General features: G+C 28.8%; 3 protein-coding genes and 1 non-coding gene across 8 annotated transcripts; 3 read left to right on the top strand and 1 right to left on the bottom strand.

Annotated features, from left to right (window-relative positions):
• Positions 1 to 4,855: 4,855 nt before the first annotated feature.
• On the top strand, positions 4,856 to 10,627 carry LOC111299708 (uncharacterized). 2 transcript variants are annotated; one of them, XM_022895091.2, is made up of 8 exons: positions 4,856 to 5,230; positions 5,361 to 5,473; positions 5,838 to 5,908; positions 8,901 to 9,134; positions 9,224 to 9,376; positions 9,885 to 9,980; positions 10,067 to 10,087; positions 10,260 to 10,627. In XM_022895091.2, exons 1-8 carry the CDS (start codon positions 4,944 to 4,946, stop codon positions 10,434 to 10,436), a joined length of 1,152 nt encoding a protein of 383 aa, XP_022750826.2. In that variant the 5' UTR covers positions 4,856 to 4,943; the 3' UTR covers positions 10,437 to 10,627. The 2 variants fall into 2 exon arrangements, with proteins under 2 accessions (XP_022750826.2, XP_022750827.2); XM_022895092.2 differs by having other exon boundaries at positions 4,858 to 5,230; positions 5,838 to 5,887.
• A 28,438-nt stretch (positions 10,628 to 39,065) lies between these two features.
• On the top strand, positions 39,066 to 45,160 carry LOC111299711 (Adaptin ear-binding coat-associated protein 1 NECAP-1). 2 transcript variants are annotated; one of them, XM_022895093.2, is made up of 8 exons: positions 39,066 to 39,402; positions 41,783 to 41,814; positions 42,904 to 43,004; positions 43,103 to 43,175; positions 43,278 to 43,309; positions 44,172 to 44,262; positions 44,425 to 44,536; positions 44,639 to 45,160. In XM_022895093.2, exons 1-8 carry the CDS (start codon positions 39,109 to 39,111, stop codon positions 44,951 to 44,953), a joined length of 1,050 nt encoding a protein of 349 aa, XP_022750828.2. In that variant the 5' UTR covers positions 39,066 to 39,108; the 3' UTR covers positions 44,954 to 45,160. The 2 variants fall into 2 exon arrangements, with proteins under 2 accessions (XP_022750828.2, XP_089603811.1); XM_089747685.1 differs by lacking the exon at positions 41,783 to 41,814 and having other exon boundaries at positions 39,094 to 39,402.
• Positions 45,161 to 46,483: 1,323 nt separating this feature from the next.
• On the bottom strand, positions 46,484 to 56,239 carry LOC111299707 (protein OPI10 homolog). 3 transcript variants are annotated; one of them, XM_089747683.1, is made up of 2 exons: positions 55,426 to 56,239; positions 46,484 to 48,026 (listed from the first exon to the last, which is right to left on the bottom strand). In XM_089747683.1, the coding sequence occupies exon 1, from the start codon at positions 56,014 to 56,016 to the stop codon at positions 55,450 to 55,452; it is 567 nt and encodes a 188-aa protein (XP_089603809.1). In that variant the 5' UTR covers positions 56,017 to 56,239; the 3' UTR covers positions 46,484 to 48,026; positions 55,426 to 55,449. The 3 variants fall into 3 exon arrangements, with proteins under 3 accessions (XP_089603809.1, XP_089603810.1, XP_089603808.1); XM_089747684.1 differs by lacking the exon at positions 46,484 to 48,026 and adding an exon at positions 53,850 to 54,315; XM_089747682.1 differs by lacking the exon at positions 46,484 to 48,026 and adding an exon at positions 53,850 to 54,306.
• On the top strand, positions 51,724 to 51,830 carry LOC149513757 (small nucleolar RNA R71). Its single transcript, XR_016330172.1, has one exon. It is a non-coding gene; the product is annotated as a small nucleolar RNA R71 (small nucleolar RNA).
• Positions 56,240 to 72,089: the final 15,850 nt, after the last annotated feature.

Genomic DNA, 72,089 nt, shown 5'->3' with positions numbered 1-72,089 from the left:
GTTTTGAAGCTCACTTTTATTTAAAAAAGACCTTAATAAATCTCATAACTAGTCAAGCTCATTTTTAACCATCTTGAACCATTCAATGATAAAACAAAGTTGCTCAAGTGGTCATTTGGTATTAAAAACAAGAAAATCAAAAAGTCAACTCTTAATCCCATATTTCATTGAAAAAGGATATCAAGATGAGAAAATATGTTTAAATTCATATTTAAGCTCTTCAAACCATTTTGAAAAGTTTTATATCACACTTTAAAAAAGTCCAAATGGTTTTTATGCCCATAATTGTTCAAAAACAAAATTTGACCTTTTGAGTTTCAAAATCCTTGGAAACTTGTATGTAAATCTATGAAAAATTAAAACCAATGCAAGTTTTCAAGTTTTCTTTGTTTGAGCAAGTTTAAATTATTGAATTCAAGATATTCAAATTCATTTTACAATTAAAAACTTGCTAAAATAAAATTTCATATTTTAAGGCTTGACTCTAGCAAAAATTATTTTCAATACAAAACATAAAGTCTCAAAATTATTAAGTTTTGAGTGCTCCCCCTAAGTTTATACATAAATATAAAAATAATTTAGCATACAATTAATCACATGAAGCACCAATAACAATTTAACAAAGATGCATGATATCATTGATATCCAATATTCATATATACAATCATGCATAAGCACAAGTTCTCAAGAATGTCAATTTCACAAATAATAACAAAATATCAAAATCATTCATGCAATCTCAATATCAAGAGCATTCATATGTAATCTCATAAATTCATTAGAGCATTCATGAATTCTCTTAAAAATATATCTCAAGTAAATAAATTTTAAACACAATATTAACAAGCATGAAGAATATATTAAAATCATACATTCAAGAGAAAAAATAAATGCATACTCAATTCAAGCTCACATATACCAAATAAAATTGGTATATTCAAGATGTATTAACAAAGCATATACCAATATCCATTAAGCACTCAATGTTCAACAAGAATAGGCAACCAATTTTTTAATCACTTAAAATAAAAGTTTAGAGGTTACCTATCTCCCTTGTGTGTCTAGAGTATTCAATCTTCAATCTCACATTATAGCTCCTTGCTCAGCACACCTACAAGAGATAATCTCATTTGATTTTTGACACCCAAATTACTTTAGCTCCTTGAGAGTTAGTCACCAAGTCTCTTGTTTCTTTATAACCCATAGTTGTCTAATTCTAAATGGGACTGTTCTTTTAATAAAACAAGTATATATAGTATGACCATGAAAATGACAAAAATTACATTTAATCATTTTAGTACTTAATGAACTCTTTAAAAACTTTTATTTTTTGTTCATCAATTCATCAAATTTCTTTTTCAAATCAAAATTTTCATTTTCTAAAAATTCATTTCTACTTTGAGAGGTTTCAAAATTCATTTTTGACTTTTTCATTTTGTTTTACCAAATCATTATTTGCATTCATTAAAAATTCATTTTCAACTTTTCATTTCCAACTTGTTTTTAGGATTAAGCACTTACTGCTACACCAAAAACTATAGCTGATAGTGAAGGTGTAACTTTATTTTCTTATTCTTTTTGGTAATGTAAAGCCCTGGACTAAGCGATAGGTCGACATAAGAGGCTTTGCAGAGCCTTCTTGGGATATCTTACCCATTGGGCCTCGATAGGTTGGGTTGTCATACATCGAAATCCAATCCATCATGAATACCTCACCTAGATGAACTGACATACCAAGTCCCCAAGAGAGACCACTGGACCCTATAATCCAAAATATATAAATACCAAAATAGCTTCAATAAAGTTTCTTCTATATATCAAGTTTCTCCCGTACATCACTTCATCTCAATTTAAAACTAATTTTAAAGTAATTTATCTTTTTTAATTTATCTGTAGTTAACATGAGTATTTAAATTTATCATAACTTTTAAAAATATTATTTAATATCTTTAATTTTTTTTATAAATAATCCTTACATTATCTTTAGCTTTTAAATATATTTCACAAAGGAAAAGAAATATGAAAAAAATATATAAATACTAGAGCAACTTCATGAAAGCTTTCATTGTTAGTAGTTCTTAGTTATATCACTTTCCCAATGTCCCACTAAGCTAAACATATTTTTTTTCTATTATTAATTTAGTCTTTTTTCTTATTGCTCTATTCTTGCTATAGGAACTAACATGCTTCTTCTAATAATAGGTATTATTTCACTAAACATACTATTCACTTTATTAGGTAGGATTTTTTTTTTCAAATTAGTTGTCATATTCTTTTTTTAGTTGGAATAATTTTTTTAAAAACTACAAAAACTACAAAAACCTATATATTTTTATATTTTTATCAGTATTGTCTGCAAACCTTTTGTTTTTTCATAGATTCTTCACTCAATCAGGTAATATATTTTATCTTTTAATTGATTATTTATTCAATGTTCCTTATTCGTATAAAATAAAAATGATGGTATGATTAATTAATATAATAGAGTTATATGCTATAAACAAAAACTTATGTGCCAGTTGTATATTCAAAGAGTGAATAATTTCTTAATTCATATTCCCATTATGAAACATGTAATATAATTTCAAATCATGAGATTATTTTTTATAAAAAAATAAAATTGAAAAGAAATAATTCATGGATAGTCTCATCAGTAATAGTAATTTCAAATTTATTTATATCTTAGTTTAGAAAAACCTTAGAACCATAAAAGATTTCACTAAGATTCCTAAGAAAAAAAAATATGAATCCTATAATAACTCTACAATAATAGAATAGAGAATTCCTTAGTCTTCAACAGAATTAAAAAAAAAAAAACTTTATTTTTATTATGATTTAACATTTTAATTATATTATTTATATGTTACATATATTTTGAATATATAAATAATTCAATAATATTAATTTATATTTTATTCAAATTTAAATAAAACAAAAATAATTCGTGCATCGCACGGATAGCAAGCTAGTAAAGAAATATTACAATAATGACATTACAAATAAACAAATACTTTGTTATTCCATAGGATGATTTGAAAAATGTAGGTGATTTTAAATTTGAAAAGGAATGATGATAGGGATTTATCATAATTATTACTGAAGTGATTTTCCAATTCAATAAATTTTTTCTGTTGTAATGATATTACCTTTCCTTTTATATGTTAATGCAATAAAATATTTCATTAGTCAACAAAAAAATAGTATAGTGTTTACTTTATTACTTTTACGACATAGTTTAGAATTATTGTTGCATTTGGAGAAATTTGATTTAACAAAATATTTAAAAAAAATGTTCTAAAAAATTTAAATTTTTTTAATGTTTAGCATTGCTGTGAAAATTAAAATATGTAAAAAAGACATGATGTTGGAAAAGGAAAAATAGATTATTTTTGTCAAAACATATAATTGATTGAGTATTTGATCATTTTGTCTTTAAATCAGTACATAACCACCTTGTAATATTGGATTCAATTGACCTTACTCAACTTTTTAAAATTAGTAATATACATGTAATTAGTATAAAAAATTAATATTTTTCTTATGTTGACACCATTTAAATTTATTTATATAAAAAATAAATCTCTTTTTTGTTTTTACTTTTATTTTAATATAAAATTTCTAATAATTTTTTTCACTTTGAATATAAATTTAACTTGTGAATTCAAAAATTTTCTTAACATATATTTCTATTGATTTTTTATTAATCACATTTTAATCTAATTTTAATTTTGATTAAAATCTTTCTTCGCTATGATGTCACATCACACTTATAGGTTATATTTTTCTTTTTATGAGTGTGATTCAATTTATAAGTGATTAGTTTGATATACTTGAAATAATAATTATTTCATACATAATTAGTTATTAAATACAAATCTAATTTCATTATAAAAGATATAAAAAAAAATCATATCATCTATCTATTTTATTATTTTCTAATATTTTTATTGGCATGACAGAAAAAAAATTATGTAACACAATAATAAAATCATTGAAAAAAATTTTCGTTATGAATAAATTATAAAAAATATGTATTTATTTAAAAATTATATTATATTATGCAATATTTTTATTTTTATTTTGTCAGTATTATATTAAGTAACAAAATATTATAAACAAAAAAATATTAAAATATTGATCTTACTTACACAAATTTTTGTCTTTATTACTCTTTCAAATCATAAATTTCAAATTGCAATATTTTTTAATTAGTTTTTGTAGTTAACTCGTTTTGAATGATAAAAAATACTTTAAACATGAATAATAATATATTTAATATTACTGTTCATTCAAAAATTATGTTTTAAAATGCAATCGTAATGCTAATATACGTGTAAGATCAGTTTGGACAGGAAAAAAATTTATATGAAATTTTATAGGTAGAGTTTGTGAAATTTTTTTATTAAAATGAGTTAATAAAAATAAAAATAAAAATTGATAGATTAAAAAATTTTATTATACAAATCAAATATGCAAAATTTAAAAAATTATTAATAAATTTTAAAATATTTATTAAATAAATATTTTTAATAAAAATATTGATAAAAATTTTATCGTTTAATAAGCATCGATCAAATTTAACTTATAAATAATATTTTTAATAATTTTTTTACATATTATTAATTTTCACAATACATTTTATTAATATATTAATTCAAAATTTTTATTTATTTAATTTTAATAAATAACTTCACGAAATTCTAACTTTCTATCATTCCGAACGAAGGCAAAGAATTCGTAGAAGCAGATAGAGTATTGATTCTTTTTCATCCACGTGGTGGTATACAATAGGCTGAGAAGATTCGGGTTAATGACCTGCGGATAAAAGATGGAAAGAATGCGGAACTGCCAGTCTTCAGTGAACCAAATCCTGGTAGTATTAGATTGTAGGTCTACGGTGTTTGAAAGTCTGTGTGTCTTATTGCAACTGCAAATTATCTGCAATGGCGCTGTGGGCATCTTCTTCTTCTTCTTCTCAGAAGCTTTTCATTGCATCTCCAGCTTTAAAACATGGAAATGGAAGAAGTAGAAGCAGAAATGCCAGAAGAGATTTAGATTCTGTAGTTCATGTCGGGATGGCAGAGGGAGTAGCAATAGCATACGAGGAGGGAGAACGAGAAAGGCCAAAGTGGGCAGAAGAGACCCCTTTCTCTCGCCTTGTTAAAGCTTTCGTTTCGTTCAAGCCCCTTTACTCTGTGCTTAAGCTTGGTGCCCGACAAGTCCTAATCAGGTTTCTTCTTTCGTTCTATCTTTCTTTGGCACATTGCAGATTTTGACTTTTTTTTCAATGTATTAATGTTAGTTATATAAGTAAAAGAATACCCACAAATCTTTTTTTGGATACATCGATCATCCAATAGTACAGCGGAGAAGAACAACATTCGTTGGAGGGAGATGAGAAGGGAGATTCTGGAGTCAGATGTCTATAATGAGCTGCACAGCATTGAGAACCCCTGTCTCCAATACCCAGATTGTATGTAATTCCTTTTTTCTTGATTTATGAAACCTTAGAAGTTTGTTTAAGTATCCAATCAAACAATCATCCCTGAAGCTTTGCTTGCTAGAGAACATGGAAAGAGATAAGGGGAAAAATTTTACTAATCTGGTGATTAAGCTAAAAAATAGAAATGCGATTATAAATTTTAAGCATTTAATTAGTAAATTTCTCATTATCACCTATTTTTATCTTTTTATTTTATATGAATATCATATTAATTAATAGATTTATTGTTCAAATGACATATTAAAAATTTTTAAAAATCATATATCATATTAAATATTTTATTATAATTAAGAAACTATCATAATATATATTAATCATTGTGTACTTTGAACAGATTATCTGAGTCCTTTTCATGCATACGAGGAGGGCAATCTTTCGTGGATGGTAAGTATGCTCTTTTTTAAGGTATGCTCCCTCTCATTGTTGCGGTTGAAGACCAAAGTAGCATTGCACTTCTAATGGATGTGCACATTTAGATATTCATGACAAGTGAGCAGGGACCACCTAAATTTGCTGATATGTAACTTCAATTAGTTCTCCGGAGTTCTCAACCGTTTATTAGTTTATAATTAGCATGAAGACTTTGCTCTAACATTGACCATTATATATGCCATATACATATATAGTTTCTAAGATTAATCTTCTGAATTTTCTGCTTCATGCTTTTTACCTTAATTAGAAGAGTTAACTAATTTGTGATTTTCTTATATTAAAGAATAAGGTGTCATGACCTCATATTCATAAAATTAATTTGTTTAATAAATTTATTGATAGCTGAAGAAGAAAGTGTAAATAGAATAAAAGCTTTGAAGAACATATATATGAAAACAAATTATCTCATTCCAACCAATGAAGGAAAATGAGAACAAATATTCAAAAGCTAAAAGAAGATGATGGAAACACATACTTGTCAAAGAAATAAAATTTTAAAAATAGCCAGAAATCATCTTTAAAATTGTAGAAATTGGAAACAAATAAAAATTGAACAAGTAATTTTTTAATGATCACAATTAATTATTAAAAATCATTTAACAAAATTTATTATTACTAAAATAAATATTTAAATAATAATATCAATTAAATTATACAATTAAGATGGAGATTACTTTTAAAATTAAAGAAAACCAAAAAGCCAAGGTAAAGAAAAAAAACATAATTCAATAATCAAAATTAATTTATTATTATCAATTAAATTATACAATTAATGTAGACATTGTTTTCAAAATCAAATAAAATCAAAAGGCATAATCACTATCCCAATTAATCCTTAAAATGCTTTTAACAAATAGTTTTTTGATATTATCAGTTAAAAAATTAACAAATAGTTTAGCAAATAATTTATTATTATTATTATCATAACATATAGATCCGAAAATCTATAGGTAGACTTAACAAATGGAGTCGCCACCAATCTTTTTTATTTAGGTGTGATTAGTCACCTAATGAATCTATCATTTTAAGGAATTCTTAAGCTTGACTAAGGGTCCCTAAAAGGATAAATTCGAGTCTATTAATCAGAACAGGGTTCGAAAGTTCAATTACATGTGAAGAAGGTTATAGCATCCTCACATGCCCATCCGAAGGATAATACCATATTATTTTAAATTTATCATAGAGTATTAAGTCTAATGGTTTCAAATTTTTATATTAAATATCGAAAATAATTTATAAGATTCTTCCATCAATCTGGTATAATTTTTAAAAATATTTTTTCACCTCAAGAGTATTCAAGGATCTCATTTGTTTCTTTGAAGAGGCTCTTTCGTCGAAAAAATATTTATTTATTATTTTTTTATCAAAAATATATCTAATTATTCTACTATTTGGGCCAAATTAGAAAATATTTTCTCTTTTTGAATTTCTAAATATTTCAGCATTTGGGCTTATTTAAAAAATTTTTTTATTAGAAAGAAAATAATATGACAATTATTTTTATTGAAATTTCATTTAAATTCTTCCACAATTTAGGATAAATTTAAAGAAAATTTCTCACCTAAATTTTTTTTAGAAATTTACCATTTAAAATTTCTAAGAATCTCATCTTTAGATAATTATCAAATATTTTTCACCCAAATTTGAAAAAGAATACAATTACTTTTATTAAAATTTCACTTAAATTATTCCACAATTTATGACAAGTTTAGAGAAAAGTTCACTTAGAGATTTCTTAAAAATTTACCATTTAAAATTTTTAAGAATCTCATCATTAGTTAATTGTATTTAATTCCAAAATTTTTATTTTTTCTTTTTTTTTTTATTTTGAAAATAAAAATTAATTATTGTTATTAAAACTTTATCTAAATTATTCCACAATTTGAGACAAATTTAGACAAAATTTTTCACCTAAAAATTTTATAGAAATTTACTATTTGAAATTTTTATAAATTCCATCATTGGATAATTAATATTTATTTTCAAATTTTATTTTATTTTTTACCTTTTTTATTTTTATTTTTTTAAAATTTAATCATGCAAAAATAGTCAAAATAAATAAATAAATAAAGTGAAAAAAAACCCAAAACAGGAGGTGGCTCAGCTCTAATGGCTATAGCGCAGCTCGGTTGCAGGAAAAAAAGCTAGAATGGCTTAAAAAGTGGCTTCGCTTGGCTCAGCTTGAGATAAAAACTAAAAAAAGTCATCAAAATTTGAGAATTTTTTAGATTTTTTTCAAATTTTTTTTTTAAAACCCCAAAAAATCTTCGAAAAATTTTCTTGATTGCTTTTTTTAATTTCAGCCTCTCTCCTTGATTTTTTTGTATGTTTGTATGATCTGTGTGAATATGTATTTATAAGATTCTGAATCTGAGAACTCCAATCTAGAAAGGAATCACAATTTGTTTTGAATTCCAATCTTAAATCCAACTCAAACTTTACAAACCAATTCTAATAGTTTCACACAAACTCAATTACCTATTTTTTTTTCATTTTTTTTATTTTTTTATTAACAAAAATCAAAAGTAGACCCTGAGACAGATTGTGATGTCTACAATTATCATTTAAAAATAAGCATTTAAAAAATTGTGATTTTAATAACCCAATTTTACATTTAAAGTTGACATTATCTTTAAACTTAAAAAAAAAAAAAAACCAAATTGGCATAAATAGTATGACAATTAATCATCAAAATACATTTAACAAATAATTTTTTTATTATTATCCATAAAATAATATTTAACAAATAATTTATTATTATTACCAATTAAAGAAATAAACAATTATCATAATAACTTCGATTTTAATGATAGTAATTAATTATCTTGAACCCAATTTTTCATATACAAAATATAGATTTTCTTTATGATCTGTTTAAGAAAATCTTTAAGAAATCTTAGAAGTGTAAACAAAAAGAGACAGAAATTAAGGACTTTTAACTTGGAAGATTGGTAGAGGATGACAGGCTGCAGCTGAAGCGGAGGCTGCAACCATGTCTATGACGAGGCGAGCTATACCATATGCTTCCTCAAATGAGGAAGCAACTCAAGAATTACGTGGAAATTGGCTACAAGCAATCAAACAACATCATATGAAGCATTCAGGAAATGCCACTATTGAAACTATTCTAGACATTGGATGTTCTGTTGGTTTGAGTGCAACATTTCTTGCTGATGAGTTCCCTTCTGCTAAAGTCACCGTAAGTGCTAGCTGTATCTTCATTTATGGAAACTGATCACCACAACACAGATTTTACAGTTGGTAATGTATAAAGTTGGTCTACTGTAGGGACTAGATCTGTCACCTTACTTTCTTTCTGTAGCTCAATTCAAGGAAAAGAAAAGAGCCCCTCGAAAGAATCCCATCAGATGGGTACATGCAGCTGGAGAAGACACTGGCCTGCCCTCTAAATCATTTGATCTTGTTTCTTTTGCTTTTGTGGTAAGCCTTCTCTCCAACCTGGTTAAGTAATTCATTTTATCTTGTAAAAATTTGATGGGGATATTGTCTAAATGAATTTACAATCATTTTAATTTATACTCTATTAAAGTAGTGCAATTTACACTTCTGTTAATTTTAAATTTCCTATGATCTTATATTCAAGTTAACTCCCTCTTCACTTACTTTTAATTGATTTTAAATTAGATTTTTTTCATGATATCAGAGATCAGGTTCTGTTATGTTATTCTTGCTATGTATTCTTACCTGCTATTTTTAAAAGTTTATCACTTGATAAACTTTTATCTCTACCTACAGATGATAGGGTCTATTAAAATGATTGTATATCACATTTGTTAAATATTTATTTATTTTTACCTATTATCAATTATTTTTAAGTTGGATGCTTAACATATGCAACTTTATTATTTAATATTTTTTGAAGATTTTCGTCGGTCAATAAATGGAGAAATTTTCGAAAATGAAAATGAGACTATCTAAATGCGTGCAGTTTCATGAATGTCCTGAAAGAGCAATAATTGCTTTAGTGGATGAAGCATTCCGATTGCTTAGACCTGGAGGCACACTTGCTTTGACTGACCAGGCGGTAAATACCACAACTACACTTAATTTACAAATATGATCATTTTTGCTTCTGCAACTCTTCTCATTTTAACTTTCTTCCTTTTGCAGCCAAAGTCAAAGATCCTTCAGGTACAATAATTCCCCATCCGTCATTTGTATAGTATAGCTGGCATTACAGATGCGATTTAATTTATAGTATTGTTGTTTAATCTGACAGCAAAATTGACAACACCAGAAAATCAATGAATTGATTATATATATATATATCCTACCTTATTCATTCAGATTTGGTTTGTTTCAGGAATTGTCTCCAGCTCTTTTCACATTACTGAAGAGTACGGAGCCATTTTTGAACGAATACTTCCTCACTGATATGGAAGGAAGATTGAGAGAAGCTGGCTTTGTTAACATAAAAACAATGCTTACAGATCCGAGGCACATGACCATGACTGCAACGGTGCCTCATCAACATGTATGAGTATTTTCATTAGATGGAAAGCACCTAGAAGAGATTGTGTACTAATTCATCTGCCTTGTGGAACCAAGTAAAAGCATTTCTGAGTTGAAATATTTGAAAGCTTTTGATGACTTCTTACTAGTGTCATCAAATGACTTTTAGAGTCTCATTAATTGGAGATTCTGCAGTGAGGAATTGAGAGTTTCATTCAACTTCTCAGTTTCATTATCTTTATCTTTTTAAAGTAAATTTGGCATTATTATTGTTATTATTAATTAATTAATTAATTAACTATTGAAGCTGTGTCTTATCGAATAAGTTTTGTCCTAAGCTCAAGCCAAATAAAATATTAGCCTTAACTTTTACCCAAGCTCATTTTAAAAATTTTAAAGTTTTGTCAAAACCCTCTCTTTTATTAGAAAACCCTTCAAATTTGATCAAATAACTAACCCTTTGACAGCTCTAAATTTAAGCTTATTAAACTTTTTTATTTTTGAATTCAAACCAGGAGATTTCACTAATTAATAGACCGGTCACAATCCTCATTAACAAATGACAATAGAAAGAACATTTCTTCCCAAATTGAGTTAGAATCTAAATTTTCTACATATTTATCTAATTCATGCGTCATTCTATTTTGAAGTATTTGATATGATTCATCTTGCATAATTTAATCGCATTAATGTTTAGGGTGCTTTTAAATAAAAATTTTTAAAATCTTAAAGAATTTTGAAATGCATCGATTTAAAATAAAATTATATTATTTGGATAATTATTTTTTTAAAAATTAAACATTAGAATTTGATGAGATAAAAAAACATAACAGAGAAATAATGATATTAAAGATAGAAAAAAAACTATTTAACATGTATATATACAATATGAGTGTGATTAGATTTTTAAAAATATATAAATACTACTAACAATATGAAAAAACAAAACAAATTATAATGAGTTTTCTTGTTATTATAATTAAAAAAATAAAAGTAGTGTAAAATAAGAAAATATAGTAAATGTTGATTTTTGAAAAGAGAATTTGAACTTTTTAAAATATGGTGGACTTTGAAAAGTGAATTTGAACTTTCTAAAATCTCTCTATCACAATAATTTATTTTTTGGGTAAACATAATCAAAGGATCAAAATAATATTTCAAACACGAATACCTTTTTTATTTCTTTTAAATGTAAAATCACACCACACATTTGATATAAAAAAACACAGATTTTTTTTGTTTTTATTTTTTAATTTTTATTCCCCATCTTAAATGCACAAGACCACCAATTAGCACTTTTTACTTCTTTTTTTTATATATTGCAAAGAATTTGTTTCAAGAAAGCTTATTTGATTAGAGACTCCCATAAATTTAAAATTTCAAAAAACTCCTATAACCAAAGGTTTTATAATTTTAAAATTTGAAATTTCAAAGATTTTATATATTATGCACCAAAATTATAAAATCATGCCTAGTTTTACAAAACTTAGCTAACCATAGGCTATGATACTTGAAAAAAACTCCTCTAACCAAAGGTTATGAAACTTGAAAAAATCTTTTAATTGGAGGCTATGATACTTTTAAAAGATTCCTTTAACTAAAGACTATGATACTTTTTAAAAACTATTCTAACTAGAGGTTATGAGACTTGAAATTGAATCATTCTCATAAGTCTTAAAAATTATACCCGAAGTTCTTATAAATTATGCTTGATTTTAAAAGGTTCATCTAACTAAAAACTATGATATTTGAAATGCACTTTTAACCAGAAGCTCAATAACTTTAAAAAATATTTTTTTATCGATTTTAACTCACTTTATTTTGCTGGTCTTGGATTGTTCTAGACTCATGTTCCTTTTCATATGGTACATGTATGCATGCATGAATGACATTTTCATGTTATTGCAATGTTATGCAAATGAGTGATGATTATAATTCAAATACAATTATGATGCTAATGAACAAACCATTTTTTTCCTTTTTTTCATTTTATGTTATTTTCCTCTATTCCTCAAAATTTTCCAATACTTGTTTTCCATCTTTGAACCCTATGCATTCCAACTTTTGGAAGAATTCAAATAAGATTCCTTTTAATCAATGATCATGATTTTATCTCTCTTCACAATTGGCATTTATCTGCTTCCATGCCGTCATAAGCTCATTTTCTGTTTGATTATTGCTCTTGCTATTTTTCTCATCAATGTGGGTGTCTTTCATGGTCTTTATCATTCACTCATCATTTTTCAAATTTCATGACAATTTCAATACATTGTGTATTCCTTTTCAATATAAATTGAATGAAAAAGATAAATGGAAATGGAAACAAAAATGTATCTTAATTTCCATAAGGACAAAAATATTTAATGTATTATTCAAAAGGATATAACAAGACAAACAAGTAAACACATAATGAATATTTAGATAATCATCAACTAATTCATCTAAGTTTTTTTTTAAACCATTGATTGATGTCCTTAATTTTTTAAGAATTTAGCAAACTAGGCTTTCCCAAAACTAATGAGACCTTTCAACAAGTGTTAATGATTGCCCCATTCTATACAATGTTTTTTTTTTTTTTCTAATCTAAGCTGCCTTTTTGGATTTTTAACTTAGATACCCTTTTGACTTACGTCACCTTTTTCAAGTTTTCAACATGAACCTCTCTTTATCTTTTTTATTTTTTTCAAACATAATACTTTTTTCATGGCATCAGAATAACAAGGTTAGGCAAATCAATTCCATCAATCTCTACTAAGATCAATGCCCTACAAAAAAAAGGATTTCTTCACCACATATGGTCTTTTTTAATTAGGAATCCATTTTCCATAGGGATTTTAATGGTTAGGAAGGATCTATTTCAACACTAGTTCTCTTTTTCAAAATTGTCAAAGGTAAACTTTCTTGTCATGAGCTCATATCATTCTTCTTTGACATAGTTGACAATGGCATAGTATAGTTAGTCTTTTTTCTTCAATAAGATTCAACTGTTCATACTAAATGCAAACCTACAAAGCTTTTTCCAACTCGACTTTCATAAAAACACCTAAAAAAAGAATTTAATCTCGATAAGGAATGTTATTTCCATTCTATAAAACAACGAAAATGGTGTAACTTCTGTGGATGTGCAAATTGAAATTTGATAGGCATGTAATGTGAATGATAGCTTTTCATGCCAATATTTATACACATCTATTATCTTTTCAACAATTCTCTTTATATTCTCATTATTTGCCTAAACTATTTTGTTCATCTTTAAACAATAAGGTATCAAATTATGGTGCTTGATTTTGAATTGAGCACAAACTTTATTCATCATTTGATTACTCAAATTAAGAGTATTATCCGTAATGATTTTTTTTGAAAGCCTATATCAGCATATGATCTATTTTTTTATGAACTTGCATACCATCATTTTTGTCACATTAGCATATAAAACTGCTTCCACTAAAATGAATTGATGTCCATTAGAAGCTTTTGGCATAATGGGCCCTATCACATCCATTCCTTACATAAAAAAAAGGCCACGATGTTGATACGACATATAAAGATGTTAAAGGAATTTACATCTTATTAGTATAAATTTGATATTTGTAGCATTTTCTAGCATAGTCGATCAAATCCTTTTGTATTGTCAACCAATAGTATCCTACACTCATGATCTGCTTAGTTATCATATAGTCATTTGCATCAATGCCAAAAACACTTCCATAGATTACTTCAAGTAGCTTTTTAGCTTTAATGACATTTATACATCTTAGGGGCATTTGGTCTTGATTTTTTTTATATAAAATTTTTACATCAAAAAAGAAGCCTATCATTAGTCTTCTCAAAGTCCTCTTATCATTTTTTGATAAGTGTTTCGAGTATTACTGATACTTGACATATTATTATAAGTCAAAATAACATGGTTTTCCATCAACTTATTCGTCAACATTCAAATAGTGAGTCAGTGACTCTCATACATTCAATTTTATAGGTTAGGCATCAGTGATTTGATTCTTTTCTCGAGACAAATGATTAAAACAAATAATTTCAAATTGTTTAGTGAACCCCATCATTTACTTTTGTTATAAAACTAGCTTCAAATCTCTAGTTTCCTATTCTCTTCACAATTGATACATGACCAAAGTAGAGTTTGATTGCACTCAAATTTTGGCATTTTCTTACTTATTTTTAGTGCATTTTCTTTTGAATTTTGGCTTGATCCTTAAGAATTTTGGCAAAAATACTCCTAAATACGCATATATTCAATGTGTTGATGAAAATATAGAAAACGAGAAATTTTGGAGATTTTGGACTCATTTTGGAGGATTTTTTTTGCTAAAAGCTAGAAAAGGCCATAACTAGTGTAATTATGCTATGTTGCCACTTATGAGAGTTTTCTTAACCCTTTTTTTTAATGATTACTTTAGATTAATTGAACTTCTTATAACCTTATTTCAAGTTTTAATTCTCATATCTCTCATTTAGAATTTTTTTTTTGCTTATTAATGTATTATTACCTTTGTAACATTTTTACAAGTGCTTGAAAGGTAATAAGTGTATTAGTGTAGTTAGAAGCTATTCTTGGACTTGCAATTTTCTATAATTTTTTCAAGATTATAAGGCATAATTTGTTCATTTAATGGCCTGTATTTTGGCAGTAAAATGAAGGAACAAATTGTTGTAATTAGCATCAAAAGGAGAATGTAAGATGCAACAATGACCATGAATGTTAATGCCATGTGATGGAGGCATTTTGGCATCATTTTTAGAGATTCAAAGAGGACCAAATGGAGCTACTAAGCTGGCCATTTGAAGGTTTCCTATTGGTCATAATGTTGACTTGTTGAAGCTTAATAGCTCACGAGAAGAAGGCTTGAAGGAAATGAGAGTTTAATGAACTAAATAAGCAAGTTAAATATTCAAGGAAGGGAAGCAAGAGGATCTACAAAGCTGGCAGTTACTTTGACTTTTTTTTTTTTTGAAATTTTAAGGGTTAAAGCATCTTTCATTTGTCTATAGATAAGAGAGAGTGTTTGGCTATAAAGGAAATATTAGCTTAGTTTTACATTTTTTTTTGTTTCTTGCATTTTACTTTCTTTTCTCCCAAAATAATTTCCTCCTTGTTCTATTAGAAGGTTGTTTAGGAGAAAATTGTATTTATTTTCCAACAAAATTTACTTTTCTTGCCTTCATTCTCAATGGACTCTGAGATTTTTTCAATAAAAGTTTAAGATCTTTAAGTTTTCAAGTTCAATTTGATGCATTTTCACTTGTTTCTCAAATCTGTTTAGCAATTCATGTTTCTGACCTATGCATTTTTTTTATTAAATGTTGATCAAATATTATTTTGAGCCTTTTTTTTTGTGAATTTTACATTCATAAATCTACAAATTTGAAAATTTTCACATTTAAATTCTTTCTACAAAATTTCAAAAAATTCTTGAAAGTTTTGGTAAGATAAAGTGGTAGAGTTAAAGCTTGAATGAGTGACAGCACTTTAAGACTCATCTCTCATAGCTAGGTTATTGGTTTACTATTTTCTCACTTTGCTATTGTTAGTTTAGATTAAATTCCTTGCCTTTAATTCCATGTATTTCAATTTTTTTATTTGGATGATTTTCTGTTACATGCTCTATTTTGTTATTCATTACACTCAATTTTTTATTTAGTTCATTAAGCTAAATTTTTCATTGTTTCTTATGATTTCTTTGTTGATTTAGATAGTAAACTTGTAGATCTAGATTACTTTAGGTTAGTTTTAGTTCATTTGATTTATAGAGTTGTAGATCTAATTTTTTCTCCTTCAAATTTGAAATTTAGATTTGGATTTTACTTCTTGTTATTAAGTCATGTGATTTCTCTTCATTACTTGCTTTAACAATGTGCTTTAATCTTAGTTTATATTATATTATTACAAATTACAAGTTGTTTGGATCAAATTTTAATAAGTTTCTAGATATTTCTTTTGTTAGAAGCTAAAGGTAGTTAAAATAGTTAAATTTGGTTACTAGTTAGTTATTTACAGTTTGCTACTATTTTGTTGGTTAGTTGTTCTTGTTATTTTTAGTTCTTCGATTAGATTTACATTTCAAATCTTTTTGAATTCATTTTAGCTACTACATTTGTACATTTTTTTAGTTTGCTTATTTTACGTATTGCAAGTTTACTCTTTGCTAAAATTATGTTTCATTCATTGTTTTCTTCAATTATGTTAGTTGGCTTAGTCTCATACCAACCATTCGATTAAGCCAACTTTAGAAGGAGTATGAGGATAATAAGTACTTAGGAAAAGAACCTCTTTAGCTAATCCTTGTGGGAATAATATTTAGACTTTTTAGCCTCTATTATTATTTGAACAACTTATAAGCTTGCAGAAATTCACAGTCTCTATAAACTTCCAACGTATAAACCTTCTTTTCAAGAGCAACTTGAAAACCCCTAACACATGCTTCATATTCTACCACATTATTAGTGTAATCAAAACTTAATCTAACGATGATTGGGTAATAATCCCCTTTCAAAGATATCAAAACTACTTTGATACCATGCCCTTGAAGCATTTGATGCGTCATCAAAATATATCTTCCATGTATATTATTTCTTAGTTTTTTTTTTTTTTAACTATTTGTGATACATACATTAAGTCTTTGTCTAAGAAATCGAATGTCATAGGCTTATCATATTTCTAAGCTCTTTTTGTAAGAAATTCAGCAATAAACTTCTTTTGATTATCTTTTGTGACATATATGTAATGTCATATTAAAAATGAGCACTTGGTTTTACTAAAATTTTGGTGATTTATCATACCTTTTTAAGACATTTTATGGTGAATATTTGCTTGATCCTTGAGAAAATATAGGAAAAAAATACTCTTAATTGCTTAAATATTCAATGTGTAGGTAAAAAAAGGAAAAAGTGAAAATGTGCAATTTTTGGAGTCATTTTGGATGCATTTTGGTGCAAAAAGCAACAATTAGCCACATTGGTTGGATGATAATAAAAAATCATAACAAATCCTGTAGCTACTTGTACCAAAAAATAAGTAAGCATAATTCTTCCTAAACAATAAAATATGTTAACATGAGAATGAATATAGTTAGTAGTTATACCATTTGTATTCATTTGAATTTGCACTTTTGATGCTTCATTTTTGGCGCCGAATACAATAGTTTTTTCTTTCATTATTTTACCAAAATTCAAGCCATTAAGTGAACAAATTTTATCTTATAATCACTAGAAAAATTCAATAAAATTACTAATTGAAAGTTAACTTTCAACTACCTAATGCACTTATTATATTTTAAACATGTATAAAGATACTAAAATGGTGATAATGCAGCTAAGAAAGACAATTTCAAATGAAAATTGTGAGAATTAAGACTTGAAGTAATGTTCCTTGAAGTTCATTTGAGCTTAAAAAATCATAGAAGAAGGGGTTAAGAAAAACTCCCCTAAAAAGCAATGTAACACAACTATATTGGTTGTAGTTTTTTTAAACTTTTAACACCATAAGTCCTCCAAAATGGGTTCAAAATCTTCAAAATTTTTCATTTTCTATATTTTCACCTACACATGAGGCAATTATGCATTTAGGAGTATTTTTGTCAAAATTCTCAAAGAACAAGCCAAAATGCAAGAGAAATTGAACTAAAAATGAATAAGAAAATACAAAAATTTTAGTGCAATCAAACTCTAAACTAAAGCTTTTACTTGTACTTAAGCAAAACAAGATTGAGATAGAGTCATTATTTACTTTCAATGCTTCATTCATCATGAATGTCTCATGAATTGACTAATGGATATAACTAAACTAAAATCATAAACATATGCTAATATACAATAAATAACTTAAGTCAAGTTTTTTTCTAACTATGGTTCCAAAAGCAAGCAATACCTCTCACAAATCTTTACATGCTATGTAGTAATATTTTGCAAAACATGAAAATTCAAGAACAAATATCAATAAAGTGTGTTTAAGTTTTATATGTTTGTTTATCATATTTTTCTCCACTAATGTAGATAAACATATGAGTAAAGATCATCTAGGGTTTCATAAACTTGTAATGTAAGGTAAAGGTCAAGGTATGCTAAAAGTTATTTTAGACTCAAGTATCTTAACAATGCATTACTTTGTCTAAGATCATTCATTGTTGAGCTGTCAGGGTAAGAAAAGCAAAGCTTGTTTAAAGAATCACCCATAAACTTTGTTTTTGCTCACTTATTTGCTTTTCACCACTTTATTGTTTTTTTTTTCTTTCTCTTTTTTTTTTCTTTTGCAAGCTAATTTGACTTTTTTTTTTACTTTTATTTTTTTAAAAATTTTTTAAGCTCCACCTTTTCTCTCTAACAATATGTAGCTCAAATGATATATGAATGTCCTAATGCACATAAGGTAAAAAGCCAAAAGATAAGAACTATAAAAATAAGGGCTTGGGTTTGTATTATGATTTTATATAAAAAAAAGGTATCATTAGGCTTAAAAAAAGTGACTATGAAAGAATTACATCAAGGTTGGCTTAAAAAAAGTCAAACAATCCAAAGTTGGCTTATATAATTTTCATAATCATGTGTCCTCTAAGATTTTGCTTCAAAAAATGATCAAAATAAATTCTAGAACATGAAACACAACTTCAAAAACCTATGAAAAAAATCTCATGCCCACATAATCAACATTAGAAAAAAAATGTAATTCAATGATCAAATTATTAACTCACAAATAAAAGCTCTTAATCAAGAAGTCACTAAACCTAAGCATCATCTCATATTTCACATATATTCAATCTTTTCGTAAAGCTATATTCATTTTCAATCTTTACCTATCATTAGCTTTATGAAGAACTAATCAAATAAAGCATACTAATGGTTCAAGCTATACAAGTCAAGCTCAATTTCAAGGTAAACTTAAGGAAAATTTGAAAAATTTTGAACAATTTTTCCATACCCCCTAACTTAAACAACACTTTGTTTGCAATATGTGAGCAAAAAGAAATAAAGCACAAAAGAGGAGTAAGGAAACTTCTTTATCAACATAAAGGCATGATGGTCGAAACTCCCATATATGGTTGGCCAAAATTTGTGCATTATATCTTTAATCATTTTATTCATCCTACAAAATAAGGAAACAACTACATAAAAAACTAAATCAATTTGTACAAAGAAAAACATAACCAAATGAACAAAAAAAAAAGGAAAGATAAAGATAAACACATAACCGAATGAAGAAATGAATAAAGCAAAACTAAGCAATATAACCAAATGAACAAATTAATAAAAAGAAACAACATTTTCATACAACATGTAAAGTAAAACTTGAGTTATCTCCTAAGAGGCACTTTCTTTTGAGTCAAAAGTTAGACTATCAAAATAAGCTCAAAACTATATATTCATAATGATCACTCCACACTTAATTGTCAAATCCAACCATTAAGAACTTTTCTCTTAACCACCTCATTCAAACTAGGGTTTAATGGTGAATCATATGGCCAAGTAGGAGTGATAGTGAAATTTTGAACAAAACCTTTTATCTCACACCTAGAAGGACTAAGGTAAATGGGTTTTTGTTTGAACATTCAATTAATTGACATATCATAAATTTAACCATATCATATCCTCTTTGCATCATGTCCACACTTTTCTTCTTAGAAAGAATATAATAAGCATGGTTAAATTGATATTTCTTAAAGACTGGTGAATTAACCAATATGGATATCCCATCATTAATAACTAACCCATCACATTCTTTTCTAAAAGGACTATGATAAAATTGATCAAATTAAAATTTCTTAAAGACTGATGAATCTAGAACTAAAGGTCTAAGCATTTTAGGGAGAATGTCAGAATCAACTAAAAGCTCAACATTGGGAAATGGTGCAAATCGATAAGTAAAGACCATTAATATTTCATCATCATCATCACTAAAATCTATATTCTTTACCTTATCGACTATAGGAGATTCCTTAAGATACAAGATAGGGTGCTCTAAGTGAAAAACATCATCAACCAATCCACTAACTACCTTTACAATTGAGCACTTACAAAAATCACCAGGGTATCTCAAAACCTTGAAAACATTAAGCTAAACTTTTTATCCTAAACTTACATGATCAATTTCCCTTTCTACACATCAATGAAAGCCTTACCAGTGGCTAACAAGGGTTTCCCTAAAATAACCGAGATCTCACGATCCACTTTCATATTTAGAAACATAAAATCAGTAAGAAAAATGAATTCATTTACCTTCACCAAAACATTTTTCACAATCCTTCAAGAATATTTCAATGATCTATAAGCTAACTACAAAGCAGTCAAGGCTATTTTAGTCTCTTTTATGCCTAATTTTTTAAAAATAGACTTGGGCATTAAGTTGATACTAGTGCCTAAGTCATATAAAGCTCTATCGAATGACATACTACTTATGGTGCAACGAATGGTAAAACTACCAAGATTTTTCAATTTTGTAGGTAATTTTTTTTTAATCAAAGATCACACTAACTGGTAAGTGCAACTATCTTGTAATCTTTTAGTCTCATTTTTTTAGAGATAATGTCCTTCATGAATTTGACAGAGTTAGGTATCTACTTTAATGCATCCGCAAAAGGGATGTTAATATGTAACTTTTTAAACACCTCTAATAATTTAGAGAATTGCTATTTCTTTTTCTACTTCTCAAATCTCTAAAAGGAAAAGAATGTAAGGCCTAGATAACTTGACTTTAAGAGGAGCAAACTTAGATGAACTGGGTACTAAGCTCAGTGTATATGCTTAGTATAACTAGGTAAAAACTATACTCTTATCCATTTTTTTGTTCTTATCCCCCTTTTGAACTATATCTTCCTTAGACTCATCTACTATGGCATCATGAAAACCAATATAAACTAGGTCACTAGCTACCTATCTTTCATTCCTAAGGGTAATGGCATGACACTGTTCTTTTCCCTCATTTTTAAGGTTTACTTTTGTGTTACTGGATAAAGTTCCCTAGGGTGGGTACTAAGAAATGTAACTCATTGACCTATCTAGGTGTTCTTAATTGAAGTAGTCTAGTTTTGGAACATGGTGTTTTAAATCTGTATTAAAGAGGTCTGGGCTAAAGAGTTTACATTAAACAAGGTGGTATAGATGGATATAAATGTGTGTACTATTATAGGTACTATTACTATTGATATAAAACAGGTTGTTGGAAACATAGAGGGTACTATGGTCTAATATATCGAGGTTACAGTGGCTATTATGATGCTTGAATAAATTAAATTGAGATAGGATTACTATGTTACTAATTTCAAGCAACGATTGGGTTATTCCTTTACCCTGGGCTATATGTAGAAGTATAAGGTTAATAGGTTGTCTAGGGTTATGTCCTAAATAGTGGATACTCTCTGGATGATTAAGATAAGACTCCCCTAGATGACCTATCCTATGTACCTCACAACTAGTTATAAAACTATGAATGAACTTGGACTAGCTAGGACTAAGCTCAAAAGATGTAACTTTAAGATTTAGAGGCATTAAAGATTTAGTTAAAGACTCTACCCTAGCAGTTAAAGCTATTAACTCACTCAGTTTATACACTTTTGAAGCTTTTTTAAGATGCTGTCCATTATTCGACCACTAACAATTGGTGGCCATATCTTTTATCAAAATGTAAGCACTGTCAGAGGTCTTACTCATAAAGGCACCTCATGCTATAGCATTTAGGATGGCCCTAGTATTTGGTTTCAACCCATTATAAAAATTTTGAATCTCTAACCATTTAGGTAGTCTGTAATGTAAATGCCTCCTTAAGAGCTTTATATTTATCCTATGCCTCACATAAGGTCCCTAAGTCATGTTGGGAAAAAGTGGGATCTCATTCTTAAGTTTGACTATTTTGGTTGAAGAAAGAAACTTAGTCATAAACTTTTATACTAAATCATCCCAAGTGGTAATAGAATCTGGTGGCATCAAGGCTAACGAATTTTTAGCTCTATCTTTAAGGGAAAATGAAAATAACCTAAGTTTAATAGCATCTTTAGTAACACTATTATGTTTGCATGTATCATATATCTTTAGAAAATCCTAAATATGAACATTCGAGTCCTTACTTGTATGACCATTAAATTACACTGATTGATGTATTATTTGGATGGTTATAGGTTTAATCTCGATGTTATTGGCTTGTATGGCTTGCTTTCTAATACTAGATTGTAATCCATTAAGATCAAGCACAGCATAATCCCTAAGAATTCTAATGTCTTGCTCAACTATGGTGATTGTAAGATCAGATTGTCTCTCTCTTCTAAGTCTCCTAAGTGTATTTGAAACTCGAGATTTAGAAAGATCAATTCTTGTCTCCTAACTAAGTGCATACATAGGCCACAACAGCGCTAGACCTAATAAACAACTCTAAAAAAGAAAATATAAGCATGTATAACTAGTGAAAGTAAACAACAAAGGAAACTAGGTTGTGTACACCTTAAATTCACAAAACTGAATACACATAAGAACTAGCCTAAAGTATGTACACTAAGGGTGAATCAATCTATAAAAGAGTATGGTGAAAGATGATATTAGCCTAAAACTCTTTACTTTTAATCCTTGGCAACGGCATTAAAAACTTGATTCAAAAATTATGTGAGTGAATAGGTTGTTCAAGTAATAATAAAGGCTTAAAAGCCTAGATATCGATCCCACTAGGATTAATTAAAAAGATTCCTAGCCTAAGTACCCTTTATTCTCACACCCTATCTAAAGTTGGTTCAATCAAACAAACGTAAGCATGAAATTAAGCTAATTAAAAAGATAAAATCAAACAAATCATTAAGCACAAGTATAGTAAAATGTAAGCTTGTTATATGTAAACTAAGCAAATGAAAAGATTCAACAAAAATAGTAACTAAAGTAAAATGCAAAGAACTAAACATGAATTACAATAGAAATTTAAGCTAAAAATTGAAAATGACAACGCAAGAAGTAAGTAAAATAGTAACCAAAATATTGTACTTAAATTAACTACCTTTTACTAACCCTAACTAACTTCAACTAACAATTCAACTTCTAACAAAAAAATATTAAAAGAATAAATCAAACAAGATGTAAATGGCAAAATAAAGTAGCCTAATATAAGTGTAAATGGATTTGAAGTGAGAATAAAAAAGCAAAAACACAAAATTCCAATGAACAAACAACAACCAAAAATGACATGCAAAGCTTGGAAAAATCATAACTAAACAAATAAACCTAGACCTAAATTGTAACAAATTAAATGGAATCAAGCTTAAAATTGTAAAGACAAGTAATGATTTAAAATAAAAACAAATTTAAAGTGCAAATGTTGAACCAAAATTGCAAAATTCAAGTACAGAGTTAGAAACTGAAAATTATAATAAAATCTAGCAACCAAAACTTCTATTTAAAATATGGATTTAAATTATATAAAACTAGATGGACATGAACTAAACATTGAAGGAACATTAAGAGAATTACAAGATAACATGAATTGAAGAACAAAAACTAGGAAAAAATTGCAAGACTTAATTAAAGGAAGTGAAAACCGAAACTGAGTTTGAAATGGAAACTACCAAGTCAAAGAAAGAAAAAAAATGAGATTTGAAAATTTCTAGAGAAAATTACCTGGAACTAAGCAATGGTATGATATATCGACAAGTTTATCACATGATTCAACAAAGAAATTGCAGTAAACAATAGAAAGTATAGCTTATTGAACTACAAATTCAAAATGAATACAAATTTGAAAAAATAAAATAGTTTTAGGGAAATTCATCCAAACAGTAAGTAAACTTATAAAATTAAATACAATCAAATAAGAAGTAAACACATCAATCTAAAAGTGTAAAGTGCAAGAGATGCAAAGCAAATGTCAAGAAAAAAAGAAGTCCTTTAATATGCTATTAGTCATTTAAAGTCCATCTTTGCTACTTGAGTTTAGCCTAAATTTTGGAGCTAGATCTAAAATTTTTTGGATATAATTTGAGCGAGATTTTTTTCAAATTTCAAGATTTATGAGTTAGGAATTTAAGAAAAAATTTTGGCTTAAAACAAGTAAGAATTGAGCAAGAACTAATCAAAACATTGCAAAGAGGTGACAACTATGAATTTTAAACTAGATTTGAAAATCATGTGGAATCAATGGAATTTGAAGGCAAAACATAAGATTCTTAGAATTTCTTTGAGAAAATAAAAAAGTATGTTAAAGATTGCTCCCTTTTCTTTCAAGCCATTTTTTCATGATCCTTTAAACTCTAAAAGTCAAAATTATGACCAATAGGAGTATTTCAAACAACTAACTCAACAACTCTATTTGTTGTTCTTTGAATTTCGAGAGTGGTACCAAAATGCATTTGATCATGTGATGCTTACATCTATGACACTTGTACTTTTGATATTTTCTTTTCGGTGCCAAATACAACAATTTGTTCTTTCATTTTGTTGCCAAAATTCAAGCCATTAGGTGAACAAATTTTATCTTCTAATCACTAGAAAATTTCTAGAAAATTACTAATTCAAAGTTAACTTCCAACTATCTAATGCACCTATTACTTTTTAAGTATATATAAAGATACTAAAAAAGTGATAACGTATTATTGAGCTAAGGAAGACAATTTCAAATGAGAATTATGAGAATTGAGGCTTGAAATAAGGTTCCATGAAGTTCATTTGAGCTTAAAAAATCATAGAAAAAATGGTTAAGAAAAACTCTTTAAAAGGCATGTAGCACAATAATACTAGTTATGGCCTTTTCTAGCTTTTAACACCATAAATTCTTTGAAATGAGTTCAAAATCTCCAAAATTCCTCATTTTTTATATTTTCACCTACAGATGAGATAATTATGCATTTAAAAGTATTTTTACCAAAATTATCAATGAATAAGCCAAAATACAAAAGAAATTGCACTAAAAATAATTGAAAATGGCTAAAATTTTAGTGCAATCACGTATAAAGATTAATCTAACTCCCTAGATGAACAATTTAAAGATATAGCAAACTTGGCAAAAATAGCCACAAAAAGTACCAAAAATAAAAAAAGTCATTGGCATTAACATCATTAATAGAAATAATACTTGTCACCATATTATTATTTACATTGGTATCTTGTCAAGTCAAGGTGAAAATTGGAGCATTACATTTCTATTTTTGCTCAATTGATTTAGTTTTTGAAACATCATTCTTTTTGTGAGGATAATTTTGAGTAAAATGCCTATTTTTCTCACATTTAAAGCAAATACATGCTTTCTAAAGACATGGTCTAGAATGAAATCATTTGCAACACATTTCTCAAGTTTAAGATCAAACTTCACCCTTGATTTCTTATTTTCATTACTTAGTTTTCCTTCAAACATTGGGCATTTCTTGTCACTTTTCTTTTGCTCATATTGCTTCATGTCTAACATTGTTTTTAATACTCATTACAACACATCCTTATAGCTATCAATAATGTGAGATCTAATGCTTGTCTTCAACTTATGTTTAAATCTTATAGTCTTATTTTTGTTGAAGTTAACAATATATATGTAGAAGTGTCCCATCTCATTAAACTTGTTATTATACTACAATATATGCATATTATGCTTTTGTTGCAATTGTAGAAAAAATTATTCTTCCCAATTTTCACTGACTATAAAATATTGATAAAAAAATTTCTTTGAATTTTTTCAAGTCAAAGGCTTGCATGAATTCTCAAACATGGGTTTTGATTGCATTAAAAATTTTAGCTTCTTAGTGTTTAATTTAGTGCAATTTGATATTATTTTATCTTGTTCTTTAGCATTTCTTAGCAAAAAGATTTCTAAAATCACAATTGTCTTATGTGTAGCTAAAAATGAAAAAAATAAAAGAATTTTGGTTAATTTAGATACATTTTGGAGAATTTTTTGTGCAAATTATGAAAATGATCTAAAACTAGTGTCATTAAATTAGATTACTTTTGAGGGAGTTTTCTTGAATCTTTCTTTCATGAATTTTTTTAGCATTATTTTTAGTATTTTTATAAATTGTTAAATTTGCTTATGGAATACTTGATTTTTTTTGTAGAAAAAAAAAATACATCCATGCAATAGGCTTAACAAGGAAAAGATGGTACATTAGTGGCATGGAATGAAACCTTCATTTGCATGAAAATTGGGCTTTACATTTTGGCATTCAAAGAAAGACTTCAAGAGGAGATGACATGGTATATGGAAGAGTTTTCATTAGTCATAACTTGGACTTTTTGAAAGAGGAAAATGCATGAGGAAGGCTTGTAATTGAGGAAGAACAAAGAAGCCTACAAACAACCATACACCAAGTGTAAAAGCAAAGAGGAAAGAATTCTCTAGAAACTCACCTTATTGTAGATGTTTTTAATAGATTTTTTAGGGCTTCATTCACCATTCACTTGCCTATAAATAAGAGTAGAGCTAAGGATTTTAGGGACACTTTAGCTTAGGACTTTATTTTTTTGTTTTTTAATTTTTCATTTTCCTTTACTGCATTTTATTTTTTTAGCAAACAAATAGCCCTTGATCTTCATGTTTTTCCTATTAATTTTGATTGCACTTTTACATTTGCTCAAGTATTTTCAATGTTTTTTTATGATTTTGGCAATAAAACTTGTAAATTTTATTAATTTCTAGCTCAAATCTGCTGATATTTTATTCATACTCAAATTTATTTTTTAATATGCTAGCTTTAACCTACTTGTCTTTTTTATGATATTTCATTCAAATCTTATTTGTTTTTGTTCCAAATTTTTTTCATAGTTTCCTAATTCAATTAGCTGTAAATTTTGAAAATTTAGCTTTAAAGTCACACCACAACATTCTAGTTCAAGCTTGAAAAATACACTTGGATGTAGGTGATAAGTGCAGGTCAGATGTGATCAATCAAGTTTGGTGAGGAACTCTTCTCTTTTTGATGAGTTGTTTAACTTTTTTTCACTCTAAATCCTTAGTTTTACTTGTTTACTTATTGATTTGCTTGATCCAGTTTATTTCTTTGCATTTGATTGCTATTTGATCACATTTGTAGTGAATGTGCTATTTTTTGTGTTTTTAAGTGTTGTTTAATTTACTAGCTAGTTGAGCTATTTTTTCTTTATTTTGCTATGAATTTTTTATTGAAATCTATAATAAACTTGTTGCTTGATCTTGCTTTAATTTAGTTTAAGCTCATGTTCATTAGAAATTTTTAAATCTGCATTTTCAATTTATGAATCGTTAAAATTATGTTTTAGCATAACTACTATTTGGTTAATGTTTTAGTTCCTTCATGTGACTTTTTAAAAAATTTTTATTTTCTCTTTACTTTCTCATCTTGTTCCTTAGTCAAACTTTAAATTTTTAGTTCATGTTAATTTGAGTTTGCATCATTTAGAGCCAAAATGGTAGTTTCAAATTTAGTTTCTAGATTTTGCTATAATTTTGGTTTTCATATTCTAGCTTAGATTTTGCAATTTTTTTTATTGCTTGCATTTCAAATATGTTTTACTTTAAATCTTGTTTAGATCATTACATTTCAATTTACCAACTATTTTGTACTTTATTTTACTTAGTTTACATTTTGCAATTTTACAACAATTATATTTGTGTTACATGCTTTGGTTGATTTTATTTTTTTAGTTAATTTAATGCCATGTTTTTCTTTGTTTGATTGAGTTAACTTTAGAAGGGTATGGGGATAATAGATACTTAGCTTAGGAATGTCTTTAATTAATCTTCGTCGGATTGACATCTAAATTTTTATAGTCTATATTATTACTTGAACAACCTATACGCTTTCAAAGTTTCCCTAATTAGGTTTCATAGTATCATACCAATACTTAGTGTTTCCTCACAATTGAGTAACAACTAGGTTCAATGTCAAATCTTTAAAATTTTATATTACCTTAAATACTTTTTTTCTAACTTTATGTTTGGAGCTTTTACAACCAAAAGGTCCAACTTGCCTTCAAATTGATATGGGTTGACCATTATTCATAAGCCATATCACGTTATTACACAATTTCTTATGCTTGCTATTGTTGTTGCATTAAATTAGACATTACCTGACATAGTCTAGCCAAATCATTTTGTGTCACAAAAGCATTGGGAATGTTTTCAATATTAGTTTGCTCCAGTCAAATATTGATAGTTTCAAAGCAATTCTTTATTCTACCATTTCTTTTTCTACCACCAATAAGGTCCACTTAGGGGTGAGAAAAAAGTTAGTTTGAACTATTTTAACCAATCGAAACTAGTTTTAGTTAATTTAATTTGGTTTGGTTGGTTTTTTTTTGGTCAATTATTTTTTACGGATTATTTGGTTAAGTTAGTTGATTTTCAGTGCATGAAATTCACAATCAAACTAGCCAATTTAACCTACACTTTTACTAGTTTTTTATGGAAAGGAATATTTATGTTTTCACCCTACCTAAACATTTAAATCCCTAATTCATTCTTTCCCAAAATTGAAAATCTTTTCATTATTGACTCACCTTCACCATTAGAATGAAAGCCTTCCATTACTAGTGTCTAAAAGCCTTAATGACCTTTGATCCTTCATTGGCTTTAAACTAGAATCAATCTCTATAATCTACATAATTGGATTTCCATATTCTACTATATTCTGGTTCTTTTACCCATCCTCCAAGCTCATCATAAGTCATCAATTTGCCATGTTTAATTTATTTCTTTGCAGTTGACTAGTTCAAGCCTAATTGCAAGTAAAAACAACATTTGAATAACGCACAGCAACTTCTTTAATTCTCATCTCCATTACTGTAGCTAGTCTTTTTTAATTAACAAGATGGATTAGGAATGAAGAAAAAAAAATTTTGTTTGTGGATTGGAAGAAATTGTTGGTGGGTCATGTAGCTTAAAAAAAACTCTTAAACTTTTTGCATTGTCATATAGTTGCCTTTTTTTTTAAACTATGGACTTTAGTTAGCTAAATCCAAGTCTTATGAAATGAAAGCTTTAGGTTATTGGCCATGAAATAAGATAAACAACTTAAAGAACTAGTGTTTTTCCTTATGATTCTTACTTGGGACTCACAAATACCAAATTCTTTACCCAACCATTTTTTTTTTTTTTTTTGGTTAGCACTACTTAAACATTTTTGGTTATCTAAATAATCTATTGCAGTTTTACTATAAATAACTTGTTGAAAAAAATTATTTTAAAAATAAAAAAAATAATGAAAAATTCGATTATCTAACCGATTGGTTTAGGGATGCCAATAGGTAAGGTATAGGAAGGGTAGAGCATTTCTCATCCCTATGCCTGGATTTTTATGTTATACCCATTCTCGTACCCATATCCAATAGGTATTTCAAATCTATCTTCATCCTTATCTCTACGGGTATTTAATAGGTATAGGTAATCCCTATACTCGTAACTTTTTTTAAAAAACTAAAAATAAAAATTTATTTTTTTAGCTTTTTTATTTTTATCTTGTCTATTTATGCAATTTTTTTATAAATATATATTTATATATATTTTTTCAATAAAGATATATTAATTTTAATTAATTTAAAATAATAATTTATATTATTTAATAAAAAATCTATTTACTAAATATATATAAGGTATGTGTATAGGATGGGTGCTATATTACCTAGCCCCATTTCCATAACCAATAAAAATTTAAGATCATACCCATCCTCATCCTTATACCTACAATGTAATACCCATTCTTATCTTTATTCGGATAAAATATCAGGTTCCTTATTGGATATGAGTAAGATTGACATCTTTAGACTGGTCGAACCAAACTGGCAGAAGTCAATTCAATTAGGTCAATTATTGAAAATATTTTTTGTTAGTTGAATTATTTTTAAAAGATTGTCGATTAATTCAGTTTTCAATTTTTTAGACTAAAATAATTGCCTTTCACCCTCTAAGTCCACCAATGTCTCCCTTCTACCACTCATTCTCACCTATATTTACTACTAATAAAAGTATCTCGTAAGCAATCAAAATGGAATAAATGAATTTTTTTTGCTTAATAATATTAAGAATACTTAAATTTTACACAAACTATATCTAGTTTCTCATTTTCTCGAATTTTAGACCTAGTTATGATGCTAATTTATGTAATGTCACAAATTCAAGATATAACACACCATATTGTTTTAAATGAAATCCCATTTCCTTGAACAATGTTTCAAAATAATATGAAGTTTTTCTATCATTCATATACAAGTCATTGATCAAATAAATCCCTACCAAGAACATCTTTATACTTGATATCATATTCACATTTGTAAGCTATTACAATATAATCTAATCCAAAGTCTCCAAAATGATAAATTTGATATGGGAGCTTAAGTATCATTTATACAAAAAAAAGAGTATCCAAAAATGGTTATGATGTCAAAAATACTAACTTAGACTTTTGAGCTAGCCTTTTGATTTTAAAGTTCAAAGTGCTTTACTAGTCATTTGAAAAAGCAAGGAAAAGGAATGAGCAATAGCAGCTCGACAAGTATAACCACATGTACCTTATTGGATCAAGCATCATTTTGATATACATATATGTATGTATATGTACATATATAATAAATCATTCCAAAACATCAGTTAATAATAAATCAGATTGTCAAAATAATAAAGAATCAACAAAATCATAATGGATGATTCCACAAGTTCTTAAATCAGTGGTAACATAAATAATTCTTTAAAACATAGCATTATTAAATCATAGATTCAATTCTTAAAAATTATAAGGTTTTATCATTTATAGCTATAGTTACGATCATAATTAATGGTAAAGATTGTACCTTATTGTTGCTTTTTAAGCTTACAAGTACACATCACTATCAAGTAATACAATGATGAGTAAGTATCATTATCTTGAGGATTATGTAAGGGATGCTTAGAAAATCAAGTACCAAAAATGATCTTTTTAACCTTATATTTAGATATTGTAAAATTTGGATGAATAGTGGTTGAAACAAAACTAAAGATGCTATCTAGGAATGTATTAAAATAACATTTAAAGTACTTGCATAAGGAAAAAAAATGTAGGTCGAAAAAGGTGAGCAAAGTGGTAAAAGTTAAGTTAGAAGCTACTAATGATCGAATGTAAAAAGAATATGGAAGAAAATTGCAAAAATGTAAAGGTAAGGAAATCGTAAAATGATTAAGACTTTAGGAAAGCAAATGGCAAGGCATGAAGATTTAGAAATAAAACCTAAACTTAATTTGCATAAAACATAAAAGAAAGCTTGAAAAAAAAAACCTTTAAAATAACTTATATTAAAAAGAAGAAAGCTTGAAAACAAGAGTTTAGACTAATTTGTCACCCTAACCAAACTAAGGTCAAATACAAGAAAATTTAGCAATAAGTGAAACAAAAAAAAAAAAGATAAGAATGGAGAAGATGGAATGCTTTTCAAGTGAGCTAAAAGTGTCAATTTAGTAGAAAGCCATAAGAAAGGAGGATGAACCTAGGTAGTTCTAGCTTGGTGAAACTTTTCATTTAAATTTAAAAGTGTTCTTGTTTTGGTGAAGCTCAAATAGTAACTAGGATTAAGGTTGCTTAAGTAGATGCTAGAATGGCAAATGGTGTGCTTAGATTGGTCTATATGTGCTGTATATGCCTTGTTGTCTATGCCACATCATTTGAATTCAAATTTCTTAAGATTGAGGTAGGAGATTTAGCCATGATTTGAAATAGATGCATAATCTTTCTTTGATCTCTTTTGATTGCATTCAAACACTTTTAAATGGTCTTTTACTTGAAACAAACTTATTCGTCCTTCATTTTCTTGCATAGGCTAAACCTTCTATGGGCAATAAGGTATCTTGGATTAAATCTTATTGTAGGCTTGAGATGCTGGCCGAATTAGGTTGTCACTTTTGCATAGGTTGCATGGCTTCCATGCATTTTATACATAATGTTTGCCATTTTTTGTCTAATTTGTGCCAAAATTCATTTTTCTTAAAAAATTTCTACAAAATTGAAAATGACACACCATAGGAGTAAAGTGAGGCAAACATCACAAAAATTTACTAAGTTTAAGCTCAAAATTACCCCCATGAAAAACCTTAATTTTTAAAGTCATCACACCTCCACACTCAGCTCTTTGCTTGTCCTCAAGCAAAATAATTTCAAATTAATCATGTTAACAACCAAAATATATGCATTCAAAGTCTCATAAGTTTTTAATCATACACTATGGTATAATTCATGGATAATTACGAACATAGATATAACACAAAACTTATTCAAGAATAAGATTCTAATTTCTTGTAACTTTCATGTGTGTGTTTTTAATCTATCTCTAATCTATGCATGCAATCTAAGTAAAAAGTATGCAGAGTATGCCATCACATATTAATTTAAAGATAAAGCCTACTTCATAAGTTTACTATCCTCATTCCCTATCCACTAATATAGATTTACATACTTAACTTAATATCAATAGGTCTTTATTGGCTTGAAATGTAAGGCATGTGTTAAAGGAATGATGGAAGAGATTTGAGGCTTGAAAACCTTTGCTTATGCACTTCTCTTGAATCTTTTTTGGACTTAAAAACTTTTTGAGACATTTCAAGGCTATGGCACCTTTCTTATTTGGAGTTTTTCATTTTTATATAGCCATTTTTGGTTTTTTTTTTTTTTTTTTGCATAACCATTTTTGGCTTTTTTTGCATAGCCATTTTTAGTTTTAGTTTTTGTAACTCCATATCATTTTTCTTTTCCTTACACTTTCCTACCTCCAAAATATATATAGTTCTCTAACATTTGTTAATAGAATCCAAAACATGTAGGATTGGGTGAAAAAAAAAAAAGATAAGTTAATAAAGGCTTGGGCTTAATTGATGTAGTGATTAAAGAAGGAAAAGATGATATAGGCTTAAAATAAGGTGACTAAGATAAATTATACATAAGTCAGCTTGAAAGGCTTAAATTGTCCAAAGATGGCCTAAATCATATCTTTAATTAAGTATAGTCTAAGATTTCGTTTTGAGAGATAAGTAAGAAAATTTTAAAGTAACACTTATGCCTTAAATTTTTATGCAACTTTAAATATACATAGCTTTTCACAAAAAATGATGTATGTCACAGATCAAGACTAAAATGCACACAATATTAGAATTAACAATCAAAAAGAAATCATACTCATGACATCATTTTATACATTTATTGCATTCATGCTTTTTCCAAGAATTATACATAAGTTAATCATGATCATATTATGAAAAATTGATTAAAAAAACACTATCATGATTCCAAGCATATCAATTTGGTTTGAAAACAAATATTTTTAGGGATGATTTTGAAAAAAAATTGAAAAATTTTGTTCAAAAAGTTCTTTCCCCCACACTTGAATTTTACACATAATTTTTAATGTGACCAACTAAATAGGTAAGTGTTAAGGGTAAAAGAGATACTCCTTTATCTTTGCTCTTTGAGGCCACAATTTTTAAGTTCTTTTAGCTCTAAGTTCTCCTTATTCTAACTAAAACAAAAACAAAAAACCAAATCAAAGCATACCTATTCGAATAAAAATAATAACAAAAAATTATAAAAACTCGAGTTGCCTCTCAAGTAACATTTTAGTTATAGTTTATAGCTAGACCTTTCCTTTCCCATGTGGTATGCGATTACCCCACACTTTGTCTCAGCATCTACCCACTTAATTGTCTTTCTTGTTACCACATCTTCAATAATAAACTCTAAATGGTAATGCTCAATAATTATGGTGAAAGTGGATATGTGGCCTATCCCTAACAATGTCTCTATTATAGCATTAGCTGGATTAAGTTAGGTGACACTAGCCTTAGTTTTAGTGAGAGAGTACCACCATTGAGAGTATAACTTTGGGCTCCAAAGTGAAAGATTCCTTAATGGGTGATATAATTTAGGTGAGTACAAAAGATAAGGTGTTTAAAGTTTCAAGTTGTGAATAAGAAATTAGGGAAAACATTAGGTTTCAAGTTATGAATCAGAGATTGGGGAAAACATTCTCATTATCATCTTCAAAATTTGAACATCTTAATAATTCCTCAATCTCATCATCATTCAACTCCTTAATATTATTAGCTTTACTAGGGTTAAGAGGGATATCTCTAAAGATTTAAGAAAATCATTAAGTAAACAACTCTCATCAACATATGTATCTACCATATTCATTTTCAAGTTGATGCATTTGATTTTCACAGAGTTAAAGAAATGACATGGGTAAACTAAAAGGCTCAGGCTTAACTTGAATAAGACTAGTGCTATGCCTTTCATGAGATTTAGATTTTAAAATTGATTCATCATTCTCAAAATCCTCTGCACTAAAATGATCATTTATCTCTTATTCTACCACCTTAACAACTTCTAGCATATCTACCATAATAATATTTTCATCAAAATACACCACATCTCATTTCAATTCTTCATTCTTCTTTAAAGATTACACCCTATAGTTCTCTTCACCCAAAAAAGGTTAGACTTAATATCACTTGGTAAAGTATCCTGAAGATGAGTACTAAAGGCATTAGTTAAATGCTCAACTTGTATCGTAATGTTCGTAAGAGAAGCAACTTAAGTTTGGATCATGTTGGATTGATATTGAAAACAGAGAAAAACATTTCTTCATAGGTTTTTTTCATTTATTACTAGAAAGGTGGTGGTGGTGATTGATACTGTATAGATGATGAAAAGTGTTATGGTGACAGATAGTATTATGGTGATGACTAGTATGGTAAAAGAGAGTGTTTTAATGTTGGAGGTTCTGAAAGATAAGTAAGGTTATTCATAGGTGTTGAATTAAATAATGGTCCTTGACTGCTTCCTTATGTGTAACTAAGATAATCCTCCCAACCTTAAGTCTAAGTATTTGAGTAAAAGTTTGATTACTGGGTATACTGTCACCTATTACTACAATGATTTTCCCTTAAGAATTACAGGTGGCAAATAGACTCTAAAATGATTGAATAGGACTAAGATCATAAGTAGTTCCAATGACATCTATCCTATTGGTAATAGTGGCTATTTGTAAGATTATAGCTATAATGGGTTCCAAGTCATACCTTTTAGTAGCATTCCCAAGTCTTGGATTCTAGAATGGTGATTGAATATGAGAATATCAAATAACGACTCAGCATTGTCCCCAAAGGTTCTAACCTCATTATAATAAAATTCATACATAAAAGAAAAAAAGAAAGAACACATCAGAACAAGAAAATAAAATTATAAACTATAAGGAAAATGATTTAGTATTGGTATTGGTAATCTTGAACCGAAATAATCTGTAGCACCGATGCTAAAAATTGATTGTTGTTTTTTAAATCTGCAAATGCATAGATTGGTATCAAGTAATACAATGATAAGTGAGTATCATTCTCTCAAATATTATGTAAGGGTTACTTAATCAAGTACTAAAATTGATATTTTTTTACCTCATATTTAGATATTGCAAAATATGGATGAAGAGTGATTGAAACAAAACTAAAGAGATTATCTAAGAATGTATGAAAAGAACATTTAAAGTACTTACATAAGGTAAAAAAAAAAGTGTAGGACGAAAAGGGTGAGCAAAATGGCAAGAGTTATGCCAAAAGCTACTAATGGTCGAATGTAACAATAACAAGGAAAAAAATTACAAGGATGTAAAAGAGATTAAAGGCAAAGAAATCAAAAAATGATTAAGATTTTAGGAAAGTAAATGGCAAGGCATGAAGATTTGGTAATAAAACTTGAACTTAATTTGCATAAAACATAAAAGAGAGAGCTTGAAAAAGAACTTTAAAACAACTTATATTAAAAAGAAGAAAACTTGAAAACAAGAGTTTAGGCTAGTCTATCACCCAGCCGAACCTAAACTAAAATACATGAAAATTTAACAATAAGTGAAAAAGAAAGAAAAGAATGGAGAAAATGGGATGCTTTCCAAGTGAGCTAAAGATGCTTATTTATAATTGAAGGCGATGGGAATAGTGGATAAACCTAAACAGTTCTAGCTTGGCATAAATTTTTTATTTGAATTTAAAAGTGTTCTTATTTTAGTGAAGCTTAAATTGTGACTAGGAGTAAGATTGCTTAGGTGGATGCTTGTATCGCTGAATGGTGTGCTTGTGTGCTGTCTATGCCTTGTTGTCTATGCCACATCATTTGAATTCAAATTTCCTAAGATTGAGGTGGGAGATTTAACCATGATTTGAAATAGATGCACAATCTTCCTTTGATCTCTTTTGATTGCTTTCAAACTTTTTTGAATTCAAATGGTCTTTTACTTCAAGCAAACTTGTTCTTCCTTCATTTTCTTACACGAGCCAAACCTTTTATGGGTAATGGGGCGACTTGGATTAAATCCTGGTAAGGGCTTGAGATGTTGGCCAAATTAGGTTGTCACCTTTTTATGGTTTGCATGGCTTTCATGCATAATTTTTGCCATTTTTGGTTGAATTTGTGCCAAAATTCATTTTCCTCCAAATTTTCCAACGAAATTGAAAATGACACACCTTAAGAGTAAAATGGAGCAAAAATGACAAAAATTTACTAAGTTTAAGCTCAAAATTACCCCATGAAAAATCTTAAGTTTTACAATCATTGGTACCATTCTCATAATCATTACTAACTATTTTAATTGTGTTGTAAGCTAACTATTGAACCCATTAATAGGACTGTAAGCCAACTATTGTAACCCATTAACAGGGTTGTAAGCTAACAATTGTAACCTATTAGTCAGGTCCTAATCTAATTATTATAACTCTTTATTCAGGTTGTATGCTAATTATTATAACCTGTTACAAGGCTCGTGGGATTAGTTTTGGTGTGATCATCTTGCTTTTAAGTACTATTCATCGTTTTTGTGAAAATGTTCTTTGAACGTTATCAACCCTTTTCATCTATTATTTTTAAACTCATCATTCATTATGTTAATATATCACAAGAAAAGAATAATCACATAAAAGATCCTATTTTCATACTTAAAATAAAAAAAATTAAGACCTTAAATTTGCTTATTGAAATCATATATACGATAGATGCGAAACAAGTAAAGTATATGAGATTGTGCTTACCTTTTTGTGATTTGAAAACTCAGCTTTCCCTCAAAATAATCAACAGTCTATCCAAGATGATTTGATTAATATAATAAAATTTAATAAACCATTTAAAAGGCTATTTACAATAAGAAAAACCAAAATTAGCACAAATTAGCTTAAACAACTAATTCTAGCAGTTTGCACATGTCTTGCTAAAATGACTATATTTCAAGCTATAAAACTTGAGTTTAAGAATTTTGTTTTTAGGGTCTAGAAATTAGACTCAATAATCTTTTCAAACATATATGGTTAAATTTATAACTCCCTTTATATAAATTAAAAGAATTTCTTAATTCACCCATGTTGCTATTGTTAAACAATATGCATACCCTTAAGTAAATATTAGATATCTTTTCATGAAAAACTTGAAATTGATTTTTATGTGTATTATTGAAAAGATTCAACAAACTTTTTAATAATATATAATACTCATAGTAATATTTTATATTAATTCATAATTTAGTTTTAATTCACTATCAGAAACAACACGACTTATAGAAAACAAAATTTTTCTTCTTGAGCTATACAAATTTTGGTTTTCTATTTTACCAACCATAAAATCATATTACTAAATTTTCTTAACTCTTCATTAGATGATTAAAACAAATTTTAATTGATTTATCCAAACCAATAATGAAGAATGATGAGAAATTTCATAAAGTTTTTAGGTTTCTCTATCATGAGTTAAATCTAACTATCAACAATTATTTTTCCCAAATTAAAATATGATATTTACTTAACTTTGAGGTATTAATCCAAGTGTAGGCTTTGATTTTGGTCCTTATTTTTAATTTGTCAAACCTTTTAGTCCTAATCATAAAATAGGAAGTTGAGTGAGTCCACTTTTGCTTGATGTTTTGTCGACAAAATAATTCTCTTGTCAAGAAAAAAATTGACAAAACATTGTAGCATTCTTAAGTCCATAATATATACTTACCATAAAATCAGCTTCACTGCTCATAACATATTTCATTTAAATCCTTTTCTTTTGAAAATCCAATACACTGGTAAATGACAAGGTTATTCTAAGAAGGGAAAGAAAAATAAAAAAAGAAAGAGACAAAAAAGCGAGGGAGAGAGAAAACGAGGTTGTTGGCAACGAAACCACGACTGAAAGAAACAAAAATGAATAGAATGACAGATAAAAGGAAATTTAGATATAGTTGTTATGATTTTATAGCAAATCCTAAAACGATGTAGTTTTATAATTAAAAAAGCAAAAAAAAAAAAAGTTGTGGCTTGAACGACCTTAGATGCATCAAAAAGTTTTTTTATTTACGAGTGACTGATACGAATAATTTTTAAATTATAATAAAATATTTAAAATAATATTTAAATTTTATGATTTTTAAATTATAATAAAATATTTAAAATAATATTTAAATTTAAAAAAATTTTTAATATAATTTTAATTATAAATATATTAATTAATATAATATTTAAAAATTATTTATTTGATACATGTTATTATTTATAATTAATTATATCATAAGTAAATATTATATTAATTATAAATTTATAATTTAAGTATTATATTAAAAATTTTTAAAATTTAAATATTCTATTAAATATTTATTATAATTTAATAATTATTCATTATATTAATTTTATATTTAATTTGAATTATAAACACAAAATAATTATGACAAGATGAGAAACATAATTATAAGGAAATGTTAAGGTGTCAAATTAAATATTTGAGAAAAGTTTGAAGCAGATGGTCAACTATTTAAGAGAAAATAAAAACCTAGAAAAAGGGAAAGAAAGTCTGTTGGGTTATACAAGAGAAAGCAAAATTAAATTTGGAAAATACCCATTAAGTCCCACCGAAGTTTTCGGTTCGCTTGCCTTGCCTTGCCGTGTAGCCAAACTGAGTTTGAGATCGTACATGATGGAGAAAGAAAAAGAGCCCAACGCAGCAAACGAGGAAAGCAAAGTTGGTGAGAGCGATGAGACTGAGGAAGCGTTAGAAATTGTCCTCTTTCATGTCTCTGAATGTTATGTTTATTTGGTCAGTCCCTTCTTCCTCTCAACTGTCTATGTATACACGAATATCAATCTGTTGAATCTGAACTGACAATTTCTACTGTTTTCCTTGGTGGGTTTTGGGGATCAGGCTAAATTCACCCGATTTAGCTTATTTTTGTTTAGTTTATTACTCGGTCAAGATTTAGATTCAATAAATTAGGGTATATATGTATAAAAAATCATTAAGCTGGCTAAGAATTAGTGGATTGCTAGTAGGCGTTTGGTTCGCGGAATCTTGGGTTCCAGGGGAAAGTGTGATACCTGAAAATTTTGATACCCGGGATTTTGTTTGATTTTTAGGGTATCCCATAATTAGATTTACTCTTTTGGTTAGAGAGAATCTTGGTTTATTAATTCATATGTAATTACCATAATCTCCTTGACAAGTTTTAGGCAACCTTGCAATTTGTTTTAATAAAAAAAATAAAAAAAATGCCCAAACGATAAATGATGCCTTTACCAGCAAAAGAAAAGAAAGATTTTAATTTTTTTTAATTAAATATATCCAATTACAGCATTTAACTAGACATCAAACTGTAATTGCTGTATTAAAATATAAAAATAAAATTAATTATGGTGTTTGGAAGAGCTAAAAGCCTTATTTGCTTTTGTAAATATGATGGAAAAAGCATCAAATAAGACTTTGCTTTTTGCTTCCAGGATCTTGGTTGTACTTGAGAGGACAATTTTCTTCCAAAAGCCTTTCGATTTTGTTAAATATTCTTTGAAATATTGACAACAGTGATAATCCACATGGACAACTGTATCTAGAAGCGATATCTGCACATTTAGTGATATACAGTCTCCGTTTCATTATTTAATAAATGATTATTAAAACAGTTATAGTAATTTATCACGTTATTTGCCAAAAGTGGAAAGCTCTCTTCTTTAATGCCTTAGAAAATGGATTTTTGAACATTTTCCATGAAATATAGTATAGTAGAGATCCAACTAAATTGTTCATTGCATCCTTTTCATTTTCTTAATCATTTTGGTTCACAGGTTTCTTCATTTTGGATCGTCTATATTTTATGATTTAAACAAAACTGTCTAAAACTGATAATTTAACTTGCATGAGCCTATGATGCTGAAATGAAATCTTATACCAAACTGATTATAGCATGAGCTCTGAAACAAGCATTTGGGTGTTTGGCCCTATAAGTTGCTTGTATCCCCTGGTTCAAAAAGCTGGGTGTGAATCCTTCTTCCCAAATTTGTAACTTAATGAAAAAAAAAATGCATCAAAAACCTGATATATGCCATCAGGAATACCTTTTGGTCAAACAGCCAAAAATACAAGCTCCAATTCCTGCACAATTTGAATCATCAAAAACTTGACTTAACTAGCTTTCCTACCATATATGGCTTGTATTTTTTGACCTTCAGATTAGTACAGATTACACTTAATTTGGACACAGAATTCTAAAATTACTGCCACTCAATATTTGTAATGCGTGACATTTTATTGATAGGTTCAAGATTGTATTTATTTAAAATGGAAAGCTTTATCTTTGAACTGTCTCTCATGTCAGTGTAAGTTCTGATAAGAATGGTTTTATTGGGTGATTCGATATTTTACTACATTTGAATATATGTTTGCATATTGTGCCAATACAATGATCATTTTGCATGTTTCTGGATCATTGAACTGTTCAAGGGATTCTCTTGCATCAGTCTAAGTTATGATAAGAATGTGTTTCTTTGGTGACTCGATATTTTACTACATTTGAATCTATATTGTGACAACACAATGACAATTTTGCATATTTTAGTTTGTCAAAAACCAACCAAATTTTTGCTATTATGTCATTTTCACTTCAAATCATGCAATTTTTTAAATATATTGCATCTGTTAACTTTATGACAAAAGTTGTTGATGGAGTAACTGAGAGAGCATGGTAGCAGCAGCCTCCATAGGTGTTTAGAAAGTGAACTAATGCTTCTAGCGGCCAAGCCTTGACTTGGTAGATTTCCGGTGATGAGAAGCTTAATTGGGAGCTTGAGTAGGACTTATTTGTTGCTTTTGCATTTTAGGTTCTTATTTACTCTCTGTTTTCTTCAGTTTCAAGTGTCAGGTGTGATTTTACAAGTTTTTGGATTGCTTGATACTGCATCTTTTGAGTCTCAAGTCTTACTTTGGGTTTTTATTTATGCTATTGGCATTGGGTTTGATTTATAGTTTAGGTGTCCTTTTTATGTCAAGATTGATAATTTCCTATATGGACTTCAAAAATATGTTATATTCATTATTAGACTAGGAGTTCTAGTTCTTATGGGAGTAAAAATACATGCATGCATGTATGTATACACTCCCTTTTATGCTCGCTATGCTATCAAGCTAATTGAGCGCGTTACTTCTGCAGATACCTCCAAGGAAAAGTGCAGCCTCCTACAGGTAGTTGGCCAACTTGTGAATATATGATACCCAGTATGCAAGAAAAATAATTGTGAACGATATCTTTTGTATCATGTTGTTTCTGCCATCTGCTGTTTGCAATGATGAAGTTCAACACCTTACCTATCACTCTTGTTCATTTGTGTAGCTGCTGTTTTCATCCATTTTTTTAAATTGCAACGCCAATACTATATGAGAAAGTTAGGTGAAAATAGTCGAAACTCTATTGAGAACTCAATATTAGAAACTGTTTTGTTTGTCATCATGTTAGGTGAACCTTTGTTCTTTCCATTTTGTCTGTTTTCTAAACTTAATTTGAAAGCTATATTTCGACCTGGACGATTTCGGATGCCCCTAATAACCAATGAATGGAAAGTGCTTTTCCAGTGTGGATCCTTCTTCATGGGAACTTGATGAGTTGATCTGCCTACATGTTTTGCTTTTACTGCTATATCGGGAGTTACTCCATGTATTATTTGATGTAAAACAGATAGTGGGTTTGTTTCTGTCTTTTGTTGAATCTTTTTCAAGACTCGATAATAACTTGATAAGCTAAGTTTTTTTTTCCCATGTTTCAGAATACGGTTAGGCAATATTTTAACTAATCAATTACATAAATTGGATTGGATTTTGCAGTTTTTCTTCTATAGTACCTTGATGTGACATGAGTATGAAAGGGATTCAAGAATCCATTTTCTTTTTATAAGGGCTAAAATCGGTGTTAGCTTGCTTGAACCTGGTCTAATTTCTGAAAGAAAATTCATTATGAAATAAACAGAGGGAAATATTTTATGTTTAATTTTTTCCCAGAAAAATTTGAAATTAATTTTATTTCTCGGTGAAAACAAAAGTCTTTGACTGCTCAACCTGATGAATAAAATTCTCCTTAACGTGCCAACAGGGGATAGGGGTAAAAAACTTTTACAAGAGAGCATTATAATGTAAGCAAATACATTCAGCAATTAGGTTATGTGCTGAAATTACTGTGGCATAATCTTCTTGTTAGATCAATTAACAATGATTCAGATGGCTTTTTCTTTTTCTTGCTGTAATGGAGATGCATATTTATTCTTCCAAAATTTATTTCAGGGCTGATGAATGGAATGTCAACAAGTGGGCATGGGAGGGAGCTTTGAAAGTCATTAGCAAGGGGGAAGAGTGCATTATCAGGCTTGAAGACAAGTCTACAGGTAAACTTAGTTTTGTGTTTTGAGTGGTCATACGTATATTGTGCTTACCTTTATCAGTAGATGATTGGCTTCTGCTATAACTTAGTACTTTCTTATAGGTGAATTGTATGCTCGAGCATTTTTGAGAAATGGAGAACCGCATCCAGTGGAACCTGTAATTGACAGCAGTAGGTATGTGAACATAAGAATTACGTTAGATGTTCATGTGAGTGCAGTGATTTTCTATTTTTAATTTTGATACAACTCATTATCTCTAGGGTGTCTATTCTGCAGATATTTTGTTCTTCGAATTGAAGAGAATATTGGTAAGTTGGAATTCAGTTTATTTCTCTCTTCCATTCTTTTTTATTGTTTTCTTGTTTATGGCACTACTACATGAAATTCTCGCCATTCCTCTTGCCTTCCCTTTTTCATACCTTATTTTCTTTCCCATTTTTTCAACCTAGAAAAACAAAGGAAAACCCAACTGATGCTACCATAGAGGCCAACGATAGACAATAACTCCCCCCCAGCACAGCAGAGAAGTATTTCAAAGGAAGTTAATGGATAAATAGTGAGCAAATCTTATAGAACTGCCAAGTAGTTACATCATGTCTGCACCAGGCTACTAGATATGTGCATGTATTCCTTGTGGAGTCACATCACAACACTTTGAAAAATGGAATTATGATGCTGGGATTTTGGGTGGAGACGGGCAAGGTTGTAGTAGGTAAATTAATGTGGGCCATTTTTGGGATTCAGGTATCCACTTCCAAGGAAGTTGCATCCTAAAGAAAGAAGAAATATCTTCTCTGCGGTTCTGACTGTTCTAGATGTTGTCTTTGAACTACGGTCACTTCAATCAATTCATGTTCCCTTTATAGTCTGATTATGTTTGGTGATGTGTTCTTTTGCTCAACTTATATGAAGTGTAACAGTCTCAAAATCCCTAAATCCCTAATTACCTAAAAACCTTCTTAATTTCTGGTCCATTCTAATATTTTAAATCACAGTTTGTGGTTCTCTGTGGATTAAATTCTTTTCCAAATCTGCTTGGAGTAAAATGTCAAAACCTTTTTTGCGGTACCTTTTTTGAAACATTTAACTGTCTCCGATGATGACGATTGATGTGCTTCATGTCACTATTTGCCATCGGTATTTAGTTTTTAAGCTTCCAAAGTAATGCAGGTGGTCGCCTTCGGCATGCTTTCATTGGCATTGGATTTCGAGAAAGAACAGAGGCTTATGATTTCCAAGCAGCCTTGCATGACCATATGAAGTAGGCTCTCATGTATCTTTATGCAGTTTCAATTATTTCTTATGCTTTTTATTTTGTGATTTCTTAATAGTTCTTACTGCTGCTTTTTCAAAGAATAGTCTTCTAATTATGAATGAATACTGTAGTTTTATTAAACCATGCACTTTTTAAATCGTATTGAAGATATTTGAACAAAAAGAAAACTGCGGAAGAGATGGAGCAGCAATTCCAGAGAACTTCCTCGTTTGATTACAGTTTAAAGGAGGGACAGACCCTTGTACTTCAAATAAAGAATGTAGGCCTATCTACATCTTGTTAACAATTTATAATAATAATTCAACATTCTATATTCTAGTTCTTTTAAAAATTTCACCTCTTTTTGATGCTTATTGCTCAGAGAGGCGGCTCTAATGTGAAGTCGAAGGTTTTGGAGCCAGGCATTGACAATCTCTCGTTGGAGGACAAAGGCAACCGTAAAGAGCCCATCCTTTGCATCAAACCGCCACCTCCTCCACCAGCACCACTTTCACCTTCTGCAAGCACTCAGAATTCTCCAACAAGCTCACAACCAAATCTCAGCCTAGGGGGCACTTCTAAAGATAAGGCCTCAGACTCGTCGAAAGAACATTCAGATGAACAACTTTCTCCCGAAAGCCAGAGCACTCAAGACATACAGGATGATGACTTTGGGGATTTTCAAACTGCTGAGTAAAGGCTCATAAGACTGTTATGTTTGTACTTGAATACACAAATTGCTTTATTGTGTTTTATGGGTTTGGCTAGTGTGATGATTGAAATTAGGTCCTCTGGTAAATATTTGGTAAATACACCAAACATATGAAGCATACTCAACAAAAGAACTGTCTACATTGACTGTTTTTTTTTTTTTTTTTGGACATAAACATGACTGATTTTTTTATTCTTCTTTTTTTTGGGTAACAAACATGACAGTCAAATTTGGATGAGTCGGGCGAGTGATGCTTTGCCGGTTTTGAAGTTACTCTATTCCACGCTTTTAGTAAGGAGAAAGCAATTGTATCCACGTTCCTTCAATGCAACTTCTAACCATGGTTTGTTCTCTATTTCCGATGATTCTTTCGGTTCAATTCCGGTTGAAGAGCTTAGGATTTCACCTTATCTTTACTAGTAGGGTTAATAATATTTGCAATCTCTAAATTTTGACTTAAAATTTTATTTGGGTCTTTAATTTTCAATAATTTTAATTAAATATTTAATTACTCAAAGTTATTTTATTTTAATCTTATAATTTAAATTGACGGTAAATATTGGTTATCACTATATGGTGACATCAATTGTTACTCATGATAATGAGGAATCAAAATAATTTTTTTTTTTAAATTTAAAGATAAAAATGAAATTATCTCAAAATTTTATATACTTCATATTTGTATTATTTTATATAAATATACAAAAGCCAAAATTTTTGGTAAAAAAAGAAATTCAATGTGGATAATTTATTCTTTTGACACGTAGACAGTTTTGAATAATCATCATTTATCTTGTATTTAATTATTTTGATTTGGTTTGGTTTAAATTTAGCAAGTTATTTCATATATATATATATATATATATATATTTACCGGTCATTTTTACATGCAAGGAAAAACTTTATAAGGTAGAAAAGCTTATCGTTTTTGTAAAATGCAACACAAATAAAATTTCATATGATTTTTTTGCCACAAAATTTCATATTATTTTAGATAGTACATAAAAAAAAAAATTTGTCAATACACAACTATATAATAAATAACGCTCAGTATTAGGGAACAAGATATTTGAATTTGAAATCTTTCCTTCTTAGACAAGGGGTTACTCCATCTAAGTAATGCACTAATAAAGAAAATTAACTATATAACGATATTTTGGTTTCAACAATATTGAGCTGGAGAATGATCTTTTATTTTTTTAGTTATTATGAAAATCTAATAATACTTTATGAGGTGCAAATATTTTAAAAGTTAAAAAAATCATCCAAAATGAAACTTGATTATGTACCAAAAATTAACAAAAAAAGATATTTAATTTAATAACTCAAAATTCAAATTAAACATATATAAGAACTAAAAATAAATTTCAATTCAAAATTATGAAATTTTGTGGCATATCATCCGAAATGAACTTAAAAAACCAAATAAGATCAAACAATCTAATGTTATTGTAAAAATAAATTAATAACTGGAATATCATTTTATATTTATATAAGAAATAGCCTTAATACTGATCAAATTAAAATCCAAACTTTATTGAAATATATAAGAAATAATATAAATAGAGAAAGTAACCAAAGTCAGTGACTTTGTGACAAAAACAATCAAGAGAACAAATGAAAATGAATAGGAGAGATTACAAAAGGAAAAAGAAAAAGAAAAAGCAAATGATACATATAATTTTTGCGAAAGACATAAAATACACCAATTATATTGATAGCATCTATCTTAGGCGTAGTCTCCTTTTACCGTTCTCCTGTTACCGTTAGACTATTACATCACAACCATATCCTCATGACAACCTTTTCATTTTTGTAAGGAAAAAGACTAAGGACCTTGAAAGTCACTAGTTTGTAATGAGCTTGTCTATAACCAACTTCAATTTCTCACCGTAACGGATTGTTATCAATTTTGGTACCAATTTTGACAATTTATTGATCGCGGACATTTTAACACTTATTGAAGCTTCTCTTTCTTTATACAATTCAATCTGGTATGAGTCTATAAGCTTTTGTACCTACCACGAAACTGTTCACAAGTTTCAATAAAGTGGCTAATAGTCTCATTATGATATTTGCATCTTTTGTTTGGTAAACATCTTTCACGATAAATGCGTCAGTCCACCGAATGTATCATGTCAGCTTCATACAAGGCATCAAACAACTGACTAAAAGGAGTATTGATTTCTTCCACTTTATTTTTCACACGACACTCTCGATCCTCATTTAGAGCATTTAGATTCTAGTTGGACAATGGGTTGCCACTGATATTTGGTATTGTTTTTTCACTTATATCAAAATTGATCATCCCATCTTAATCAATTCTTACACTTTACGCTTCAAGGTGGTGTAATTCTTGATGGAATGACTAGCATTTCCAAAATGGTAACCACAGTAGGTAGTAGGATCGTACCACTTAGGATAAGGAGGCTTAAGTGGTTCTAGATGGATAAGAGTAAATGATTCTTGATGAGTTCTTGAAATAACTTGGTAAATGTCATAGGGATCGAGTCAAAAGTGGGCTTTTCTCGGTTATTTTATGGCTCTTGAGAACTACTTACTGAGTTAGTTAGATGGATAAAAGGTCTTATAGAAGGTTGGGTATATATACTGGTAAATGGTCTAAAAGTTGGTTGATAAGTAAATGGGTAAAATAGTTATGGAATTGGTTGATATAGGTAAAATACGATATTATTTATATTGGGGTAATATGTAGGGTAAACTAGTGGTGGTGATAATTTCTTAACTGTTGCTTTTTGAATAGCATAGCTTAAGCTTCACTCTCCTTTACCTTGGGCATTTTCTTAGTAGTGAAAGACTTTCCTCTTTCAAGCTTGCCATTCTTAATGGCATTTTCATTAATTTCCTCTGAGTGCACTATGTCAACGAAATTTTTTATTACATTCCCTATCATCTTTTCATAATAAGAAGATTTTAAAGTGCTCACAAACAATATTGTAGTTTTTTTTTTAGTCAAAGGTGGCTGAACTTAGACAGCTACATCTTTTCACCTTTTGGCATATTTCTTAAATAACTCAATCGTCTTTTTTTTCATACCCTGCAAGGAAAGACGATCAAAAGTTAAATCTATGATGTAATACTGATTGATAAAAGCATGAACTAACTCTTTCCAAGAATGGATGTGGGTTCTATCAAACTGGACATACTATCTCGCAGTAAAACCGATCAAGTTGTCTTAAAATACATGGATTAACAACTTCTCGTTACTGATGTAGGCTACCCTCTTTTGATAGTACATAATGACATGTGATAGGATACTTTGTACCAGTATATTTTTCAAACTCCTAAACTTTGAATTTTTTAAGAATAACATCTGGGACTAAGCAAAATCCAGCAACATCCATGGTACCATAAAAATTGATTCCCTTTAGGGCTTGTAACCTTTCATCGAGCATATTCCTCTTTTAATCAACTTTTGAATCCTCTAAAAACTTTACCATTTTATCTTCAACTTTTCATTCTCTTTAGGATAATTCAAATCAAGGACCTAAATTGGTTTTGATGCTTTCTTTCAAAAGACTAGGTTAACATAACTTTGAAAATGCCCTTGTGTAGTAATAGATTACATCCTTAGATGGGTGTATGGATATACCCTAGGGAAGTTTGTTTGTGGCCCTTGAAAAGATTGACCTTGATAATGGCTAAATCCAAAAAGATACAAAGGGTCATTTACATCTTGCCTGAGACGTTCTAACTGACTTAGAGCTTCTTTTACCACTTTTCTTTTACTTAAATTCTTCAACATTTTGATAATTTTATTTGTTTCCCCTCAACTTTTCTTGTGCTTTTTCAAACTTGTCAAAACGATTGTCATTTTCTTACTTCATTTGTTTGGCTCAAGCTTGGGTGCTATATTGGTGGTGAATTATTTAAGTGGGGTTCTTGGACAGTCAAGCTATCCTTGACCCTTATGTCCCATAATTTTTTATTAGTGAGCTTATTCTTTCTTTCCCTACGCCTTCTTTCCTCTAAAAATTATAAATATGTTCATACACAAATAAACATAACGGGTTGTGAAAAAAAAAAGGTAATAATAATCAAAGAAAAGGTTTATAAGCTTGTAATGTGGCTAAAATAAACAAAGAAAAAAAAAATATTAGGCTTAAAGTAAAGGTATTAAGAAAACATTATCACATGATAGCTTGAAAAAGGCTTAAACGGTTTAAAAAACTGTCTAGATCATCTTTTACATCAAATACAATCTAAAATTTCATCTCAAAAGTTGAGTAGGTGAATTTTAAAACACTTATTCAAAACTTTAAATTTCCTGCAAAATCACATCTTACAATTTTTCACACAAATCATACCATTTTCTTAAAAGAGAATAAAGATGTATGCATAAAAATCATATCAAAAGAAAAACATGCTTAAGAATTCGTTTCAAGTTCCACTATATTCATACTTAAACTCATATCATACTTTAATCATTTTAAGAGAAAATGTGTAATTTTCTACTAAGTGAACATCATAATGGGATTTAATAAGTCAATTTGGTTTGTAAATAAAGATGGGTTGAGAATTCAAAAATTTTTAAAGCTAAAAGTTTTCTTCCCCCCCTCCCCACACTTGAATGGAACATTATATCAAAAGCATAAAGGAAAAAAAAAAGAACTCCCTAAATTTCCTTTTAAGGCCCAATCTCAATTTGGTGTAAGGCATCATTCTTAAAAAAAACTCAAACAAAAACATTAAAAACATAGCTATCTAAGAAAAATAATCAAAAAGCATAATCATTAAGGTAAAACTTAAGTTACCTCTCAAGTAGCACCAGTTATGATCAAGCTTGACCATCCCTAAATCTATAAAGAATCATTTTACCCCTTTGGAGAGCGCTTACCTTGTCTCTTTTTTTGTGATATGACATAAACAAACTTAGTTTAAGGAGGTGGACTAACTCTCCTTGCAAAAATCACATAATTTGAACTTGAATTTCTTAAGGGGTTGACATGGCTAGAGCTAGGGGTTGCTCAGTGTTTTAAAAGGCCAGAAAGCTTATCTATTAGGTTAGACACTTTCTGGTTTTCTTCACTTTGATTGCATTAACACCTTTTTCATCTCTTAGCACCCCATACCCGATATATACAAATTGTAACTTCTTGTTTTTAAATCTTAAGGTTAGGCTAACATTATACACATCTATTAGTCCATTGGCAGTAAATAGAAAAAAGGTCTTTCTAACAATAATGGAACCGCATTATCCTTAATGTCTAAGTCAACAAAATTCATAAGGAAAGCATATTTTTCAACTTTCACTAACATATTCTGCAACATCCTTTGTGGTAACTTAGTAGATTGGTCAATAAATTTAATATTGAACTGGGCTAGCTTTAGCTTTTTACAACCTAACTGCATAAAGATATTCACAGGCATTAAATTTATACTTAAACCAAGATCACAAAAAGCATTAAAAAATTTTAATTTTTTGATTTTGCAAGGTATATTAAAACTTCCTGGATCTTTTGCTTTCTAGACAAGAGTTGTTGAAGTTCAAAGCTATAATTTTCTAAGAATGAGGCGTCTTTTAATTCCTTAAGCAGCTCTTTTTGAATAGGCCTTAGGGCAGGTGGTGTTATGTTAAAACATTACCTCTAATTTTGGCAATCATTCTCGACCTTGGTTGAATTTCCTTTTAAGCCTCTTTTTTTTTTTTTTTTTTCAAGATCTTCATCTTAGAGCTCTTCTTTTTGAATTGCCTTTTCTCTTTAATCATTTTGGGTGGGCTCACCTTGGACTATCTTTTTAGGTTCAAGCTGAATGCTCTTTAGTAGTGCTATTCCTACTTGCAGCAACATTTGCCCTTATTCAAGAGACCCTTTAATATACTCTTCTAGATCATCTTTATAGTCCAAATCTTCATATGTTTTTATATCTTCAAAGGCCTTAAATGCCATAAGATTAAAACCTTTTAAAAGTTCTCTATCAAATATTAAAAGCTCATCATTTTCTAAAATATCCTCTTTTCTCTTGAAATCTACTTCAGGTTGTCTTACAATGTTTTGCAAGTTTTACTATTATGGGTTCATCATTTTCCTCATCAGAATCTTTCATCCTAACATATCTCAAAGAATAAATTGCATTACATCTCTCATTTCCTTGTATTTTTAAATTGGTTTTAGTGTTGCTAAGTAAGATACCTATAAAATGATTTATTATGGGTTGGGCAAGTTGACCTATTTATTTTTCTAAGTTTTTGACTGATGCAACTTGATTTTGGATATTAGCATTGTTGGCTTGCATTAGTTGAGTCAACATATTTTCAAAGGTGGTTTTTTTTTCTGGGGGTGGGCTATTATTTAATGGAATAGGATGTTAGTTGTTGGTGGGTTGGTGGTTGGATTAGTTGCAAGAAAAGTTTGGACGGTTTTGCCATCAAGGATTGTAGGTATTGCTTTAGGGATTATTGTTTGGTTTGGTTGGTTTGTTAAATGTAGTGGATTGATTCTACCCTAAATTGGAAGGGGATTGGTTTCTTAAGGCTTTAATCTTTTTAGTAAGGGCGACTAGTCGAGAGTTAATTGAAATAATAGCATTAACCTCAAATAAACCAGCAAATTTTTTACTAACCTTTCTTTCCATGCTCTACTGATAATTATTAGTACCCGTCTCTTTTAATGAGATCATTTGCTTCCTTAGGAGTCTTGCTTATTTTTACCACTCTAAAAGCAAAATTTAAAGTGGCTCTCATAAGTAGTGTGAAACCATTGTAAAAGATCTAAATCTAAGGCCATTAGGGTAAACCATGGTGTAGGCATTTTCTTAATAGCTCTTTGAATCTTTCCTATCCATCATATAAAGTTTCACCATCAGCTTACAGAAAAATGGTGATTTCATTCCTTATCTTGATAGTCTTTGTTGGTGAAAAAATCTTTGTTAAGAGTTTTTGGACCAAATCATCCCAAGTTATGATTGAATACTAACTCTAATATCAATTGTTAGCTCAAAATATTAAAGAACCAAGATAAAGTGAATTAGTTAATTAAAAATTTTGATAATTTGATTACCAAATTAAACAATGATCATAAATGTATATTTCTAAACAAATAAAGACAATATATATGCATAACAAAATAAATTTAATAATAAAAGAGAAAAGATGAGAATTAAACATAAAAAATTATAAAAGGTTAGTCATTCCCCAAGTCACCTACGTCCTCTCCTTTGCCTCAATTACAAAGGAATTCAATTCACTATATAAATGTTAAATGTTACAATCAGCCTTTCCAAAACTTGATACAATCAACAAATAAAACTTTTAAGGTTATATTTCCTTTCAATTTTACAATCTTAAAGCTAAAAACAAGTGTTTTGCAAACTGAAGAACCTTTCTAAAGTTAAGTGTTTGTTAATTTGAAATACAAATAAAATATATGAATAACAACAAGAGGATTTAGATATAAAATGAAAAGTTATGCTCTTTCACACTTCAATTTGCTCTTTAATACTTAAAGAAAATGAATAATATATTACAATAAATTCTCCTGGTTCTTGATAGCTTATAATTTGGTGGGAAACCTTTTTATATATGTAAAAAGGAGAAAAAACAGTTACCTTCAAATAATGCCTTAAATGTTCTGTAAAAACAAGAAAATATGATCATTTAAGGCTGTTAGGGCAAAACCAATCAATTCATTTTTTAAGGTAATCAATTGGGTTTGGCCTTTCGAGCCAAAATGAATTTCTACGAAAGAAAAATTGATCGACCCCTTTTAGGAAGCGATCAATTCACTTTTGTTGATTTCAAGTCAATAAAGGTTTTGTAAGAAAAACCAATCTATCCATTTTATAATAGATCAATCTATTTTTGCAATTTTCAAACTCAAGACCTTTCTATATAAAAAACCAATCGATCCATTAAATGAATTGATTGTTTTTAAGTTTTAAACAAAAATTTCAATTTCTATACAAAAAAGATCGATCATGTCTACAAGGGAATCGATCACTCTTTCCTAATTTTGTATAAAACTCTTTTAATTAAGAAAGAAGTTTATTTTCATCTCAAGTCATTTTTCATTAAAAAAAGTTACCAGTAAAATTTTCTTTTTGAGTCCAAAACAATTTATCCCAAGTTTTAGCTTTAATATTTTATCATTTCAAAATAAGTAACAATTCAAGTTTAAGAATATAGATTACAAATTTAAATCTACTAGAAATTAGTATTGTATTTAGCCAGAAGTCTGTACTAGTATATTAAAATTTAAAATTATCCCCATTTTAGCAATTACTCTCAAATAAAAAAGGTCTAGATAATTTCAAAGGAAGAAAATAATCTTCCTATTGAAAACAAGTCACGCCAAACAAACCATAATGGCAATAAAATACGCGACTAGAATCATGTGAAGGAAGGATTGTGTAATAAATCCCCGTGCATTTCTAATTTGTCGATATCTCTATTATTTATATATACAAAGGTGACCAAGTATGTGTTAAATAAATAGGTTAAGTGCCTTATTTAGCAAAAATAACATTTTTAAACTTTTACTTAATTAAACTTTTTAATTAAGCTTTTTAGGAAAAACAACTTCATAACACTAAATTCTATTTTAATTCATAATGTTACTATATTTTGTATGACCTATTAAACTTTCAACATGTTAGCAATAAATATAAAATAATTTTTTTATAAACTTTTTTATTTGTAGATAATAAGCAACATATAATAATATATCATAACTATCCAAATATTAAAAAATTCAAGATGATTTGACAAACCTTTTAGTATATTAGATTTACACAACCACTTTTTTAATCCCTAAGTGAGACATCAAAGCCAAAAAAGGTTTTTTTCGGTAAAATAAAATTAAAAAAAAAACAAAGTTTTTGTGCCATAGCCATGGACACATCATATCCGCAACCTAAAGTTCAAATCTCCACGTCATGTTTACCATCTTCATCTATGATTTGCCCATCATAGTTCCTATTTTCTCCAGTTTGCTTACACCAATTACATGTAAGAGTGAAAATTGCTTGTCTTAAATATTGCGTACACAAATATACAAATGGTGAAAACCTGAAACTACAGGGTTCTTTTGACTTTGTTCTCCTCACAACCTCATGAGGTTCAACATTATCTTAGACCCCTAGATTACTTCAACAAAGATATTACTTTAATGCCAAGCTGCTCAAATAAGCTAAAAAAACCCTTATAAAATCACACCTCTCCTTAATGTCCAAAGACATGATGAGTATCATATAAGCAGCAACCAGTCATAGTAAAAGGCCTTATGCAATATGTTGAGAGAACTATCAATTAGAAAGCATTCTTGTGCTGTCATGTACCCCATTTTCTAGCGATAGCATAATAGATTCATGGCCTTTATCTGTATTAGCTTGAAACCAAACATATCACCATTTAGAATGTCACCATTATAACCAATTAACCATCTCTCCATCTCTCCAAACTTATAAATCACAGGCAATAACAATGAAATGGAAAAGCTAATTAACCAACAAGTGAAGAAGCCCAACCTAAATATAAAATTAACCACAACAAACCTCAAAGTTACTAGGAAAGATAACAGCAATTAACAAGCTCCCAACCTATAAATATGGGACAAAAACAACAAGCAACAAATGACGTAACAACTAGAGCAACAAACCACTCGGGTTCTAATACTTGTTAAGCATTAAACTCAATAAAACCAATTGAAGATAAGGCCTAAACAAAAATCTTAAAGTTAACCAATCCAGGATAAAACCACTTAAAAAACTCAACTGGAACATTTGAAGATGTACTGACCCATAAAGAGAAGTATCAGCACTTTGAAACATGTTTAAATTGCTAAAAATACGTTAGTCAATATCCTTAAAATGAAATGTATCCAAGTAAAAATCCCTGGAAGATAAAGCTTTGGTGGTTTCATAAACAACAAGCGATTATGGTATTGTGTGTGTGTGTGTGTGTAAGAGATGAACAGATTCAATTGCAGCTTACATAACCACTTGAGAAGTTAGGAGTTTTACCAGAGGACAGTCACTGGAACCCAGATATAGGTCAGATTTCCTTAAGGGGTTTCCTTTTATATATATAGTATCAGTTTATTCATGTCAGCTTTGTCACTTCTTTCCATTTCTCTCATTCCAAACAGAAAATCAGATATACTATTTGGAATTGAAATGAGTATACTCACTGCAAGATATTTTTCCCTAAAGCAACTAGTAACCAACAAAGCATTCAGCACCAGTAATTGTAAGCTTTATTGAGGGTTAATTCAGGTAATCATGATTCATGACCAAGCTCAACACAACCTCTCCTAGCTGGCAACATATAATAGATAAACTACCACCTAACGAATTACATTGGATTTGCCAAGTATTATATTGAAGGCAGAATTGACACTAAAACCAGTAAAGTCCACTTTTAAAAATTGCCAAAAAAAATTTGCAGATATAAATTCAAACTACACAAATCACATAATTTAATTGATTGTAGAAATTACCTTGAAAAAGAAAGTTAGAGAAAATTACAAGGCGAAGCCCTTCAAGTAGTCAGGATCACGCTTGGCTTTCTCCTGAAATTTTTTAAACCATCTATCCAGAATGTCCATAGGCACCACCAACTTAGACCCATCAACCCCACAGAACGACTGCATAAAATTGAACAAGTTCTCCCCAACCTTCAACGCCAGCCGTTCGATCTTCTTCTCAGCAGCCACATCCATGGACGGCAGCGCAGCTAGATCCTCCACCGACACACCGATCTTGGCGGAGGGCATGGCAGAATCAGGAGCGGTCAACAGCATATGGCCACCGGGCTCTGGCCACAGCAGGGAAAGCACAGCTGAGGGGCGTTGAAGAGTGACGGCGCCGCAGAAAACGAAGGGAGAGCCAGGGGACTGGACGTAGACAGCTAAAGCCTTGTCAGGAGGCAAGGTGAAGTTGTTCAAAAGGAAGATGCACATGTCACCAATTTGATGGTAGGCCTCACCAACGAAAGTGTTCATGTCGAGGACCCAATGGAAGGTGTCAATTTGGGTGAAGCTGGAGATGTCCATTGGGAAGCTTCGATTGGGGAATACCACTCCGAACATTCTTCTTCCTTTTGCCTCTTGCTTTGCTTAACCTTTATGTTTATGATTGTGGTTTGCCAAAGAGACGGAGGGTTTAGGTTTAAGTTTAAGTTTCAGAGAAGTGTAGCAGAGGGAATACAAGGGAGAGTTCGACAAGTGAGAAAAAGTCTGTAAGTGTCTAGAAGAGGTGAGAATATGCAAAATGGATTTGCTTCTTTCATTGCTGGAGATGCAAATATTCTTGTAGTCATGCCCTATTCTGCACTCAAAACTGAAAAAAAAGTAGTAAAATACTACAAAAGAGACCCAGTAGGTGACGGTGGGCATGGTGAACGGCGATGGGCCGAATACTATTTACTAGGCTTCGGCCCAACAACATTCTGGACTACCAGAAGCACGATCAATTTTATTGTTTGGACCCCCAAAAACTCGCAATTAGGCTAGTCTAATCATTGTTAGCTCGTTTTAAGTTTTTGAGTAAATTGGTGAACCACCGGGGAATTGAATGCTTTTTAATTTTTTTCAAAATATTAGTTTTCTCATTTTGGAAAATGAGTTAAAGGACGTTGAGTTCACAGATTTTTAAATTTTGAAAGGAAAAGTAATTTTTGGACAAGGCAATATTAAAAGAAAATATGTGATTCTTACATTTTGTTAATTTAAAAAATATAAAATTTTTATATTTGGTTTAGAATAATGTAAGATTATCTAATAAAATTTTTTATTATGTTATCTTTAATTATACATAAATAACACATCACATTCATAAAATATGACATGAATAACACATTGTCTTCATTGAAACTAAAAAATTTTGAAAAATAATTTTTTTCATATTTTCAACTAAGTTTGCCTTTATTTATCTTAAAGCGTTATCTTTATTAAATTTTGAAATATATATATATTTTTTATATTTTCAACAAAGATCATGTTTTTTTTTAACCTTAAAAACATTGTTTTTTTGAATTCTAAACAATAAATTTTTAATGTTTTTAACAAAAATAACTCTTTTATCTTAGAAACATTGTATTTGTTGAATCCTAAAAGATAATTTTTTTTTTCTTACTTTCAATAAAGATTATGTTTTTATCTTAAAAATATTGTCTTTGTTGAATTTGACAAAAAATTTTAATTTTCAACAAAGACTGCATTTTATTTTTAAAATGTCATTTTTGTTGAATTTTGAAAAATGAATTTTTTTTATATTTTCAACAAAAATCACGTTTTTAATCCTAAAATTATCGTCATTGTTGAAACTATAAAAAACAAAATATAAAATTATTGTGTTTTGATGGTGGATAATGTTATCTATGTAGTCTTAAAATGCGATTAAATGAGGTTAAATAAGGAAAGATTTTTAACTTTCATCTAGAATCTAAAAAAACCTCAAAAAGAGGAGAGTTTTTGATTCTTTCATACTTTCTCCCTTCTTGATACTATTGGAGATCTTTAAAAAAAATTAGGAATAACATTCCATAAACCAAATTAAGGAATGAAATTATGAAAAGTAAGATTTTGGTCAAAAATCTTACTTTCCTCAACTAAATGCTTCCTTACTAATTTTTTTCTTAAAATTTTGTTTTAAAAATATTAAATATTTAAAACATGCTTTTTACATGCATAAGGTTTTGACTTAGTAGTAGATATATGTATCTTTTTTCCAAACTATGTTTAATAAGGCTAATGCTACAAATAACTAGTAAATACTTTATTTTAGTTATTAATATTTTATTTTTTAAAATTTCTCTAAAGTTGTTGAAATTGAGGATAAGTCTGAACAGATGATAAAGTTGTTTTAGTAAAAGTTTTTTTACGAAATAGCTATTCCTAGGACAATTTTTTCATAAAACAATTATCAAGGAACAACTTTTTCACTAAACAACACCTTCATAGAATAATTGTTCTCGAAATAACTTTCTTAAGGAATAACACCAATACCTTTATCAAAAATTCTTTCACCAAAAGCTGTTTCACTAAGAGTTATCATACAAAAGATGCTGCACCGAAAGAAAAAGTCAAAATAACCTTGAATATGGCAAGGTTCTTGGGTTATTTTCTTTATTGGGGTGCTCCAAAGAGTTTGGTTTAATGGATCAAATATAAAGATAGTTAATATGTCTCCTCTTAACTTTTTTCTTAGGTACGAGTATTTTTTTTTTTTTAAAAATAAGTAGTGAACTTATATATTCACTATACCTATCATCAAAAGCTAATTAAACTTCTATTGGATAAAGTATTAACACCTTTTATAACTATCAATTTCATCATTATTCTCATTCAATACAAAAGACATATAACTCATATTATTGAAACTTATAAATAGGAGTTTCCATAATTCATGGGGACTTTTTAGATTTTAGTAGATTTCTTACAACTTTCTCTCAAACTCTCTCAGTAATTCTCTCTTCCTGAGTTTCTTTCTAAACCCTATTCTTTCCTCTACCTAACCTTATTTCATTATCCACCACCACCTATTATTGTACCTAACACTTTAAGGTCTACTCCATCATTCCTTTCCATTGTCTCGAATGACTTCATGATTTTATAGCTATTTACTTATTATTTAAGAGTTAAAATTTTAAAAATGTTCATGAATTTTGCTTAATAATGATCTAAATTTGTGATTTTCAAATTTGCATGAAGAAACACTTCACTTTGCAAGTAAAAGCTAAAATCCATGCATATTATGCAAAGGTAGCCCAACATAAGGTCGAACCAAGAAGTCTATGAGATCCAAAGTCATATTCAGCCAAAAGCTAGAAATAGAATGCAAGATTAATTCCTATAAATTCAAAAGAATTCCAAAATAAGTGAAAAATCAAAGAAATATGGTCTTTAAATTATAGATTAGCTAAATCTCCCATATATGGTTTTTAAATTGGCCGAATGTCCCTTTTGAATTTCAAATCATGTTGACTTGAGCAAGAATGGCATAAATGGGTTAAATGTAAAAGCTATATTCAGCTCGACAAGATCAATTTCATTCATAAAGATTCCTCAATTAGTGGGATGTTAATTGAATTCAAGATCACCTTCTAAAGTTAAGAGTGTCTAAGTTCATTCCCCTTGGTTGAACCTTGTACTATAAATAGGCCATACATTTCATTTGTAAATCATCATTTCTTTCATTCTTTTCTATTCAATTTATGTTTTTTCTAGTTTTTAAGTTCTTTTCTTTTCATTTACATTTGGCTAGGTTAACAGACTAGCCTAAATCTTTTTTAATTCCTTTGTAATTCTTGGTTAGAGTGACAAACTAACCATAGTTTTATTTTCTGCAGCTCTTTCTTAATACAAGTTTTCTTTCTATTTTCATTCTAAGATTTGTTTCTCTATTTACATGCACACTTTTTCTTTTCTTAACAAATCTTGGTTTTATGCTTTCTTTACAATTGGCAATATTTAATTCTTTTATAAGCTTTCTATTTTTTTTTATTTTCTTGCATAATCATTTTGCCTTTAGAGTTGCTAAGTGATAATTAGTTAGCTTAGTATTCGATTATCACATTTTCAATGCTTTAATTAACTTTTTGATCTATTTAAATATAAAGTTGGAAAGAATCTCTTTTGGTATTTTCCCTTGCACCCCAACATAATCCTCGAGGGAATGATAACTCTACTCATATTTTATTATTTAGATGTGACCTGTGTACTTGTAGCCTCACAAAAAAAGCAATCAAGTTTTTAGCATCCTTGCTAAGGATTATATTAGTACTAGAATGCCAATATCAATAACACTTCTTTCTACTTTGTAATTTAGACTTTTTATTTTTGTGTTCTAATGTGTTCTTTCTTTTTCTTCCTTTATGTCTAATTTCTATTGTAGTAAGGCCAAAACCTTTAGGGACTATGCTAAGTCATCTTTTGAGTATTTCCATATTCAATCGCCATTTTAAAATCCTAAACTGAGAAATACTATTGAAAGGTATGACTTCGATTCTTTTACAACTAGCTTCTTTAGCTGAAAAATAAATGCTTTTGAAGGAAATCATAATCCTAATCATGTCCAATTAGTTCAAAGCCCTTTTGATAATTGTTATGTCTTTAGTGGGAGATACTATAGTGATAGGCGTCAAGATAACCAATTTAACTTTTACTTACTCACTACACTCAAGAATAGGGAAGCAATAAAAAGCCATCATCTATATATACCTCACCTTATCCTTTAAACCCTCAAATTCAACAATACGTTTCTTCTCCATATGACCTACTTTCTCAATACCATTAATCATCACAATACTTTCCTTCATGAGCCACCATTCTTTCCTCAAGAAATGAAACTTTCCATTAATAAAGCTTTTACAGAATTTATCCAAAATCAAGCCAACTTTCTCAAAACCCAAATTGCTACTTTATAAAACCTTAATAATAAATCCAAGTTGGTTGGAAAAAGTGAAGTGCACATTAAAGGACGATTAAAAGAAAAAAAAAGTGGTGTATGTTGTTGATGAAAATGATGAAGATTTAATGGAAGAATCAGCAGTGGTGAACCTATCTAGTTTTGTAAAAGTACCTGAAAAATATATTAAAAAGAAAGATGAAAGCAAATAAGAGTTTGAAGAGAAAGGCAACTTAAAAGAGATAGAGAAGAATTTTGAAATAGAATAGGAACCATAAGAAGAATTTGAAAAAAAATGTGGAAAAAGAAACTAAGATGGAAGATGAAAAGTTGTTATAAGTTTGAAAGCACTTTTGAAGAGCTTAGATCCAATTGAAGAGATAGATTTTAAAGATTAACTGATTTTTGGATTTAAACATCAAGTGAGGTATAGTATTAGTCCTACTTCAATAACTAGTGAAAGTATATATCCAAGGAATGTTTAATGAGTATAAGGTACACTTAGAGAATTTATCTCTTTCAACCTGTACTATTTTGGTTAAAACTATAAGAAAAACCAACAATACGATGCTTAGCCAACAAGAAATAAATCATTTCACTAGAAAGAATACTTCTACAATAAATGCAATTCAAGGAGGAGTAAGAAAAAAAAAAGACCTCTTCATTCTAATATCATCCTAGAAGAGATAATCAAAGAAGAAGACAATATGATGATACTGACTTTTTACCATTCCCATTTCAATTGACAAAGTGAAACACTACTTCAAGAATTAGTTAAGGATGAAAATGTAAATCTACCCTATGTTTCACGACCACCAACAACATAAGAAAAGTCTAATCTAAGGTATTTTGACTATCACTGAATGGTTGGTTATCCACTTATTAAATGTAAAAATCTTTATAAAATATTCAATCAAAGATTGCAAGTAAGAGAAGTGTTGATTGGAAATAATGAAATTTAAAATTATCCACTTGTAACTCATCAAAGTGCCTGAGTTAATGTGAATGTAATCATTCATGCTAACTATAATGATATTTCTCCTTTAACCACTCAATCTGAAAACTTGTAAATAGCAAATATGGTTACTTTTTCCATTATAGATTCACTTATGAAAACTCTAAGTTTCATGCATTTTCTTGATCAACTTGGGTTTACGAAAGAATCAAGAAAAGATGCAACTCTTGCACTAGTAAAGATAGCATGATAATAATATAGAGAATGTAATATTGTAAGAGGATCTATGGGGAAAATGGTAAGTGAATATAAGAATGCTATAATATTTACAAAGGCATATATGTATACTCAACATCCTTATTATAGTAAGCCTTTTTATGTAATGAGTACCATTAATAGATATCCTATCATAAGAATATTCATTGATGATAAATCTTTTGTGAACTTTATGCCTTTGTCCACTTTAAAGGTAGTAAATATTGACTTGAAAATTTTACATCACCCTATGACTATCATTTCTTTTGATAATAAAGAGATTTTGGCATTGGGCAAGTGATAGTGAATTTCAAGATAGGACCAAATCAAGATCAAACTTATTTCCATATGATTGATGATAATGTGACTTATCATGTTTTCATAGGAAGAAACTTTTTGCACACCCACAACATTATCCCATCCATACATCATTAATATATTAAAGGTCATTGAAAAGAAAAGAAAATTTTCATTCTAGCTACTAAGGCATCATTTGATCAAAATGAAGTGAATTATACTAAGGCATCTTACTTTGAAAATCTAACAAAAGATAGAGAAAAAGCTATTACTAAACTTATAGGTGTTCCACTTTTGAAATGGAAAGAGTTCTTAGGTAAGAAAGGTGATAATGGTGAAAAAAAAATGAATTAAAGTTGAAGTGGAAAAAGAAAACATGAAAATGCTTTTGGAAATGAAATAAAAGTAGAAAGAAAAATTATTGAGATGAGTTTTTACACTCATGAAAATGGTAAAATTGTCTATTATTTATGATGAAAAGTAGATAAAAGGAAATATGTATCAATATACAGAGTTAAAGCAATGAAATTTTAAAATTTTAATTCTCTTAAACCAAAATCAACCAACATGATCATACAAATAGACAAAAAATAGTTACATGGGTTTCGACTATGGTGTGTAACTTGTGTGCTAAAATTGCTTTACTTCAAGTTGGTGATCTTCCAATTTGTTTCGCAAGCCACAAAGCTACCCAAACGTGTAGTCTCTAATGGTAATGCACATGAACTTTTGTGAAAAAACTTTTTTTAAGGTAGGAAAAAACACAAACCACATTTTAGCTAGTGAATGTATATAAAGCCTCTTGTTTTTCTTTCAAGTTTTTACTTGGAATCACTCTTAGTTTATTTTGCATCAAATATGCCTTGTGTTTTACAAAAAAGGTGGTGGCTTAATTTTCTTTTTATACAGGGACATTTGGCCACATTAGTTTAATTCAAGACAAGTATATTTTCATAAATATCCCATGCTTGATTGAATGTACTAAACAAAGAAAGTCTATTTCTCTTAACTTTTTTCCTTTATCTTTTAGTCATACCAAAACCAAACTAAGCCAAACTTAATTTATCCCAATTTTAATGTTTCATAATTATCTTATTGTGTGTGACTCATTAGGTTTTTTACCATGTTGGCAATAAAGATAAGTATTGTGAGCCTTTTCATTTGGCTATGGATGAATCAAACCTTTTGGCTTCATCACTAATTCTCTAATTAACCAATCTTATGTTTATAGGTCATAATCAATGCTACCTACATTGTCATGACCCCTAAATGCTAAAAAAAGTCAATATAGCTTAACAACCTATTCATGAATAGTCTTATGTATAATTAATATCTTTTCATTATATAGTATTGCAGTTTGAACATTAAGTATGGTTTAGTGCCTACTTAATCTTGTTCAACTATGTTAACTTTTATCTTTGATATTAACTTACAAATAAGCTTTAGAATAATTTTAAAATATTATTTCACTTTAGCTAAATATTTTTTAAGTTAATTCAATCAAGACTAGTTGAGATACTCTCTTAGTCACGTAAGATGATGAATCTCATATTGATTATTTCATATATCTTTTATATGCCTCATATTAAACCCAACAATACTTAATTAAAACATTACTGGTTAAAATCATAAGTAAAGTATAGTCAAAGTATAACATTCATCATATAAGATCATAAATAATCTTAAGTCAAAAGATTATTTATACAACCATTACATGAGAATAGAGCTATAGACACTATGTGAACTATCATAAAGCATTCTCATCTTGAGTTATGTTTAATGAACTTATTCTTGTAATAAGCAATCATATGTTAGCTCAAGTTTACACAAATTTTAACTTATGAGATCGGTTGCTTTCTTCATAAGTAAAAGCATAACCATGTAATAGTCTCAACAGCTTTTGTCGATGTCCTCTTATTGATAAAGCATCAACTATGAACAATTTTGAAACATATAGCTTTTATGCAATGATGATCTCATAATTATAATCTTATTGTAATTTTCTTGCAAAGCTTTATTTATATTTGAAAGACTTTATCATATAAGCATTAACAATAAAATATATGTAAATAAGCTCAATGATAAATAAACAAGATCTTTATAAGATATAAAATATCAAAGTATTATAAATACAACAATATCTTAGTCAAAATATGATTCGACTTCAAGGGCAAATACCAATAATAGGGTTTGGGGAAACACCTTTTCCTGACCCCATACCATGGGAACCTCCTTATAATAATCACCTTGTTTCCAAGTGGATGTAAACAAAGAAGAGATATAAGAGGTTGTACCTACACTAAAACAACTTCAATATCAACTTAAGCCATAAAGAGATGAATTGAAAAAAATAAATATAGCTGAAAAAAGAGAGAAAGCTAAGCCATTTTTCATTAGCAAGAATCTTTCAAGTGAACAAAAGATCACACTAATTCAACTCTTGAAAGAGTTTCAAGATGTTATTGCTTGGACGTATGAACAGTTGCCTGGGTTAGAACAAAATTTGGCTACCCATAAATTACACAATGCTCCTGAAAGTAAACCTATCAAGCAACATGCTCAGGTTTTTCACCATGAAGTTGAAAACCTAATTAAGGAGGAAATCAACAAACTTCTCAAAGTTGGATTTATTAAGCCATTGCACCACCCTACTTGGTTAGTTAATGTAGTTATAGGAAAAAAGAAGAATGGAATAATAAGGTATGTGTAGATTTCAAAAACTTGAATAAAGCATGTCCCAAAGATGATTTTCTTCTTCCTAATGTTGATACTTTGGTTGGTGCTACTGTCAATCATGAAATGTTCTCATTTATGGATTGATTCAGTGGCTACAATCAAATTAAAATAGCCCAAAGTGACATAGAGAATATAACTTTTTAAACTTTATTCAAAAATTTTCATTAGACTATCATACCTTTTGAACTGAAAAACTTAATTGCCACTTATCAAAGTGCTATGATAGTCATTTCCCATGACATGATGCATGATTGTATGAAGGATTATGTAAATGATATAGTAGTGAAGTCCAAAAAAGCCTTAGATCATTTTTAAGATTTATGTTGAGTATTTAAGCGGTGTAGAAAGTAGAGGTTAAAAATAAATTTGAAGGGAATTATGCATAATTATACAGAGTTAAAGAAGTGAAATTTAAAAAATTTTAATTTTCTAAAGCCAAGATCAATCAATATGCTAGTCAAAATATGATTCGACTTAAAAAGCAAATACCAACAATTTCTCACTTACATTAAAGCCTATCATTCATGTATTTAATACCATCTTTGACTACATGCTTATCATGTCTTTACTGGGACATAGCTTTAGTAAGAGGATCAACAATGTTATCTTCAGTAGGTATTTGTTTAATTTTAACATCATCTTTAGAAATAAAGCCTCTAATGAGATGATATCGCCTTAATACATAGTTCGATCATTGATGAGACCTTAGTTCCTTAGCTTGAGCAATAGCTCTATTGTTGTCACAATAGATTGTTATTAGATCAACAATGCTAGAAACAACATTTAGTTCAATTACAAATTTTTTGATCTAAATAGCCTCTTCGCAACCTCAAATGTAAAGATGTATTTGGCTTTGGTTGTAGAGTTTACAATTGTACTATGTTTGAAACTTTTTCAACTCACTGCTCCATCATAGCTACTTTGAGATTTGCTATCATCTTTTTTGGATTGGAAGCATGCATCATAATAGCCCTTAATAGAGAGTTCAGCTTCACCATAGACAAAAAACAAATCCTTAGTTCTTATTAAGTACTTAAGGATTGTTTTCACGGCTTTCTAGAGACATTCACTTAGATTTGCTTGATATCTACTTTAATGCTTAAAGTGTATGAGATATTAAGCCTTATGCATAGCATTACACAGATAATGGATCCAATTGCCAAAGTATATAGAACCTTATTCATGCTATCTTTCTCAAATTATGTTTTAGGACACTTGTTCTTAGAAAGATTTATGCCATATGACATTGGCAAGAAACCACTTTTGAATTCTTTCATGCTACAATACTAAACATTTTTAGCACTTTGTCTCTGTATCCGAATTATGAAAAATCAAGCAACCTCTTTTATCTATCTCTGTAGATCATTATGCCCAATGCAATGTTGTTTCTCCCAAATCTTTCATGAAAAACTTCTTTGATAACCAAATCTTGATAGATTGTAATATATGTATATCATTTCTTATAAGCAATATGTCATCTATTTATAGAACTATGAAAATGATTGCACTACCACTTGTCTTCTTGTGTATACAAGGTTCATCTATATTTCTTATATTCTATAATTGCTTCATCAAAATGTATATTCCAATTCCTTGATGCTACTTAAATCCATAGATAGACCTTTGAAGCTTACACACCAAGTCGGCATTCTTTTTGGATTCAAAACCTTCAGGTTGTGTCATATACACATCTTCTTGCAAATTCTTAGTAAGGAATGCTATTTTGACATCCATTTTTCATATTTCATAGTCTTGGTATGCAACAATAGCAAGCAAATTCTTAATGAATTTTAACATTGCTGTTGGTGAAAAAGTTTCATCAAAATCAACTCATTATTTTTTTATTATAACCTTTTTCAACTAGCTTGGCTTTGTACGTTTGTACGTTGCCATCCATGTAGGTTTTCTTCATACTTACACCCTATGGGTTTTATCCCTAAGAGTGGTTTCACAAAGTCTATACTTAGTTTGCAAACATGGATTCCATTTTGGATTTCATGGCTTCATGCCATTTCTCAGAATCAATGTCTAACATTACTTCTTGATATGTAGTATGATCATTATCTATGATCAACTCATCCTTATCCATAAGAAATCTATACCTCTCAAGAACTTAACGAGTCCTACTTGGCCTACAAAGTTTTTATGTACTTTGAGATTTTTAGTTGACATCTAAGGCCTTAGCCATTAGCTCAAGTTTTATCTTTATGTTAATTTGTGTTTCTTGAACTTCTTCAAATCCTACTTTACTTCTACCATTCTCTTTAAGGATAAACTATTTTTTCAAGAAGATAGCATGTCTAAAAACAAACACCTTTTGTTCTTCAAAGTTGTAGAAATAATATCTAATATTTTTATTTGGATATCCCATAAATTTACATTTAATCGATCTAGCTCTAAACTTGTTGGCTTGTGCATGCTTTAAATAAGCATTATATCCCAAAATCTTTATGTGTGACAAGTTAGGTCTTTTACTTTTTCATATCTCATATGGTGTCTTGTTAATGGATTTAGATAGAACTATATTTAGAAGATAAGCAGCTATTTTAATTATATAGCCCTAGAAGGATATAGGAAGATTTGAATTTCTTATCATGGATCAAACTACGTCCAACATGGTTCTATTTCTCTTTTTCGAAACTCTATTATGTTATGGTGCTTCAGGTGGAGCCTATTGTGAGATAATCCCATTATCTTTTAGATAATCTAGAAAATCATAGCTTAAGTATTCAGCACCTCAATTAAATCTAAGTGTCATGATACTTTTATCAGTTTTCTTTTCAACCTCTATTTTAAATTCTTTAAACTTTTTAAAGGATTCAGACTTGTGTTTCATTAAATACACATAACCATATCTTGTATGATCATCAATGAATGTAATGAAATAAGAGTATTCTCCTCTAGCATTTATGTTCATTGGGCCATATTCATCTGAATGTATTAGTCCAAGAAACACACTATTTTTTTCTCTTTTTTTCAATAAAAGGTGATTTGGTCATCTTTTCAAGCAAACATGATTCACAAGTTCCATATGATTCATAATAAAAAAGATCAAGATATCTTTGTTTACGTAACTTTTGTTTGTATTTACTCTTCAAATTGAATCATATTTTGGCTAAGATATGTCACATTTGTAGTATTTTGATATTTAATATCTTATAAAGGTCTTATTTCTTTATTATTAAGCTTGTATGCATATATTTCAATGTTGATACTTATATGATAAAGTCCTTGAAATATAAATAAAGTTTTGCAAAGAAATTACAATGAAATTGTAAATATAAAATCATCATTGCATAAAAGATATATGTTTCAGAATTGTTCTTAGTCAATGTTTTATTAAGAAGAGAACATTGATAAAACTTGTTAAGACTAGCACATAGCTATGCTCTTGCTTATAAAGTAGGTAATTGATCTCATAGGTTGAAGTTTGGGTAAACTCAAGCTAACATATGGGTGCTTGTTACAAGAACGAGTTCACTAAACATAGCTTGATATGAGAATGCTATATGGTAGTTCACATAATGTCTATAGCTATATTCTCATGTAATGGTTGTACAAGTGATCATTTGACTTGAGATTACTTATGATCTTATGTAATGAATGTTATACCTTTACTTTACTTATGATTCTAACCAAGAATACTTCAGTCGAGTATTATTGGGTTTAACATGAGACATATGAAAATACATGAAATAATCAATATGGGATTCATCACTTTACATGACCAAGAGAATATCTTAACTAGTGTTGATGGAATTAACCTGAAAAATCTTTAGCCAAAGTGAAATAAGATTTTAAAATTGTTCTAAAGCTTACTTGTCAGTTAATATTAAAACCAAGGCTCAACATGGTTGAACAAGATTAAGTAGGTATTAAACCATACTCAATGTTCAAACCGAGATACTATATAATGAAAAGATATTAATTATATACAAGACCATTCACAAATAGGTTGTTAAGCCATATTGACTATCTTTAGCAATTAGGTGTCATGACAATGTAGGTAGCATTGATTGTGATCTATAAACATAAGATTGGTTAATTAGAGAATTAGTGTGAAGTCAAAAGGTTTGATTCATCCATAGTCGAATGTAAAGGCTCACAATGCTTATATTTATTACCAACATGCTAAAGAACCTAATGAGTCACACACAATAACCTAATTTTTTTTTTGAATATTGCTCCTTTTTCTTACCTCCATTTTTTGCTATAATTGCACCACCCTTCTCTTGCTCATGTTTTTTTTTTTGCCTCATTTTAGTGTTTTTTTGTTCCATATTTTAGTGTCTTGTCTTCACTTGCTGCTACTATGTTCTTTTTTTTTTCCTTCATTGGTTTTCATGTCTATTTCTCCTTTCTACCATCTACTATCGCTCTTTTTTTGCTTGCTTTTCTACTCTCATTTGCTAACTCTTTTCTGCCTTTAATTTTTTTTTTGGTTTCTATTTTTGTTGCTGCCTAACGCCCTCATAGTTTTCTTTTTTAGTTTTTTTTCTACTACTTTCATGTCTCCACCAACCTAGGCCATAACCTTCATTCAAATTTTTTTTAGTTTTTTTTTTTTTTGCCAAACTATAAACCCACTTCTGCTGGCTAATTTCATGCATGTGTTTTTTGCCTTTCATGCAGTTTTCCTTTTTTTAGCCAAATATGCTTCTTTAATCCTTGGGTTAGGGCCATGTTTTGTGGGCTTTTATGACTTTATTGTGAACTAAACTATTTTTTTATTATATATATTTTTATAAATATCTTTTAATATTTTAAATATTTTAAATTATTTTTTAGATTTTTATATCTTATTTGTATATATATATTAATTTTTATAATGTTTTTTATATTTTTATATTTTTATATTTTTGTTTTTCGTTTAATGGGTCATTAATAAGCTTTAAAGATAGGCCTCTTTATTAGCCATTCATTCGAGCCCATGCAATAAGCCTCATTATGAGGCTCACATTAGGCCCCATCTCGAAGTATTTAAAAGTAGATCATGTAATGGGCTTGAAAAATTAATGATTAAGGCTCAATTATAAAAACAAATCTAGATTAAAAAGATAGAATAGCCCAAACAAAATTAGGTATCTACAACTGCCTCTCTTCGCATACTTTTTAGGATCAAGAATAATGCAAAGACATAGACAACAATTCTATCCAGATGCTACATCTTAAGATGAATTTTTGTTTTTGTTTTTTATTTTTTGTATTTTTTTTTTAAGTTGAAAATCTATAAATTTTGAAAAATGATCAGGATTGATATACAAGTTAAAGAATAAGAATGATTGGGACAAAGCCTTGAACTAAAAATAAAGATGATTGAGACTAAATCACAAGTTAAAAAATATAAGATGACTATGACTGAACTACAAGTCAAAAAATAAAGGACGACCAGGACTAAGTCACAATTCAAAAAATAAAGATGACCGAAACTAAGCCATAAGTTAAGAATATAGATGACCAGGATGAAATCACAAGTTAGGAAAAAGAGATGACTGAAATGAGATCGTAAGTCATGAAAAAAGAATGATCGGGACTAAGCTATCAATTAAAAAATAAAGATGATGGAGACTAAACCACAAGTTAAAAAATAAAATGATCGAGACTAAGTCGCAAGTAAAAAAAATAACAACGACCAGGACTGAGCCACTAGTCAAGAAATAAGAATTATCAGAATTAAATCATAAGTCAAGAAATAAAGATAACTAGGACTGAATCGTAAGTCAGGAAACAAGGATGATTGGGACTAAGTCATAAGTCAGAAAATAAGGATGATCAGGACTGTGCCGAAGTAAAAAAATAAAAAATAATCGAGATTGAACTGTAAGTTAAGAAATAAAAAAAGACTGAGATTGAGCCATAAGTTAGGAAATAAAGATAATCGAGATGAAACCACAAGTAAAAAAAAAAAAGATGACTTGGACTAAGCTACAAGTCAAGAAAAAAATATGATTGGAATTGAATCACAAATAAAAAAATAAAGATGATCGAGACTGAACTATAAATTAGAAAATAAGGATGACTAAGACTAAGCCCCAAATCAAGAAACAAGAATGACTGGGACTGAGCCGCAAGTCAAAAAATAAAAAATTATCTTGATTAAACCACAAATTAGAAAATAAAGAAAGATCGAGATTAAACTACAAGTCAAAAAATAAAAATAATTGGGACTGAATCACAAGTCAGGAAATAAGGATGACAAAGATTGAACCTCAAGTTAGTAAATTAACAATGACCAACATTGAACTACAAGTCAAGAAATAAAGATGACGGGAAAAATTTTCTTTTCGAGGCTAATGAGACTTTATTTTGAAAAACATTTTAATTCCATTTAATATCTTCTCATGAAAAACCTTCAACGTAATTTATCAAAAGAATTTATGCAATACATGTGACTACTATGATGAATTTGAAAGGTAGAAATGTAATTAATGATTTATACCATGCGTGTCTTGATCATATTAACTCAAAGTTTAATATTAGTTTAGCTCTTTCAAACTCTAGAAGCTACCTTTAATATCTTTCAATTTTATTTCTTTCTCTTTTTTTTTTCTTTTTTTTTCTTTTTTCTAAATGCCTTCAGTGACCTCTACTTATTTGAAAGCTCCCCTCAAATTCTTTCTTTAGTCATCCTTCTTACTAGTTAATTGATTCTTGCTTTCTTGTGATGCTATCTTTCATTCTTCTTTTTTAGCAACACATAGGTCTATTGTGTGCACTATCAATAATTATTCCAACTTTTAGTGACAAATACAATGATTTCAAAGTTTAAACTTGAATACGGGCTTTAATCAATGATGATAAATTTATCTTGGTTTAAAAAGGAAAAGATAAGTTTATTGAAACACAGAGGATTAAAAAATTTAAAAGGTATTTAAAAAAATCAAATATTATTTATTTAAATAATGAATATTTGACAAGCCAAGTTAATTCAGACCAGATTTTTTCTTAAAAACTCTTTATATTTGCGATCTTACTAGATTTAAACTTTTATAACTAATGATTACCCCATGGCTTATAGTTGATGGAATCTTGCCTCAAACTTATTCTTTTTACCTAATCTCTTATTTGTTTATCTTTGTACTATTTTACCTTTGCCTTTGTAGGATTTCCCTTAGCTCTTCTTTCATTTAAGCTGCCTTTTCAAGTTTTTAGCTTAAATAATCCTTTTTTGGTTCCAACTGCCCTTTTTAGATTTTCAATTCGAATCTTCTTTTTTTTGTTTTTTTTTTCTATTTTTTTAGTGAAATATTTCTTTACAACATTAAAATTTACTGGAGTTGACAATTCATTCCTATCCATTTCTGCTAAGATTAGGGTTCCATTAAAAAATGCCTTATTCACCACATATGGGCCTTCCCAATTAGGAGTCCACTTTCTCCTACCATCTTGTTGATTTGTCAAGATCTTTTTCAGAACCATTTCTCTTTCATGAAAATATTAAGGCCATAATTTTTTATCATGTGCCCGCATCATCCACTTTTGTCAAGATCTTTTTCAGAACCATTTCTCCTT

The sequence above is a fragment of the Durio zibethinus genome, chromosome 18 (genome assembly GCF_047325235.1).
Source record: "Durio zibethinus cultivar Kanyao isolate XHJ-2024 chromosome 18, ASM4732523v1, whole genome shotgun sequence".
Taxonomy (NCBI): Eukaryota; Viridiplantae; Streptophyta; class Magnoliopsida; order Malvales; family Malvaceae; genus Durio; species Durio zibethinus.
The sequence above is the reverse complement of the archived record's forward strand: the minus strand, read 5'-3'. Positions and strand labels throughout refer to the sequence as shown.

What these genes read in the sequence shown, in the direction of transcription:
- LOC111299708 (XM_022895091.2), top strand. Translation starts at nt 4,944, where the DNA reads ATGGCGCTGTGGGCATCTTCTTCTTCTTCTTCTCAGAAGCTTTTCATT. An exon ending in TTGTTTCTTTTGCTTTTGTG is followed by an intron (nt 9,377 to 9,884) that starts GTAAGCCTTCTC and finishes AAATGCGTGCAG; the next exon opens with TTTCATGAATGTCCTGAAAG. An exon ending in TTGCTTTGACTGACCAGGCG is followed by an intron (nt 9,981 to 10,066) that starts GTAAATACCACA and finishes TTCCTTTTGCAG; the next exon opens with CCAAAGTCAAAGATCCTTCA.
- LOC111299711 (XM_022895093.2), top strand. Translation starts at nt 39,109, where the DNA reads ATGGTCAACTATTTAAGAGAAAATAAAAACCTAGAAAAAGGGAAAGAA. An exon ending in GCTTGAAGACAAGTCTACAG is followed by an intron (nt 43,005 to 43,102) that starts GTAAACTTAGTT and finishes ACTTTCTTATAG; the next exon opens with GTGAATTGTATGCTCGAGCA. An exon ending in CCTGTAATTGACAGCAGTAG is followed by an intron (nt 43,176 to 43,277) that starts GTATGTGAACAT and finishes TCTATTCTGCAG; the next exon opens with ATATTTTGTTCTTCGAATTG.
- LOC111299707 (XM_089747683.1), bottom strand. Translation starts at nt 56,016, where the DNA reads ATGTTCGGAGTGGTATTCCCCAATCGAAGCTTCCCAATGGACATCTCC.